Below are 72089 nucleotides of genomic sequence, written 5' to 3'. Positions count from 1 at the left end.
AATCTATGGCCACCATGTTGCCACCACCTGACGGGACGACAAACACAAAAACAATAATGTTAATTTGGAATCATCAAACAAACAGTGACTTATGTTTAACAGCAGTAAAATGCAAGAAACTTTGATTAAATACCAAATACAACATACTTGAATAGTTACTGTACTGTTGCACTGTTCCTTGTTACATTACTAGAATCATAGCCGTCGTTATGTAACATTGAATATATATTTATGTAAATATGTGTGAAAGGAGTATGCACGCACCACGTGGCACCACAATATCAGCTAGCCGCATAGTTGGTTCAATGTACTGCTCAAACGCTGGCTTGACAAACTTGTTGTACTGTTTGATGACACCCTCAATGTCTCTTCCCCTCTCTGTAATATCCCTCCTCAACCGACGCACCAGCCGGATGTCAGAGTCTGTGTCCACAAAAATCTTCATGTCCAGCAACTGAAAGGAGAAAACAAAACAGAGAGAAAATGTTTAGCTGGACACAAAGCTTTATAACGCACATTCACACAAAGACGACATGAAAAAAATGGCACGCTTAATTATATTTTTAGCTTCTTAGTGGTGTTTTAGGTCAAACTCTAGGAGCATAATTTTGCTCACAATATATAAATTATGTTAAGACATCTGTTTTAAAGTTGAAGTTTACCGTGCTTGAAATTGATGTTTCTTTTTCCTTGATTTCCCAATATGTCTTGGAATTAATATGATATGAATGAATGCAAAAATGAACCCACACAAGGACAATTTATCTCTTGAAACGCTGTTTTCTTTTAAAATAAATTATCACATTGGAGCTACAAGTGTGATTCTTAATTAATCTTTATAATTGATTCTGTTTATTTCTGTCAGCCAGCACCTCATTACAAAAGGTATATGTTTAACCTAGTCTGTTCTGAAAGCAAGATTAAAAGACCAATATGTTTTTAATGATATAAGTTGCAGCTATATTCACACTCATAAGCACAGTATGTTATCAAACAGTTGGACTATCAATAGATATCAATGAACCTTTAACAGCACCTGAAAACATGAACATATTAGTCTGTGTATTAAAATACATGTCAATCAATTTGGAAGTACTAGGTAAGGATACAATTTATTGAAAAATAAATGCCAGTTCTCTCTGGTGGACAACGTTTCTCACTTCAGATATACTGTATCTATCGCATTTCTGTGCTGCAATTTCTTGGCACTTGATAAGCGCCATAGTCAACACTGGTTGGTGTAAGTGAATAAAATTAGTTTAAAAAAAAAGCTCCCTCCCACATATGCATAGAAAAACATGTTTGACCACACGCACAGATAAAAATAAAAGCTGACACCAGCACCTTCCACTGACCAGCTGTACATGTAAGAGGACAATAACCAATACCTGCAGGAGCTTTTTATCTGCGAAGGCCATGATTCCCTCAAAGATGATAACACTGGCTCCATATACGGTTTTCTGTGGTGGACACACGTGCATGTAGTATTACAGTACAATACACATACACAGTTTATGGACAGAGAATGTCTAACTGTAGTTAATGGACATTAAAGTATAAAAACAAGTAGACAGAAATCATAATAACGGTTTATCAGTGACCATCTGGAGTAGCAGATTTGCAATGTGACTCTAAACCTCTAGCAAGGGAGATTAAAACCCTCTTAGGTAATCGAGAAACTGAGATTATATGCAGTAACTCTGACATGCTACTCATTAAGTGCATTACCATGTGTTTGGATGTGTGCATTCATCCTTACCCACTCCTTCTGTCTCCCATGAGTTGTAAAGTCATACACAGGGATCTTCACGCTCTTGCCCTGTTTGAGTTTGCGCAGCGTGTGTGTCAGCAAATCAAAGTCAAAGGCGTCAGGGTGGTCAAAATTATAGTCGTTACTGGCAGCAAGAGTCTGCTGTTCTGGGGACAGGACCTGAGGGTTACAACACATGTTGGAATTACTTTACAGCAAACTTTTCCACAACAACGATGCTTTCCAAGCAACAAAAAAATTATTTCCAGAGCAAAATACTTCCTCTGTCTCTCAGTTTCTGTTTTTTGATTAGACACACACATTAACATTTGCAAGAATAAAAAAATAAACTAATAAAACAATTTTACATGAATGCTTTCTAATAAAACAAGTAAACATGCTCAAATAATGGTTTGGCAAATAATTTACATAATAAGCTTGTGCAAAAACACTTGGACACAGATCACTGTTCCAGAGCAGTTGAAGTTAGGGGACCTAAATTTAGTAGAACATCATGTGCCACTGTGACGTCTGTACCAGGTGGTGTGTGTGTGTGTACGTGTGCATGTGTGCCCTTAGGGTAGTTGAGCATTAAAACCCCAGATCTGGTATTTGGCAGTTTCAGAACAGCAACACCCCCTTCTCAAGTGAACTGATTACACACTTAATATGATAAACCGGTATTACAGGCTCTTCGGGGGCTTGCGCAAATGTGAGGAGAAAAGAAGAACTGGAGGTATGAATTTACAAAGACATAAATTCTAGATGAAATGTTTTGGATGCCGACCTCTGGTATTGCAGTGTGGTGAGGGCTACAGTACCACTGGCCACTGGTAACTCCCTCCTACTCTGCACAGCCTGAACTGCTGCTGTCAGATTGTGACAGGATTACATAACCAGAGTGGGTGGAAGTATAGAGGGGCAAGAATGATGGCTCTTGCTTGATTGCTCTCCACCACTCTTTTTCTCTCCCCAATTCGCTCACCACTGTGCTTCTCTTTTGACTCATCCGCCTTCTACTATTTCATCCTCCCCGTCTCTCCAGTCACTCCTTATCCTCATTTTCCCTCTGGCATCCAAAGGCAATCCTATTTTCTCTCTTTCACTCTGTCTTCTGCACTCAGTCTCACTCTTTCCTACCCTTCCTTCAGGGCACTGGTGGGTTAGCAGCCATACAAGACAGAGATGAAGTAATAATTTCTGATGCCAAGATTTTAATCACTAGAATCTTAAAAGCATTTGGATTAATGTTTAGACATGCACAAAGCAATACGCATCCAGTATTTTAACCTCACATTACAACGTTCATAAACAGGTGCGTGGCAGCATGCAAATGGACACACACCATAAGTATACACCACACATACTGCACACACATGCGCACCTTGTAAAAAGAGTCCATTGAGAGTAGTACAACCCATGGAACATCCAGAGCTTCAATGATTTTCCTGGCTACGGTTGTCTTCCCTGAAGCGCTGCCGCCACACAGACCTGTGACATAATATTGACATAAAAACATAAAGTAATGTTTGCATACACGTTTAATTGCAAAAGTGTAATTTTAAAATACCTTTGCTTGGTGGGAACGTACTAGCTTGACAGGGCAAGTACATGCTGAGGTTGCTTTAGGCTATCATTTGCATGAAGAGAGACAGGCAGAAACAGAGACCAGGGCATTCAATGGAAAGATGCCCATTATCAGGTGAAGGTGTTTTCAGAACATCCTATTCTCTTACAGAAAACACACTCCTATGTACAATACGTCTGAGTAGCAAAGCAGAGCCACCCATAACTCAGTTAAAATGTCAATAATGACTCTTGAATGAGCTTGTCAATACCCATTAGCAGTAAATACGGTGATCGCTTTTTTCTGCAAAAGACATTTCTTATCTGCTTATACAGAGTATCAGTTAACTTTGTTTCCTACACTTCATAAATGTTCCTGTGTCCGGAAGTGTCCTACAAACTCAAAAGTGTAACAGTAAGGTAGTCAATTCTTTAGATTTAGACTTTAGACTAAATTCCTGATGTAGTCTATCAATCAATCAATTCATTTGTCACATGCAATCATACATGGTACAATTGCAACAAAATGCAATCCTGCCAGTTCCTCTTCCAATTTCATAGAATAACATTAATAATAATAATAATAATAATAATATACGTGTTTGATGGGGGGGGGCAGTCTTATGTAGTGACTTAATTTAGGAGAAAAGGCCGTTGTCTGGGTGATTGAATATGTATTATGTATATGTATGACACTGGAAATGTATGGGAGAACATACTCTAAATTAATGATACAGAAGAAAATAAAACATCAGTGTTGTTACATTGTGGCGTGGATCTCTTGAAGCGTCCTACCAATGACGAAGGCCTCTTTGGACTGGGTTCCATGTTCGTTGTACCAGGGTGGGCGGCCAGCGGTGTAGATGGTTCGCTTGGAGGTGCGTAGGAGAGGAGGCTCAGACTTACACTGGCTGGTGGTCCTTTTCCTGGGTGAAAGGCCTGTGCTTACCGAGGGGAGAAGCCGGTCCAGTGATCCCTCACCACCTCCACTGTAAAGCAACAAGAACACAACGGAGCACACCATCACTGTTTTGCCTTTTGTTAGTTTATATTTTATAGCACTGGACATATTACTGGTGTTGCATACAACTCTGTACACCATGTTTTTTTGCCTAGGCATAAGCTAAAGCACAATCATTATAAACAATTACATCTGTGGTGTATAGTGGTAGATAATAAGTGGTATACAAGTGGTATATAATAAAACAGCTTTCATTAAACTTAATACACTACACAGTGAAAGACAGCACAGCACCACAGTACAACCACTGCTCATTAGTGCCCATGTGTTAAGAGCTGCATTTGAACAGTTGTGAAAATTGGTGTTAAAAAGGCAATAAGGCACGGCAAGAACAAGATAGTCATGACAATAAGACACAAATCTACAGGATCATCTTTAGTTACAGAAAAGCTCCTTCCTGTGTGTAATTGTCTCTCCAGTGTGTGATGCATGTTTGCTAAACAGGGACACACCGACAGGCGTCAGTTTGGGTGTGTCACTGTGGGATAGAAATGCAGATGGATTTCAAAAATAGTAGCCCAGTTAACTGGAAGTAAACAAGACTGAGCTAGTGTTGTGTTATGCCTCCTGTCATGAGTTAATGTTTAGTTTTTACATCTGCAACAGGTGAACATTGTCCAATCGTGTACAGTATAACTGCAGCAGGAACCAAAGTTCAATATACAGTATGTTAACTGGGTGCGTTCAGTTGTGCAACTGAATGTGCTATCACAGGTAACAAGATGAAAACAACCTCATAAACAAATCACAAGAAGCTCATTCAAAACAGGTCCAAGTAAATACGTTGGTCAATCACATCGCCTGCGCAACACAATAACAACATGACCAAATTTGCGATGGAAATGTATGTAATACCTGACGCAAAGGTCTTGTATTTCAACACCAAAAAATTGCATCTACAGCCTTTTGTAAAGCTTTTCAACAGTTCAATGTTGTGACATTACAAGAGCAAAGTGAAGAAGAATGAGCATTAACATTCAGTTAATGGTTGTGGCTAATTAAGATTCAGAGCAGAGAGCAATGGTACAAAGAACTGGTCTACCCCTTTGCTGAGTAGCCCATCTAGAACTCAACTTTCCCTGGAAAACCTGCTTCACCTCTCTTACAAAAGTTGGTATCTGTGGTGAATTATCTATGCAAAATATGATAGCCTCAAGAAAAAAACTACTTGGAAGCAATCACTGTTGTCATGTACACACAAGCATCACCTAAACAAGTGCTGCAGTAGTATTTATAAGTGACAAGTCTAACCAGGTGATGGTTGCGAGCAACACTTACTACATTATCCGAGACATCCACACTTCACCAATTGAGGACTGTAAAAAACCAGATGCCATAACTATAGTACTATAAGTAGGCCGTGTGAAGGAGCGGTCCTAGATGTTCCTCTGTCTATTTCTTTTTATCAGTCAACGCTCGGCTTCCACATCTTTATATAGGCCATACACCTCCCCAGGTGGAGTGTCAAGAGGTCAGAGGGGAAGCAAACAAGAGAGAGAGCAAAGATTTATCTTATCGCACCAGGGTCACCTGAGTTTGGATGGAGCCAGGGAGCGGACTAAGACTTGAGAGAACACATAGACCATGCATGAGGCACAGCACGCTCCAGCTGGGTTATCAGTTAAAACCAAACCAGGGTGCCATAAAAGATTAGCCTCGTTGACTGTGCTGAATCATACCCTTGTTCCTGTTGTGGTTACAGTCACAGTACAGTTCATGGTTCCTAAACATTGTATAAACTCATCTATGAATGCAACTTTGTGAAAAGAAATGGTTGTCAAGTGGTCACAGTGCAGGGAACCTGAGAGGAGATTGAGAGAGGACTCTTATGGAGCAGACATGGGGACCATCTGAGCCCCAACGGTCAGCAGTAGTCAATGATAACAGTAGTAAATAAGACAAAATGTTATTTATTTTGCCCTCCTTAGAAAACCGAAGACTCTTGGCTTTGTGGAGGGTCTTTACAAAATGAATTAAAGACAACACACATGCACAAGGGCATTCATATGACAAAACCAACCTTAAATCTACGGAGCACGACTGCAACTTCTCAGTTCAGTATTAATGAGAATATTTTCCAACAGTGATACAGATACATGATAATGTGGCATATTTCTGACAAAATAAATAATAGATAATAAGATACTTGTTAATCTAAATGAACTGTATTCTGTTATTACACCTAACAAAACCCCTCACACGCAACAGACCTAAAACAAAACTTAATCAACTCCTTACTTTTTCATCATATCATTCACTTGGGTAATATATTTGTGTAAAATGATAACATGATATGATGACATCATCACAATATTACACCGAAACTTGGGGTATCAGCACAAAGGCACTATTACAGCTGCTCACGGCAGGTTTATGTTAGTGAGAGACAGATGCAAACTTTCCCAAAGCATGTCAACAAAAACCCAAAAGGCTATACTCCAACGAGCTAGAGACTAGAGTTGTCTCTCCTGTTATTCCACATTTGGAAGAGAGAAACGCTGAACACATAATCCTCTCAAAGGGTGAACAAGCAAAAACACTCAATTGTATATAGTATATAAATAAATAAATAAATATAATGCACTTACCTGCCATCAGATCTTAGAGTCCAACAGCCGGATATTCTAGCTCCTGAGTAAGTCGGAAGAGAGGACATAACTGGAGAAAAATATAAGGGAGGCTTCCAATGTGTGCACCCGCAAGTTGTGTTTTAAACCTATAGTACTGCTAACAGGTATACTCAGTATATATATACACTCAAGCACAATAAAGCACTTAAAGGCACTGGCCTCTGGTACAACACATCCAGAGAGAGAGAGAGAGAGAAGTTGGGCAATATAGAGGGGTATCAGCTTAGAGGAGAAACGAAACTTTAAACATCTGTTTAGCTTTCTGTTTCTTCCATTCAGTGGAGCAATAGAAGGAGAGAGAAGGCACTGCAGCTTGGTAGAGAGAGAGCACACTCGATGTGAAACTACAGCACAGCTTTTCCCTCCTCTTTCACTCGCTCTCCACTCCTCCCCTTGGTCGTCCGGCCAACAAATGTAAGAGGATAACCTACCCTCCAGATTATGTTCATTAGGTGATATTAATAGCATCAGGTTAGAGCCAGACCTTCCCACTCCTGGCACACACACACACACACATACACACACACGCCAAGCTTGGGTCATCTGTCTTTGACAGTCAGTTTTGCAATATGTAGCTGGAGGTGAAAGGGGGACCAGAAGAGAGCGACAGAGACACCAAGAAACAAACTGGGAAAAAAAAGAAAAACTGGACAAATAACAAGTATGAATAGACAAACAGCCAGCTATTATTCTCGTCTGACGTTGACGCAGTTGACCAAATTCACAAAAGAGACGCTTCAGGTTGCGTTTGGGGAAGTGGAGAGAGGCAGAGAGAGAGAATACGACAGAGGGAGTGGAGGCAATGTGTTTTTCCCCTGCAGGGACTCGCAATGTCTCTATGTGCCTTACACCAGAGTCTAGAGACGTCAGCAAAGACACACATGCTTGCACATGCACACAAACACAGAGCGATGTCCCCTCCCTAACTTCACTCACAGTGAAGAGTGGGGAATAAACAGCATGATGAAACCCAACCCTACCTCTACTGCTCTGTCAGCTGACAGTCGGAGGAACAGCCCTTGGCAATGCACACATACAACACGTAAACACACACATGCACACACTCACACTCCTCCCGGACCACAACATGTACAGACAAACAAATCATTATTCTCAGAGATCAGAGGAGACGGACTAATTGTTTCCAGTCCAGCAAAAACAAACCCAGGAATTGAGCAGGCCACAGCTTCAGAACCACACCGCTTAGAGAAACTACGAGATATGATTTAAACCCACATTTAAAGCGTTTTCAAATATTTGAAGTATGGACTTGGCAAGACCTCATTTCTGTTTACTTCCTTGTTGAAACCACAGGGAAGTGACACAAGGGAATTCAGTGTTTTTCTCTCATCTTCAATATAGTTTTGGGACGTCGCTGTCGCTTTAAACTGCAGTCAGAAGACAGCTGCAAAGCAAGAAAGCCACATCGAAACAAGAAGCCTGAACTGGTTGCTATTCCAAACATTCAGCTATCTCTCTATGGCTGCAGAGAAGCACAGAAGGGTTATAGGCCCGAGCTGAAGTAAAACTTACTAGCATTATAAGTACAGTGAGAGAATGTTAGAAAGCAGAACAAATATATTTGTCTCTTATGACTCATTAAAACTCCATAACTTACCAATTTAAGAATAAAAGGTATAATATATTTTAACAGGGTTCAAATTCCAAATCCTACTTCTAATCTATTTTAGAAACTAGGACAGAGTTATGTAAGTAGATATATATACATAGGGTGGACAAAATAACTGAAATACCAATATATTGGAATTCCTTAACATAACCGTGCAGCCAAATGTTGAAAATAAAATCTTTTCAACGCTTATACGGTTTAATCTCTGTTGTGACGTGTCAGGGAGGTGTTGATTCCTCTGGAAATTTTTGAGGCTATAGTTTGTGGTGCTTTGTGGTTGGATTACATTTTATCCATTCACTGAAAGTGCAGTCTGTAAGTTGTGTTCACAAATTTCTGTCAATATCACATAATTAAAATATACTTCCAAGCTTGTGTTTTTACTCAGAGCTCCTCGCTGAACTACACAGCTGTATGAATACTGTTGAAGGCGTTGCCATGTCAAATGTAACCATGTGAGTATAACTTTAATGCTTGTGATACGGGTTTAGTGAGCCTACCAAACAGGAAGAAACCCTCAGTGGATAGACCAATGCAGTAACACCCTCTTGTGGCTCAGTAGGGTACCAAGCTGAAGGCTGGTTTTACTGTAGGTGGATACAGAGAGCTGACTAACTGGGTCAATATGACAGTATGACATTTGTATGTATATTCATCTACAGTATTAGTCCTTAAGCACGGGTCATTATTTTCTGTAGCCTTGTATTTCCCCGAAGAGAAGGGCATTTTGTTTGTCAGAAATGAGCACTTTAATCATGCTGCAGTGCCAGCAGGAAACGCCATGCCATGCTTATCTCCTCTGCTACATGAAAGCTGTCTCTTGCTGCTTTATTCGGGCTATCAATTTCTCTCTAGCTAGCAACACCCGTGACACGACATGTATCTGAGGTACCGTTAGGTGTTTTTAAATGTTCTTGTTATGTTTCCCTGGTTTGAGAAGATGATAATGGAGTTATGTTGGGAGGGCACCTCGTGTAAAATATGACAACTGTTATAACCAAGTGATAGAGTGGGCAAAACGACGGGCTAACCGTAGGCAGAGTTTGTATGACATCTGTAATAAACTAACAATTACACTCTAACTTCCTGGCTGCCATTACAGCGACACGTTACTTTTATATAAGGTACAGTGACTGTACCCATTAAGGCACACAGTGTGACAAGTCGTGGCTCCATAAAGATGCTTAACCCAACTGCCAGTACATTTTTTTTTTTTTTTTTTAGAAAGGTCGCCCAAAAAATTGTTTTGAGATTCCAACGGTTTCCAAATAGCAGCCAAAATTTTACCTGTTCGATACAGAGGAAGTTTTCTCTTCGTTCTCCATCTTTGAGAGCCTTTCTTCCCTGCTAACGGCAGACATTGCTACTCTGTTGACAATCAGGTGTTGAGAGTACGTTTAGCGCTGGAGCATCATGGGGCTTGTAGGCGTTGTGCATTTCACTATCATAAAGCTACGCCAGTCAGCCCCCCCAGAAGGACTTCAAGCCCCAGAATGCATCTGTTCCGTTCTTTCGCTCTACAGGCAGCAGCATGTACGGCATCAGGGCCTTTCCCAAAACTGGCTATGGGTGAGGTCTGGTGAGGTCCAACCGGACACGTGTCTAGATCTGAATACTGACTTTTATCATTTTAGTGTTATTTTATTTATCCTTATAGGCGGGATTACATTGGCGGAATTACATTTCACTGTGGTTCTATTTTATATGATTACATGTGACAAATAAACTTGATTGATCGATTATTGTTACATTTTTGTGTGAGTCAGTTATATGTCATAATTATAAATAGACTTCATGATACAATACACTCAAAATTCACTTACAACTAAAGAAGGACAATATAAATCCTACATTAGAGTGATAAAAAACCAGCATGCCAATGTGAAACACCTCACACACTCCTAACACTTGGAAAATCCCATCAGTAATTAGGGAAGCTGAATTATTAATTTATATAATTACATTTTAGCAATAAGAATTTTTCACACTTGACATTTTGGCATGTCATAGCAGGAAAATCACAGTTCTTAATTAATGATGGCTCCCTTCCATTTAGGTGTGTGAGTCAGCTGGCATGTACAAAACAGGATCTCTGAAACTGGCACAAAGGAGTACTGCCACCTGTGTTTGACAAGTCAAACTGTGAGAAAACTCTATTACATTCTGGCAATTACATCCATTGTAACCTATACTACAGCAATCAAAACTTACTTAAACCTTGACACAGTTGACACAAATTTAGTCAACAAACTTTTATTAATTAGTTGAGGGATACTAATGCACAGGTAATACAACAAGTTTGGGAGAAAAACTGTAACAGTTCAGACTCAAAGGAGGTGTTGATGCCTCCTATGTTAGGTTCTATACAGCTTAATTTCAGATATGGAAATCTTTAATACATCATTAGTCTCATTTCACCTGTTACCTATATATCATAACCAGTTATGAGCTACAACATCATCTCTTAAAACTCTCAACAGTTTCATCACAATGGCCCCGGCAACAGAGGCAGATGCAATTTCCTGCTTTTGAAGTAGGTAGCATACAAAACGAACCACTGTAGTCCAAATAAAAGGGTAAAATTCTCAGGCTGTCTAAGGGGATTTCTAAGGATTAATCTTGGTTTTGGAAATAACATTGTTGACAAAGGGAAGACACTTGAGCCTGCTGTTTCCCCAGGTACAAAAGTCACACCACACACAGTCAGGGTAACTAGAAAGCTCCAACAACACTCCTATTTCAAGCCTATTTCATGGTATAGTAATGTGCACTAAATACAGAAACAAACACACATACATATGCCTTGTTGTCCCATATTGAATAGGTAATAATAAAGGACTCTCCCAATGTGTTTGTCATCATGTACTGAAAAAGCTCAATTTATGTGCATCATCAAAATGGATAAAATAACAGTGTATGCCGACACATAGGCCTACAATGTTCTTTGTGGTCTACAAATTTTTTCAACCTTTTTTTTTTTTTTTTTTAGATCTCATAATATGTAAAAAGCATTTTCAAAGCAAACAAATAAAAGAAGGGGAGTGAAAAAAGCCATACAATTTTGAGAAGACACATCGATATCAAAATATCAGCAAGCCAACAAAACCAGCTAAATATGGTGTATTGCTGTACTCTCTAAACATGTTGCAGTTAGCTCACACTGCGGGATAGATATGTGTTTTCCACATCATAGGAAGACAGATAGTAAAGGGTGTGATAAAATATAAAATACCCACTGTTAAAAGCAGTGCCTAACTATCATATTGCAACACCAAAGCTTGTCAGGTAAACACAGTCAATGTGACGTTATTAATGAAATGAGTAACAAGCAGCTGATGAACTGATTCTGTGCCACAGCATAACACCCAACGAAAGGTGTTACCATTCCTGACATCCAGTCATTACAAAGGTGCTAACTGTTATACACACACACACACACACACACACACACACACACACACACACACACACACACACACAGAAACAAGGTCTGGACAACATCGTATCGAAAAGGTCCGTGGACCAATCAGTGCTTGTCTAACTTATCCTCTCCGTCAGCTGAACCTGGATACAAGATAATGATCCATCCCGCTAAACAGAGACAGACACATGCATAATCATCCCCACCTGAATAAACCCCCATCAGTTGATTAATAATGGAGGAATTCAGCTCATCTTTGCTTTACGATATAAAAGGTCATGGCGTAGGGATGACACCACCTGGGACACATACATTTCAAATTCAAATGTTTCTTGAAAATGTTCTGCTGACATCAGTGCTTGATTTAAATGATGACATTGACATTTGTTGGTGCAAAATTAAGAGGACTTGCCAGTAAGGAGAAAATGGCAGGATGGACTAGTGGACTTGCTGAGTTGTATCAGGTCCTTAAGGTAGAGTGGCAAGAAAAGCACCCTTTTTATTTCACCAGAATATCCTCACATCACAACTTTATCCAAAGCTATCAGAGTGCTATCTAGGTAATACACACAAGAGAATATAAAATAGATTTATGATCTGTCTTTTTTTAAGCAAGCACGTCATTATTTTTATGGACATAGACTGCAAATATAAATCAAATATTTATGGAGTTTTCATTTTTCTCAGATCATTAATATAACTGTGGATTCAAGTATCTACTTTAAACATGTTAAAGTGAAAATATTCTCTGATTGCACACATTTTAGATTTGAAACGTAATTCCATAATAATAATGGATAATTGTTATTTTTTAAATCTGAAGCTAAACTAACATTAGAGCAGCCTTAGAATTCAACAAGACCAGTTATGGCTTTATGTGGTGAGTCATAATTATATGGTCGTGTTGGATTACAGATACTATCTATAAAGAGTTAACCATGCTGCTCATTACCCATGTAAAGACAAATTTAGTTTTTCTCTATTTTAATTTTTCATCAGAGTAAAATATTCCCCCTCCTGTTGCCTGACAGCCACTAGGTTAGGTTGAATACTCCTGGAGTGCAAAAATACAAGAGGGGAGCGAGAAGGGTTAAGGGTTAAAGTGCAAGGCAATAACTTTGAGCATCCAGGAATTAATTCATATACATCATTATATGTGAATCTTCATTTGCAAATTTTCTGTTTAATAAAAGATTACTTTCCTCAACCTCTCTATAAAAGATAGTATTTTTTAATTCTCTCCTCAGCTCTTTGATTCAAGCTAAAGCGTTGGCCAAAATACGGCCTCCTTTAAAATGGTGTCACATCATTTGATTGTGCTGCAATGGTGCAACAAGCTTCACACAAAATTCATCCTTCTGTCCAACATTTAGCTTTACCAGTCCTATTTTAGACAGAATGCTTCAAGTTTTTTTTGTTTAAAATCAATTAAACAATGCCATATTAAGTATTATTGTAACTAACTTATACCTTACAGATGGAAATCTCAAACAATCACTTGTTTAGGGTATTCTGCTTATTAACTTCAGTGTAAAAGAACTGGAAATAATCTTTTGACACTTAATTATGGTTGTCAAAGCAGATACCTTTCATCGTCGTGTGATAAAATAAGAATAAATGTCACTTAAGAGATAGCCACATAGCTGTAGGAAAAACAGAGTGGAATATGATTAACAACTGACCAACATTTTAGCTTATATGACATTTGCTTACTTAAAACATGAAAAGTAAAAGACAATAAAAGTAAAACCAGAAAGAAATAAAAAAAAAAAAAATCAAGTTCAAAACAACATTGCACTACAGCACACAGTGCAAAAATTCTGATTGCTCATGATCCAATTGGACGTGTCAGGCTTGGAAATGACAGATGGCATCATTGCTTTGAGTATATAGATATATAGATATAGATATTGTTTATGTACACAGTACAGTATATCTGTGAAAAAATGTGAAAACACTAGCTATCATTAAATGACTTCACCATGCTAATACAATATCCTTTTTAAAACCTCTCAAACACAACATGAATCTTGTAGAGGGAATTACTCTGCATTTGTTTGGAACACTACCTCTGTTTAGAAAATGCTATCTGTGTAGAAGTCAGGATTTTATCTTTGATTACTACTGACACCCCTGCTGTGAGTACAGAAACTGAAATGTGTGCCTTAAAAAGGAGACAAAAGTGGAATGGAGAAATAAAACACTACTGTTACATGAGTATTGTTTATAACAACAGACGCATTAACTCTGGGGTTTCCAAACCAAGATTTGAAGTCTGTACTAAATGTTGTACTTCTCAATGGTTGATTTAACTTTCTTCTCAGTGCCAAGTCCTTGTGGAGTTAGAAAGGTCTTTCAGCTTCCTGGCATAACATTTACAGTAAGCATCCTCTCTGGCTCCTGGGTATGACAAAAGCAGAGCTACTCTGACAACGACAGCCTCTTGGGTTTGCTTCGTCTGGCAGCGGAAGGGATGGGCTGTCTGTTTTGGCCTGAATTAGCACTGTCCGTTGGGTCGGGGATCAGGGTGGGGGACTGTGTTGGGCCCGAGGAAGGGTTCACGGCAGGGGTTGAGTTTTGAGGAGTGGTGGGTGCTTCAGTTTTTGTTTGGAGAGGCGCCACCACAGGGGGGCGCTCTTTGGGCTTGCGGCCCCTCTTCTTACCAGTGGTGGCACCGTTCCTCACCTCAGCTTTGATCCCATTGTCCTCCGGCACTTTACTCTTGCTACTTGAGACCACTTGACTGGCTGCTGCACGAAACCAGTTCTAAAACAATGAGACACACAGTTAACGATCAACTCAATCACTGAAGAAGGAAAAACAGTTTTTCTACGGTAATTAGTAGGGCAAACCACCATGTCTGAAAACAAGTCCCAAAAGATGGTAATTATTTGAGATGGTAAAGCTGTTATGTTGTGGGAAAAAATGTTATTTTGTGTGTATAACATGTATATGTTACACATAAACAAGATCAGTATGGTGTGCCAACTTGTGCACTTTGCATCCTGTTTCCCCACAAGTTAGCACCTTGTTAGCACAAGATCAAAACACCGTCTTCTGTGACTCAGCAGGTTTTTACCGCATATTAACAAAAATTGAAATGCTGCTCATGAGAGTGTAATTTAAGTAATAGTAAATAGTAAATAATAGAGGTTTTTGAAGTTTACACTGAGACTGACCCACCTGTGAGTGTGTCTTGCTGATGTGGTACTTGACACCGCTCTCTGAACTAAACTCCTTCTGACAGATCAGACAAGTATACTTCCCCAGTTCTCCGCCACCCTGCAAAACACATACACACACACACACACACACACACACACACACACACACACACACACACACAGTATATATATATATATATATATATATTTACACGTTATTCAGCTCAAAACAATCTCTATAGCAATACATGCTTGGTGAATCTGCAGCCATTACCATTAACACCACAGCATTACAGTTTGTAGGTATCAGTCAACACCAGAAGTTAGAAATGAATATATGCATTCGTGTTGATAACATTTTTCTCATACCTTGTAGGGTGCATTGTATTGTGTGTAGGTGCAATAAACACATTTTTCAAATTGTTTTCAAATCCAGTTTCCAAAGTCTGTAACGTCCTTTATGACTCTTTTAAAACACATTTTTAGAAGATGCATGTGCTGCAATTTTTATACTATTTTATACATCCAAATGTCAGTTTAGTTAATTTTCTTTTAAATCTCTTTTTTGCTGTTCATGTTTATACAGTAGTTGTGCTATATTGCATAGCATTGTTTTTTCTTTCAGTGATGTGAGCATAAACAATCCTGACCTGGCTATGAACTAAAGTACGAATCTGGGTTACATTTCTGTGGGAATTCCATGTGTGTGTGTGTGTGTGCATTCTTGTTTTTACTCCAGTGTCTACAGAGACAAATGTAATCATGTTGGTGGCTTTGCTGCAGGTGTCTGAGTGTTTGTACCTGGCTGCAGTTGGCCAGGTGCGCTTTTAGTCCTGACACACTAGAATAGACAGCTTCACAGTTCTGAGACAAAAGAGAAATGAACAGTCAGTGACCACACTCACTCAATCCATATTCCTGTGAAATCAATAGCCTTAATTCTTAGAAACCTAGTGCTCAATATTAAGACAAAATAAGACTGAATCAATGTTTTGTTTAACTCAAATATGGAAAGTAATTTTATGGTGACACATGAAACCAGTCGACGTTCTTACTTCATTGCTGCAGCAGATGAAGCCCTTCTCCTTGACTTGGTTCTTCCAGGTCTCTAGTAGCTCTGGGCTGAAGTTGGGGAGGCCAGGACGGGTGTAGTTTAACTATACAAAAGAGAGACATTTATATCAGTATTCCTGGTAGTGAATATTTGAGTATGTGTATGGGGACATATTTATCTGTTGATGTCATTTTTTGTTTTTGTGGAGCCTTTTCATGGAAAGGTGTGCCAGTGCGTAATTCTTGTTCGTGCTTCGGTGTGTGAGTGCATTGTTCTTTGGGTGGAGATGTTTTCTTGCAATACACAATGCTGCCCTATGTCCGTACCTGTGCCTGTGTGTGAGGTGAGTATGCATGTGTTTATGTCTACTGTGTTCTACATATCTACTAGGAATATGAATCATGTGTGCTTAATGCATCCACTGTCTGTCCTCACCCTCTTGCTATCAGGCACCAGGTCATCCTTGATGCGGCGCTTGGTGCCCCAGTCTTTGGCCAGCTCATCCTCTGCTATCTCCTGTAGATGGAACACTGCCACCTGAGCCGATCGGCGCCTCACTCTGCCGCTGGGGGTCCGTTCAAAGTCATCCCCCTGGCTCTCTTTCTGTGCTGCTTTTTCTTTGTCTCGCTCCCTCTCCTTTTCCTTTTCCCTGTCTTTGTCCCTGGCTTCTCTTTCCTTCTCCTTTGGATGGCCGGATGGTGCTTTCTCGTGCCAATCCTTCTTCTCAGGCTGGCTTTGCTCCTTCTTGCCTACTGATGGAGACTCCTCAGAGACCACCTGGAGGAGCAGTATGACACTTCTTTGAATGGAAAATGTAGGTAAACTTTGGCTACTTATTATAGTGGGAAAAAGGCCTGTCAACAATAACTACTGTCTTCCATGATGATCTTACCCTCTCTTTGCCGGTGTTGTTGTTGGTGTCAGTGATATTGTCCTTGTTGTTGTTGTTTGTGGCTGTCATGGTGGTGGTGATAGTCGGGGAGTGTTCGGTACGCACATGGTAGTCTCTGCCAGCCTTGGAGCGGTAGGTTTTTCCACAGTGCTGGCACAGAAACACAGGCTTCTCATCGTCAGAGAACTCTCTTCCACAACGTTTCTGGTGGTACTGGTAGCCCATCAGACTGGAAAAGTGGGCTGAACAGCCCTGTATATGTGTGTGTGTTTGCACACATAACGTTTGTGTGATCATGTGAGGCCAGTGACAGAAATGAGACAGAATGAAAACACACATTAAGCAGGAAACTGGGTAAGCGGAACGAACTGTAGGTTTAATGGAACAACATTACTGCAATTGGTCAATATTTTGCGGTTACAGTTAAAAAGACAGAGAAAACAGGGAAACTGCTCATTTTTCAGTGTGAGGACATGTCACAGTAGAGAGTCTATTTTTTGCAGCTCTTTCTCTTCCTCTCTCTGCCTTTTGCGCTCTAGTGTGAGTAATGGGAAGCAGAGTGTTGATGTGGTTTTGGGCAACATGTCAAGAACAAGGCATAAAGGAAAAAGGAGGGAGAGAGACAAGGAGGCAGACACAAAAAGAGGAGCCTGAGGAAAAGGGTGAAACTAAATCGAAACTGGCAGATGAGGAGAGAAGAAGAAATGACATGAAAGACAGGGAAGTTGGACAAATAGAAATGAAGGACACAAGACAGCATGAGTAGTAAAGAATGAGAGAGAGGAAAAGAGAAAGGGACACAAGAGGAAAGAGAGAGTGCATACCTCACTAGGACATTTGATTCGTCCCATCTGTTTGAGCACTCTGCGCAGCTTTTCTCTCTCCTTGTGCTTGTCGCCCGTCTGGCCTTCGCTCCCTGAGGGCTGAGGGGGAACAAACACAACGTCGCATAAGCGTGTCCCACCACAACACCTCCCCCTCCCTCCTGACTTAAAAAAAAAACTAGTGATGAAAATGTGTTTTCCATCACGGGTGTTCACACAGTGCCAGGATCATTAAATGGTTTCATGGTGAGGCTGTTACTCAAGGCATGTTTATGACAACTGTCAAACTTGTGTGTTTTCACTCGAGTGTTGGCTGGTGCCAAACCCCAGCCAAGACCAGAACAACACATGGCAGGGCTGCCAGGGAGAAGAAACAAGAAGCAGGGGACTGGAGAGAGTCTGGACTTACTGAGGAATCCCAGTGGAGTGAACTTTGTGTGTTTTCTCACGTGTTAACACACAGAGAAAGAAATGACATGACACAACCTTAGCTTTCGGAAAAGGTAAGGAGATGACATACTAGACAGAAAGAGTACTTCACTTCACTTTGAGTAAATCATGCTCAAGCCTGCAGGAGAATAGACACCAGCTCAGCCATTGATTTACACTGGGGGGGCATGAAACTACATCAGCATGTATTCTTAATGCCTCTATCAGAAATAGAGAGAGAGCAAAAGAGCAAGCACAGGAGAAAGAGAGTGCGAGAATGGGTGGCAGTACCACAGTAGCAACAGCAACATCAAGGTCAAACTCAGTGGGTGAACCCTGTCCTTCTGTCAGCCCTCTATGTTTTCCCACACTGCACTGGAGCTGCGCCACGTGACCACACTGACAACACACTGGTCTCAGGGTTAGTGCAAAAGCCAAATCAACTCATATATTTATGCTTACAAGACTGGAGTACAAACTGCTTCTCATAGAAATGATAGAAATCAATAAGGGATTCAACACAAATGGTAAAACAACCAGCAACAACAACAGACATAAAACTAATAACAAAAGGAGTAAAATGAATCAGTAAAATCATTTTTGCAGTTCCCAGTATATGAACACACTTCTAAAGATACTGTGCCAACTTATTTGAACACTGGAAAAATACAACATCTCCTAGGCATAAGCCTTTATACCAAGAAAAACTCTTTTGTCCTGTCAAAGACACAACAGAACTGTCTTTTTATGAGACTTTATATGAGAATATATAAAAAATGTCCTACCTGCTCAAAAACATGACCCCAAACACACTACAACAATATATAACATAAACAACAATAAATAACTTGATGCTGTTAACTAGATATACAGGTGTAATAGTAGAAAATGAATCACTATAAAACAGAGTAATAATTTCTACCTAAATGCTAAGGGGGCGAAGGGTATGTCTAAGGATTCTGAGTGATGTGCTATCTCCTTCTAGTCTTTGATTTTTTAATTTACTGAGGTTTAAAGTTTTCTTGCAAATAGAAAAGAAAAAAAGAGCATGACACTAGTCAAACCTGCAAATGATAAAAGCCTTCTTTGATCAGCAACTATTTGAGTCTAGAGCACAACCGCAGACGGCAACACACTAACAGAATTAATCAGAATCACAATGACGGCTTTCAGCCTGCCACAAAAGTTTTAATTGTCTAATCTGATAAATATTGCAGGGAAGTTCAGTAGTTTGCTGAGGAAGATTACCTGATGAAACCTTTGAGCATCATAGTTTTAACACACACACACACATAGCGCTGTCTTTTGCTCTGCTGGACTGGAATGCCGCCAATAAGGTCAGGGCACAACAGTTCCAGACTGAAGACAAACGACGGTGTCAAACAGTTTAACTTGGCTGACGCAGATGGCATGGTCATCTATCATCACTATTAAAATGACAAACATACACACCCAAAGCCCCTCACACACATATAAATGCATGTGCACATGTATTATATACTATCGGAAAAGGTGCCCACAGAAAAAACACAAACACGCATGCTGCATGCCACAAGGTGCACGTACATTCATTAATCTTTCATGATACTTTTTGAAACAGGCAGCGTTGAATTATTCAGCAAACTTCATAGCAGTGTCATGATAATATCTTAATGAAGCTCTCTGCTGTCAGAGTTAAGACAGCTACAGAAGGACAGGTGAGCACCTCAAGGACAAGGATACCTATCTCCAGTTCAAATGTATGGTTGTTTACAAAAAGATCACACTTTTAGAGAAGGACATAGCAGCTGACAGTGAATATGCAACATAGACAAGATAATAATATGCATATAGGTAGAACACAGTGGATTTGCATACACAGAGTCTCAAGTGCAAGTCCGACCGCCTCCTGAATGGGTGTAGCGCTTTGGTGTGGTGTCTAGTAACTAACTTCCCTGTTCAGTGGGTCAGTGTGACAGTGGTGAAACATTAGCTCTCAAAGTCTGCAAAGCATCCTCATCTGGACTACTGAGTGATGGATTAGGGGGCAAAGATCAGTCAAAAAGAAAGTCAGAGTGTACCAATCATTGGTTAAAACAAGCTTTAGGAATTACAAGCTCATATGTGTGCATGTGTGTGTGCTTCTGTGGATGTACCTTGGTGGTGTGCTCAGCCATGGTGTGGTAGTTGAGGCCGGCCTTAGACCTGAACTGTTTGTGGCACTGCTGGCACTTCAGGGCATCCTGGAGCTGCGGAGGTTGAAGGCCAAACAGAGGATCAAATAACATTTCTGTGAAAGGAAGCTCACAAGAAACCCACTCTAGCTGGCTATACTCTTTATTGGATCTATCATATAGCAACATTTCATCTGTAACCTAATAGAGTTTTGTTATTAGCGCACAATTTTGGTCCACATAAAGGACAAAGGGCATATCAAGCAACTTTGGGAACCAGAAAAGCCAATTTAACACAAAGTGTTCCTTTTCGTAGATTTCTCTCCTCGCCTCAGTATTGATTTGAAGAAAGAGGTGTTTGGATGGTGAGTGACCCAGTGGTAATGTGGTGATTCTGTCATTGCTTAACGGCAGGCTGTCACTTTAATAGAGTCACACAAGCCACTGGGCCAAGGAGCCATTAAAATGGCTGTAGGAACACATCTCTCTGAGGGCCTAGAGGCTACTGCACCACTCCAGCTGGTTCGTCCTCAGGAAAAGCTCAATATAATGTAGTTGGACTAACTTCTCCAGTGCCTCACATCTACCTCGTTTATTACTATTGGCCACAATTGAGTGCAATGCAAACAAACCGCTGAAGTGTACAGTGTCCTTCCCCATGGTTAATTTCAACTGATATTAGCTTTCATACCAGAGCAAATGAGTAACGGATATTACAGGAGAAAACTGGTTGAGATTACTGTACTGAGATACTGCCTGACGCTATTTCTATAGCTTTCCAATCAATATCATTACTGTAAAGGCTCCCTAGACTCGGCACAATGGGGTCATACCTCAGGGAGAGGTATCTAATAACGTTGCAGTTATAATCCAATGTGGAAATTACAGCTCTGGGTTGAGAGAGCTTTATTTCATACTCAGAGAGAAAAAAAAATTTGTGGCTCACAAAAGTTGAGTCAGTAAATATGTAAACTGTTTTTTGTTGATATAATATATGGATTCCACTGTGGCGTTGGCTGCCATAGATCTCCATTCAGATAAACACATCATGTGTATTTCATGGTGTCACTGGATCCTGATTTAATCACAAACAGTACAGATTTAAGACTTCTTTCCAACTAAACCAATTCATGATGGTCATTATGAAGGGCCTTCATGTCTTACTCAAATTTTCAGCAGGCAGGCTCTTCCAGAGGCAAACACAATGAAAGCAGGCATGTACTGAGGCATTTGTCTTAACTATTCGGACAATTTTCTTTCCGGTTTCACAGCCGGCTCTACCAGAAGTTGTGACAGCACCCCCACCCCGCTCCCTGTCTGATGGACAGCTGTGTCGCCCACTGACCTTCTGGCAAATCTCCATGTGTTTCTTGAGGCCATGGATTGTTTTCCTGGTGACGATGGAGCAGGTGGGACACACCACTTCACCTCGCTCTGAGATCGCTCGCTGCCATTGAGTGTCAGGAACAGCACCTTAGAAACATGTGGAAACAGTATCACTGTCAGTTAGCCAATCAAATATTACTGGTATGGTGTCCTTACAGGTATAACATTTCCATTTGTTTTTATTTCCATTTCTCCTGTTTCTTTGTCTTACAATTTCATTTTATGCTTGAGTTAGCAAGTGATAATGTGTAGTGAGTGAGTCACTGTGTCACTATGTAGAATAATCCAAAGGTTCTTGATTATCACCAAGTATTGAAACGTTCAGGTACCGAAAGTTGGTGCTAAATGCTTCATCAGATTCACAGTCAAGTTATTCTTTACAGATATCACAACAGTGCTGTAACAATTAGTCAATTCACTGATTAGCTGAACAGCAGAAAATAGATTCACAACAATTTTAATTTGATCAATGAATAATTTTAGTGATCTCAATTACCCAACATTCATCAGTTCCAATTCTCAAGTTCCCTTTTTAATATTGTTGTAATTGTTGATTAGACAAAACAAGAACAACAATTTGAAGATATCACATTGGGCCTCGGGTTTGTGAGGGGCATTTTTCTGGCATTTTGTATGCTAAATGATTAATTCATTGGACAAATAATTGAAATACTAATGAATAATGAAAATTAAAAAATCAATATTTGTATCTTGTTTAGGCCTAAGAAAAGTTCTTGGAAGGCAGCATGACTTCATAACTTTTGTTTTGAAAAATTGCATTTTGTAGAGAAACAACTGAAACTCAAGTATCATATTTGCACTGGTATCACTGGTAACATTTTTGAATGAAGGCCTACAGCCCTACATTTTTTTGGGCAAATCGACTAATTTAAAAAAACGATGTAGGTGTTCACCAGAGCTGCTTGTGGCTGGGTCTTTCTTTGAGGACTGACTTGGAGTGTGTCTTCTCTGGGGCTCCTCACTGAACCCACTCCCCTCTGATCTCTTCGCACGGCCCGCCTTCAGCTTCTCCTCTACCTTAGTCATACCTACAACACGCACACACACATTCATACAGTCGTGGTAGTAATTAATACTCCCACTGAAAGTATTCAAGGTAAAGTGAGAGATACAAGCAGAGAGGGGCAGATGGAGGACAATGCTGAACAAGAGAAATACTCAAAAAAGGAAAGTTGATACTGTATATAAAAAAGAAAAAGAGGTAGAAAATGAGAAAAGGAGGTTGTTTTGAGTTATACTGACTCAGGCGGACTGAAAGAGAGCAAGTGAGAGCAGTGAGTCCTGCAAACTGTGGATGAATTGTTAGATAAGAGATGATAAGTAGTTTACAGCCCTGTGTATGCTAAATGAGTCACTGAACATTTTGGGCATATGAATGAGACAGAAAGAGAGAGAGAGACTGGAAAAGCTGTGTGTAAGTGATGTGTGCTTGGTGAGTGAGTCACTGATTCATTTAGCCGGATATGAAACACCTCTACAGTTGCCACATTAGCACTGTTAAAAGACCAGTAGCATTGATCAGCAGCAGTAGGGAGCATTCACAATCACTCAAATAGCCAATCACACGATGGAGTCAATTTCTTTTGAACGAGCCCACAAACAACAATCCTCATGCCTATCTTCAAGCACTGGTAAATACATTATGTTTCCATTATTCAGTGACTTATCATTGATTACTGTATTGTCAATAATCAATGATGAATCAGCCAGCACATAGTAACAATCTCTTCTTCTGATCTTCATTTAATTTTGTTAATATCACACCCACAGGAGATTACTACACAAGGTTGTTTGATTATTATGGGCAAGCGTTCATAAGAAAACACGGCTTACTGTCCACAACAGCGTGAAGTGAGAGCAATTTACCTTTCAATCCAAATGTTCCAGATATGGAAGGCTGCTCTCCTGTGAATTTCTTAGGCGTTTTCTGCTTCCGTCCTGGCCCAAGAGAAAAACACAGAGCGAGGAACGGTCAAACACATACAGTGCAAGAATATAGTGAGAAGATGCATTACAAAAGATATGCTGTTATCTTACTGTGCCTCATTCGCTCTGGGTCTTCGTCAGGGAAAGGAGGGGGAAGGCTGCCCCCCTCACTTTCGCTGCCCCCTGCATCAGACGACGTGCTTTGGGACTGCGACTGCTGGGACTGAGGCTGGACTGGCTGGGACTGGTGAATCTGCTGTGAAGGCTGGCTGTGGCTGTGCTGTTTCCTCTCGTTCCTCTGGTGGGCCAGCTCCCCGTTCTGAGATGGCGTGGACACCTCGTGGGTCTTTTTCACTTTGAAGAACACCGGAGAGGGGGGACTGTTCTCCATGGGCCTGAATTCACAGACCAGGGGAGGGCAGTCAGCATTATGATGTTACTAACACCATTATGTGGGTCAGTGTGGGTGGGAATTTAAGCTCCAGTCACCTTTTCTTGGTGTTGGACTTGATGGGGGTCTTTTGAAGCTTTGGCTGCTCATCCTTGGGCTCCATACTAACCCTGTCTGGGTGGTTCCACAGCTTGTGCTTCTGCAGGCGCACCTTTGTGGCAAACACTGCCTCACAGTAGGGACAGCCGTGACTCAGCTTCTCGGCTACAGTGGCCTGATACAAACAGAGACATGAGGAGAGGGGATTTAGAGTGAGCTCCCTCCATACGCAAAATAAAATGACAGTGGGTAGCTGTTACTGGAAGGCTTCAGTTGACAAATTACAGGTTCTTGAAACAGCCCAACAGCTCACATATGGTCAATAATGGCTAAATATTTGGGGTGTGAGCATTATAAATTCTCTGGACATTTAAACTAACTTTACAGGTCCTTCCTTTGATGCTTTGATATCTTTACTGTGATCTGTTAAAGTCTACTCTGAAACATAAGGTAGAAATAGCCGCATAGCAGGAAAGAACAGAGGTTGACTCACCCCCTGGCAGCGTTGATAGTGGTACTTGACGCCATAGATGCTGGGAAACTCTAACCAGCAGCCTGAACACGGACACTTAACCCTGGAGCGGCGCTTAAACTCTTCCTTCCATTGTACTATCATATGGGCCTGCTCAGGGGTGAGGAAAAGAGAGTTCAATACAAGGATTATCACTATACTGTACTGCATAATGTGCATATTCATGGGGAGCTGCCTACTCTGTGCAGGAAAAATGAAGCCCACTTCAATCACCCACTCAGTTCAAAGAGAGATACTCACAGGGATGGTTCTCAGTTCCTGCACTTCTGCTTTAGGACGACCTTTCCTTTTCCCCTCTGCTGGCTCATCACACACCGGACCTTGCGAATGAGAGAGAAAAAACATTTCTGAGTTAGCACAGAGCACTGCCAGTGCTTCACGTTCATGAAATAGAACATTTTAATTACAAGGGGTAACATTACGATCACGAAAACTAGACGCATTCAGATCTGGCATGTTCTTGATCTAAAGCACGACAAGTTGCCTTTGATTTAGCACGTCTACGGTAGATATGTTCTTGATATTTCACAAAGCTCCACAAATATCCAACTTTAGTTAAATACCTCTTTCAAACCTCCAAAATCACGGGAATCCACTCACACGTTCAAACTAAATATGGACATGAGCACATATGATGAAAACAAATGCAGCGGTAGGTTTGAATAGTGTGGGATTGTTAGAGAAACAGAGGGAGAGATAGTGCATACGTGAATGAGTGTGTGTGTGAGAGAGAGGGCAGTGTGGGTAAAAGCCTTGTGGTGAGCCAAATAGATCAGCTATAAATCGCAAGCACCAACGTGAACCTCTGACACAGCACACAGCAGACCGACTGCCTCAGCTTTCTCCCTCTGCTCTCTATTGCTCCCTCCCTCCATCTTTCATACTGCTGCTTTCCTCTTTCATTGCCCTGTGTCTAGTTTTCTCACTTTTCCTTCCCTTTCCTCCCCACACCCTTCCTGATCTTTCTCTTTCTCCATGTGAACTTCAGAGGACAGGCAGTGCACTGGCTCATTACTGCTCTCTTCTCTGCTACAATTAGACCCCTGCACTATCAGCCCTGCACTTTATTTCCTCTATACTGTGTTGGTTGAGAGAGGGAGGGAAGATGATGAGTGTATGCATGTGGAAGAAGAGGAAGGGGGGGTGGGGACAAGGGGGGGAGAGGAGAGCAGAGGATGCTGAGGGAGAGAAGAGAGAATTGCAAAGGCGTATGACTTCTTCCTCTGACCAAGCAGAATACTGAATGACAGTGCTGCAGGTAGGAGCTGAGGCTGCTCTGCTCTTCAGAATGTATATCTTTACATGTGCTCTCAACTCCTCTGCATTGATCTGGCAAGACCGGAGCGCGGCAGCAGAAACAAGGCGAGCAGAGCAGACAGAGGTGCTGCTAGAGCCTATTCAGTCATATCAGATCTAGAAAATGTCAAAGGGAAACTACTTGAAGTGGAGATGATAGTCCTTTGCTGAGAAGAGGAATGCAGCAGTGGTCTTGCATAGACTCTCTTTTGAATCCCTTTCACTTCCCCACGCTGAGGAACATGACACTGTGTCTGCCAACTGCTTTCTTCTCCTGCAAATGTATTGACAAGCGGCGACAGGATTGCGCACATGCCTGGTGCATCCCATTTGTGGCAGGGCCCAAACTGGATCAGAGCACTCTGTGTGCCTACCAGGATTATAAAAAATGGTTGGAGGATTTTTCATCAAATAAATGAACTGACTTCCTGCCATCGCTGCTCATATAAAAACAGGTCATGCTGGCAAAAGGATAGCCTTCGATCCAAAAGAAATCCCATCTCCCTATGCCAGTGATGTTAATGTGTATAAAAACACACCCCAGGCCTAACCTACCATGACCTCCCCTTTTCATTCACCCTCTGTGCTTTATTACACAGTATCAACTTTCCCCTTTTTCCCTCATTTGTCTTCTTTTTGTTTCTCACTCGAGCACAGACACAAACACGGGCTGACGGATTATATGTAATCTTTTACTTCAGATTCGCAATAATAAGGTAGAAGGAAAATAAGGCGAGGCCGAATGAGATTGAATGAGAAGTAGCACGGCATTGCTGGCTGTGTTTGGGAATAGTTCATGACACAAGGTGTAAACATGCGCATAAAAGTGCACGCTGATACACGCAAACAAGTACACAAAACCATTACCAGTGTGTGTGTGTGAAGTGTGTGCATAGATATGAGTGTATTAATATTCTCCAGGCGACAGAGCATTTCTCTATTAGTTGTCTGGGTAGCAGCTGGAGAGGTGATGCAGTCGGCGGTGCAGCTCTTGTGCTGAGGAGGAAATTGAGCATGCATTCTAATTCCTGTCTTAGAAAATAAAGGTCTTGTAAAAGAAAGGCATAATTAATGTATTCTACTCCTGGGAAAGATATGTTCTTGTTGCTATGGGAATAAGATCTGCTTGTCTTAGTTACCACTATCAGAGGCCTCTTTGCAGTAAGCAGAACAATTAGGCCCACATATAGAAGACTACAATGCCAATAGACGTGTACACTCACAAGCCGAGGGAGTGCAGGTGCAAACTTACTGTAAAAATGAAATATACAACAGCAGACTTGTCTTTCCTAAGGGTGAAATATGCAAACACAATAAAATGTGTTCAATATCTTTTACTTTGCTTTGCTTGCTTGAGCATGGGTTGCACTCTCTGTTGCTCAGACGTTTCCAGCAATCACAAGCATTGTCTTGGTATGAAACAAAGCAGGCTCATTGTGTCAAATCTAAACCGCCGGTTCTCAGGCACAGGCCACGGGGATAAAACAGCTGTTCAACTAATGTCAGAGTATGACTCGCTCCCAGCTGTCTGCAACTGTTGCTCCACACTGGTTAATCCTGACAGAGGAGAAGAGAAGAGAGGAGAAGAGGAGAGAGGAGAAGAGTCAGGACCCAGGAGTGCTGGCAGCTGCCTAATGATCTCAAATAACCTCTGAGTTCTCCTAGATACGCCTGCAACTGCTCCCCCTGAGTGCAAGGGCGCACACATTACCCACAAACACACACACAGAACAGTCATTTGTTTTCCTCGACAAACACTCACACAGGAGCCTTTGTCTGTGCCTGCACAGTAGGGTTTAGACATACTGTAGTTTAGAAAGACAACACACACAAATTCAAACACCGCTGACACAACTCCATGAAAAAGAAGACATAGTATCACTACTCCCTCAATCTCAACTGACAATAGATGGAGAAACTGATACACCTGGACATGCTGCAGGGTAAACACACTGACAGAGTGCAACCATCTCCTGAATGTGTAAGCTATCCTGGTTTACAGTGAATGCAACCACTGGACCTTACTGGCATCTCTGTTTTTTACTTTTTTGCTTTTAGGTTTATCCATTGTGTTTTACTTCCTCACAACTTTCCCCTCTCTCACAGATTCTCTGTTTAGCGGCACGTCAGCACTTTGCCACATGCACACAAACACCTCCTACTACTTCCTTTTTTCCTATGATATTTTTCATCCTGTACTCTATTTTCCTCCCTTCTTTTACACACACAGTACAAAACTTCCCATCATATACGCACCTCTCTTTGGAGACGTCCCCATAAATCCCTCCCAGTCAGGCCTGATTCCAGACAGTGAGTAAGAATAAGAGGAAGAAGAAGAAGAGAGGTGGAGCAGCACCAGAACAGTCTTGCCTTGCTACCCAGACACTGACTAACTGAAAGAAAACCAGACTCTCAGTGAGTCTGGCTCTCACTCTGTCTTTGTTTTTTCCTCTCTCTCTCTCTCTCTCTCTCTCTCTCTCTCTTCCTGCCCTCCCCCTCTCTCTTTCTGTATAACTGTGTATCTATGCTAATCTCTTACATAGACACACTTGTTGACACATGTAATTGTTATCATTTCTATTTAAATTTCTTTTGAACCAATAAGCATCATAATCTGCTGGGATCTTGTGTGAGCTACTTGCATCAAGTCACTTTCTATGATATTTAATGGTTCTTTGAGTTAGATAATGACGCAATGGGTTAAACTTTGGGGCTAGACATAATGGGCAACATATCTCCTATGAAGAAGGTATGAAGATGCTATCTATTTCATAAATCTGTTTCCCCATTTTAAGTCCAACTGGACATTTGCAGGTACATTTACATGCTGTTTAATGTGCTGAAGCTGAGCAGGTAATTAGCTATTTAGCCTGCAAACTGATGTTTGCAGTGCACTTTTCACAAGTGAATGTTTGGTTGCTTGTTCAACAAGCAATTGTGAAGGACAAGATGTGTGTTCATGTCTGAAAGTTAGATGAAAAGGAAAGCTAGTGTCGTTCAAAGTCTGTGGCTTTTGTGTTGTGTAGCAGGCGATTGTTGGCTCTGTGTGATTGTCTGTTCTGCCTACGATAGAACGCAGAAATGACTGCCTTCTGCACGTTTTGATTGGATGTATCAAAATAAGGTCTCCATCTACGTAGATGCAGTGTGTGCTGTAGCAGAAACTTCAGGAGAAGCAACAGAGGAAGGATCCCTCTTTTAGGATGGACAGTCACGCAATAGATGTTGCATGTACAGAATAGACCAACATAGCAAAATTACAGTGTAGATAATCAGGATGACAAAATTATAGATAGAGTGTAACATATATAAATACCAGCATGTATTGTGACAGTATATCCTTTGACACTACTATTGGGGGTACCAAAGCTGTGAATTTTAACATTACTGGCTTCAATAGATCTATTTGTTATAATAATAGATAATTATTTAACTGATTTGTACTACTCTTACAATAAGATCTTACTAAATAACTGGTAATTAGTGCCCAGACTAAGAAGAGTTAGTGTCCAAAGCAAAAAATATTTTCACTCCCCTCAGTGGTCTGAAGCACTGCAAAGGGAATCACTTTGTGAAGAGGCACACAGACCTGTGTTAGGCTGTCAGTTTACTAGCACCACTAAACCACACTTAAAGGAGCCAAATCAAAGAAAAGAGCTCAGACCTGAGATTCCTGCTACATAATCTGGTGACTCACAGTACCTCGACAGCCTCTTCAGACCTGCATTGATTTTACAGCCATCCACATCAGCTGCATGCTTCATATTATTGGAAACCTAATCTATTACCTGATGCCCATTTGGCCCATGGCCAATAGTGTGTTTAGTGACATCCAATCACAACAGCTTCGGATGACTGGCCACATATGTGGCCAGTGAATTCCTGGGGGATGATGCTGATAGGTGAACTGAAAGCGAAGCAAATAAAACATTTTTAAATGTAAGACTGACTGGAAAGGAAATAAAAAAAATATACATAGATCATGGTGGAATTTGTCATTCATGCACTGAGGCATGTTGTGGTATACACATATACCAGCAGCAATGAAAAAAGGCATGTGTTTATGCAACAGCACATACAGTATATGCGAGCCAGACAGACAATGCCTGCTCCAGACTGTTTGCGGTGCCCTCCTTATGGACAGTGACTCACCAACTCAATCTCTCTCCTCTCCCATTTCCCTGAACTCCTTCTCATCTGCCATCCTCAAGCCTGCCAAATAAAGGTGTGACAAAGATGACAAAGGACTCTCCTCAAAACGAGATGCAGCATCAGGCTGAGAAAAACACCAGAATTCAATTTCATCCCAAAGCAAACATTCTCCGATCTATAGCTCTTTATCGATTTTATCTTTCGGTATTTCACCAATCTGGAAGACTCAAAGCATCAGCAGGAGAGAACTACAAAATATAAGAAATATGAGATGTGAAGAGAGTGAGGATGGGTGGTGGGGATAGTGGGTGGGAGTAGGGTGAAGAGGGTTGCGGGGATGGAATGGAAGGTGGCAGGAATAGTGAAGCTGGAGGCCCGGTGATTCACTGCTGCTGATAATACTGCCTAATAAGTTAGACAAGGGAGAGATGAGGAGTTTGAGGGAGGATGAAATGGAAAGGAGTGACTGTATGTGTGGAGAATGGGACAACAAACGAGAGAGAGAAAGTGGGAGAAAGCAATAGGAAGAGCGAGAGATTGCTGCTGAGGCAAATATGCAGGGTCAGCAGTGTGGGCCTGAAATGAAGGTCCTGCAGTCAGTATAGTGGACTGTCATTTGAAAGCACACATGCACACACACAGACATGTAAACACAAACAATAATAGCACATTTAACATTCACACAAAGCCACACTCGTGTAATCCTATGCAGACCTTCCATATACTGCAGCACCAACTCCGGAGTACCCACCTCCCCATACACACAGCGTGCCCAATGGAAAGATTGTGCCCTGGGATCAGGTAGGGTACTGTACCACTCTCCATCAAAGAAGGAGGATGGTCACACACACACACACACATACACATACACACACAAGCCCAGACTCCACTCATTTATGCTTGCATTAATGTTTGCCTAATTTCAGGTCTTGCCTGAAGCATTTGCCAGGTCAGCATTAGCTCTGTCCAAATACTTTCACTGTAGGTTCGTTTAGCAGCTCAGACCGCTGGTGTAGAAACAAATGACTAATCTAGGGCTCTAATAAGATGTTAATATGAAAGAAATGTGAGAGCAAGAAAAAAAGAGAGAGAGACAAAGAGAGGGAGAGCAAGTCACCCTCAAAGGCCACATCCTTTCCTGCTAGTTGTCTGGTGTGGCAAGGTGACAGCTCAACCACACCGCTCTAGGAAAGCACACAAACCCAATTTGCAGTCTTTGTTTCCATGTATAAAAGCATAGAGGGATTTTAGGAAACCACTAGTACAAAAACAGTCCAGCCAGACAGGATTTCTTCATTGTTACATCATGCAAAGTTTCCGACTAGAACATTTATCGACGACCAGCATGAGAAGTGATAATACAACGAGGTTTAACAGTCCAAAGTTGCAGTGGACATGGAATGAAAAATGAAAAACGACCAGTGGGAAGAGGTCAGATAATGTGGTACCTGGTTATCTGAAGAGTACACAGTGTACAATGGGCATAAACTGAGCACAAAAACTCCACAGGGAGCGTTAGATATTGATGCCTTTGTTTTCCCAAACCGAGGCTCACATCCCCCCTGGGAAAGACGAGCTAGTGCCAGGCTCATTATGATTAGCACTGTAGCATTTCTCCTCATCATTAGCTTTAGAAAGCTCCAGCCAGTCACTGATGAGTAATAAGCTAAGGGGGCCAGATTTGGGAGGACGGCTTGCTGTTTGAAAATGTAAAGCATTTTGATGTAGACAGTGTTGGTGTTTTGCTGGAGGTGCTACAGAATGTCAAATCACAGTCAATGAACACCTTCTTGCTTTAGCCTCACCTACATCTGAGTGAATCATAACACACGCCAGTTATGTTGCAGTGGTTGGGGAATACAAATGCCATTTTAATCGAGTGCCTATTTTAAATTAAAATGTAAATATTTCTCATGCATTTCTTATGTTCTGCTTTGTGCCTAAATCAAATCCTACTGTTCCAGTAGGTTCTGCGTCTGTTCCAGTAGCCTTGTGTTTCCCCTTAAGGTTGCTGGATGTTCTTAGAGAATCTTCAAACCTCATAATCACATAAAACTCCACTGGCAATGTTACCAACTAAGCCTCTCTAAAGGCTAGGGAAACCCCTGGTAATGTTCCAGATAAGAGCAACTTTCCAGCCAAACAAGACAATTCTTCAACTACAACATAGTGGAATGTAGATTCTTATCTTGTGCAATCAAATTGTGCTGGAAGCTGTCCTTTGAACAGACTTAACAAAAACAGTCTCCTTAGCAAAGACGTGCAGTATCGAAAACACTGATATAATTACTGTACCGGTATTTATGAGAAGCTCCACTTTAATGAGAGTCATAGCGGATCAACTGTGGAAAACGAAAATGAGAAAGGCAAGCAGAAACAGTAGAGTCTAAAGTTACCAGAAAAAGTCCCGTGAAGACCAGGACCAAGCCACCATCATCTGTGATAGCATTATCTGAACACGCACACACATGCACACACAATCATTGGAGGTACTCATTAGTGAACTTAAGCCAAGTGTGTTTCTCTATTCTAGCCTTCAGTCTCAAGCGCAGAGCCCACTACCAACTTTGATTGATTTATAGAGACATCCTGTTTATTGAGTAATAAAAGTATTAAAAAAATCGATAAAACATAAGACTCTGAGAGGCTGCAGAGAAAAACCTGTCATTCAAATACACTGTGGTATACTACAATACATTATTTAAGAGCAAAAACAGCACATCAGCCGACAGCCTGAATACAGCGAGGAGTTGGAGACCATACTGTGAGCCTGTGTTATACTGTTAACTATCAGAAGATTAGGCAAATAAAGACATCAAATTAAGACAATTCAATAAATGGCTTCACCACCACAAAAAACTGCCCCATGCTTTCCTGCACTCTCAGTTCTGTCTCGCAAAATGAGCTTTGTATTATTGTCCACGGCATGCACACACATACATACTTGCACGCACCCACACAGGCATGCAAATCCAGCCTACAGGGCTGAATATTAACAGGGAAAGAAAACAAATTGAAGCACCTAGTCTAGTGTGGGTGCTGTGTGTGTCTGGGAATGAGAAGCTATTTTGTAGCAACCAAAACAACTGGGTCATATTAGAACAGCCCCAGTTTTCCAAGTCTGCCCGACTCTATTAACAAAGTCATGATGATCTGCTGGTTATTGGATTGAAACATAATTCCCCAGTCCGGCTCTCTCTTTCCAAAATCTTCCATCTCCATCCAGATGGCTTGGGGTTTCACTCATGTCAGTGCTTGGCACTGCTTGTTTGTTTGGTTTTCTCACTGTAAGGCAGTCTGAGGAAAAATGTTGTAGTTTCCAGGCCTTCTGTGGCGAGAGGAGTAGAATTACATTGAAGCTGGGGAACCATTGATTCTTCGTAAAATATAACCCATTCAAAAAAGCAGCAGGGACAGTTAGATGTATGGTATGCTGATCAAATCCCTGAGAAACAACATTGAAATTCGGAACAGCTAGCCTGTCCATGTCCAGCCAATGGAATGTCAATTGGACACGGAGACAAATGTTCAAAAGCACAATTCCAATCATCACATATGTGTTAGTATGTCATGTTGTATGCAAACGTCATCCTAGTATCAGTCCAAGAGCAAACCTGGATCACACAAACAAAAGCCGAGAAAGTTCCCACATTTGAAACGATCTGTGAGGAAACACTGCATACATCTAAAGTCACGCACTGTTTTCATTCAACGAGGTGCGACGGCTCATCACTCACTATGTTTGTTGTTGTTTTCAGGGCCTGGAGTGGTTCTGACAGGCTCCTGGGGATGTCCATGCTTGGGGGTCCGGCCCCTTGGCAGCCCCGATGAGGACAGCTTCCCAAGCCTGGGGCCGCTTGGGCTCTCCATGCCTGCAATGGTAGTTGAGGGGGTACAAACACACAGGAGAGATTGAGAGCTAGAGGCAATACTGGGATGCTTTTTGCCGCTCGTTAATCCTGTTCCTTTGCTTGTCATAACATGATTAGCAATGTCCACGGCATCAATAGCTTGTGATGATGCCGTCTCCTTGTTCTACAATGCACTTTTTCGTGTCGGCCATCGGTGCTATTGGACTGAAGGTTGTCTGAGTGGAGGCACACACATCATCTGCGGTGGTAATGAGGGTGTGACCTTCTATGTTTCATTTCAAAATCAATATTCTCACTTACACACTAACTCCATGCTCTGCCCATTAGACGAAAGGTGAGTCAAAGAGAGAGGGGGGGGGGGTACGAAGCTCCTTTCCCGAGCAGTCCTGCCTTCTTTCTTCATTATGAACACAAGAGATGAATCTCTTCATCAGGTCACGTGGTCAGCAGGTTTTCTTTTGCTTTCAGTGAGGGCTAATCCTCATTTGTTGACTGCTAGATAGATTTCACAGGGTATATGTCATGCCACCATCATCCATAGTAAGCCTATATGTCAGTTTGGGGCTCTGTACTAAATCCTGAGTCCCTATCAGCATGGGACAGTCTAATGGATGAAGGCTGACGATTGCTAATTATGCTAAGTGGGACTGATGACTGTCCAACATGCTTTCTCTTAGCACACATTCATGTCACTCTCCTAATGAAATACAACAGCACACTAAGGGTCACTCAGTGTGGGTCACTCTAGTGTCTGTTTATGTGCCATGGTATTCACTGTGCATTGAGCGATGATGGCCCATCCATCACAGCTATAATATGCTCACAGTTTGCCTTATAAGTTTCTGGTAAGTGTTACTTTAAAAAGGCACGGTGAGCTCGCAGCACGATGCAAGTTGCAGAAATATTGCACACACACCGACACCAGACGCCTTCCTGTTCCTGCATGTGTCAGAGTGTGAAGAGATCTACAGAGTAGCATTTAACTACTTAAATAAACAGATGTGGTGGTGAGAGAGATAAAGACACAGTGAGATAGACTGTTGAATTATCACTTTAAAGAAATTGTATGCTTGTAATATTTAACTGTGAGTTTCACTAGTGACCTCTATACTTTTTGTCCACAATGAGTTTTTATTTCATGTGTTATAAATTGCGCATTCTTACAACACTCTTTAGGATGTCACACTTTTTAGTTTTGCTCTGGCATTTGTACAACATCCCTCAGTTTAAAAAAACAACATTGCAGCTGGTGTTTTCATAAAAGATTCATTCTACACGTAAACGACAACCCTACATTACCATACATTTAGCTAGACACAACAAAACCTGGTGACACCCACTCACATCTCCTCACACAATCTGCTGACAAACCAACCTGGAAATAAGTATTTTAGCTCCGCACGTGGCACCCTGCCATGCTGTGTGTGTGTGTGTGTGTGTGTGTCAACTACAACAAGGTTACAGAGTTTCCTACTTATGTGGTTAAGAAGAAAATCAAGAGTGCTACACTTTCTTCCTCCTGCTCGGCCACACCTACCTGAACTGTCGGGCAGACACCCAGCACTAGGGGCCGGGTGGCCCCGGGTCACCCACGTGAGGGAGGAGGGGGTCAGGAGACAGGCACCAAAAGTGGGCGTTTTTCCACCAATGTTATGTTACATGGCAATCACACCTGCTGTGCGTCAAGGACCGGTCAGACCGGGGTTGGGGGGCCTGATAGGAAGCGGACAGTCGTCACCGTCGTCCTGTCCCCCCACTCTGCAGACGACGACGAGGTGGAAGAAGAAAAAAAGAGCAGGGCAGGAGAAGAGAAATTACAATTTCGTCTGTACATGAAAAGAAATCCTGGATACTTTCACCTTATTCCCAGTTTCCAATAGCCTTGCCCCCCTCCTCCTTTCCTGCATTAATATGTATACCACGAGGCACTTCTTCAACCTCTGTCTTCTCGTTAAACACTCCAGAAATATTAGAAATAGCCAGGAAAAGATAGGTAGGTCCCCGACTCCTTGAGGAAAAATATTAGAATACGGGATGGTTTATATAGGCAGTGAAGCAAAATGGCGACTTTATTACGAAGGAGGAGTAAAAAAAAATCCTTGCGCTGGCTGGAGCTAAAGGGAGGCACAAAAATATGTTTAGTGCAGTAATTTCGACGGCTGCGAGACAGTTGGTTAGAGTAAAAGAAAACGAAGCGAAGGAAAATCAGCAGAAACGCAAAATCTCGGTCGGTTTTGGTACACTCCTCGGTTCCTTACCTCGGGATTATTTCGGTTTTTTATACGGATATTATCTCGGCGGCCGTGTACAGTATTACAGTAATGTGTGTTGGGTCATGCGCGTATCCACTCCACCTTTGACAGTTGCAACTACAGTCTTGAAGCAACTTGCAAACTCTCGCGTTATTATTATCTATATCGAGCAGATTAATATTGGGGTTTCTGTCAAATAAACCCGCTGCTATACCGGCTCGTGCTGCTCCTCCGACGTAACGGCGCTCGTCCCTGACGAAAAAGGGTCAGGGCTTAAATTCCTTATATCAACCTTCGCCAAGTATTTTAATCTAGTTGCTGCTAAATGATCTCCCCACGCGTCCTCCAGCCTATTGCAGCTTTACCAAATCAGACAGGGAAAATTATATGAATTATAGTCCAGTCTGTGGCAGGCGATTCTTTGTCATTGCCTTACTGTAGGCCAGTGCTTTAGTCAGTCACTGCAAGTAGCCCTCTCCAAAAACCACTGGAATAACAAATATGCCACTAATTTGTGAGTTTAAAGCGAAAAGCTCCAAACAACAGCTAAATATGGGCTAATAAATGTGTTCAGCATGGCACTCTTAAAACCAGGCTTTTATGATCATCTAAAACACAATCCCGAAATTCAAGGTCAATATTAAGGCATAAGCTATTAATCCTATTGGTGTTAATAGCAACAATGCATAGGCACACAGTCAATACCGTATTGGATTTTTAATTGCTGTAGCTGCAAGTTGACTACAGGCTATGTGCACACTCCTGGCATTTCCCCATTTAAGCCAGCTAATAATAAATATTCAACATATGGTGTGAAGCCACATCTCCCTTGTATCACAGCTCACTAAATGAATCATTCATGGCATCACTGCCACCTCACTCGGTTTCAGTAAAACAACAGAGGGTCTCTCTTAGTCTTTGATTGGTGCCAGTCATCATGACCTAATATTTCCTATTAGTGGAAATCATCTGAAAGCATGATGTAATGTAAGTGTAAAAAACACTGTTTCCAGCTTTGCCAGTGGAGGGCAGGAGAGCCTCAATTTTTTGTTCCAAGTTTACTGGTCTGTATCGGCCCACAGTATCACGTGTGCTTAAATAACCCAAGATTTGTTATATCTAATGAATATCACTTTTTAATCAGAGGTTTTCACACATTGTAACACAATGACACTAAGAGCTACACGATAAGAGTATAACACATTTCTTCATGTCAGTATGCACAAAAATAAACAGTCAGAAAGATGAGAGAAGAAAGTATTAATTAACTTACCTGAAAATATCATTAACTTCTTAAATACAATGCCATGTTATTGCAGACTGTGATGCTATGTCTTAGTTTAATATGTAAGGAAAATATATCATGCCACTGATTATTATCTAATTACAACATTAGACTATGTATTAACAAGTTAACGTTTAATTTTATTGTTGCAACTGATGAAAGACAACCAGATTTTTAATGTCTAATCAAGGTTAGTCCGCATTAGTCTTCCACTAGGGGGCAGTGCTGTACTGTGGTTTGTCAGGAGCGGCTCTTATGGAAACTTGGGCCCCTGTATCATCTTAGTCACTTTGAAATGTGTAGATGATTTTCATGGTAATGTCATGTGTGTTGGGAGTACTTTCAGCTGGTTCGTGACAACTGCCATTCTCCTGCGCAGTATGTCTGACTGATAAAGTGAAATCTTCCTCCTATTCTCTTTAATGGTTGCTGATGAGTAGTTCACACGGGGCCTCGTTTGACCCGTGATTAATCCTTTTACCGTGGCAGTGATTTATGTTCCCACTCCTCCTCTGCTGAGTGAGCAAAAGGCCACTTAATGTTTTTTAAAAGTGGCCAGGTGGAGTGGTCTGCGCCCTAAAAGGCTCTTGAAGAGTCCATCCAGCAGGTGATTGTATTATTTATCTTTTTGACCTTCTCAGTGAAAGTTGAGTGAGCACACATGCACCTTTTCCATACTGACTTGCTTTGTAGTGGTATACTGAACATTAACACTTGGGCGCTGGCCAGAAAAACGACTTGTCTTCAGCTGGTTATGCCACTGAGCAGCTGCTTAAGGGCTCCTCAACAGTAGCAGATGAGAGAGGACAGAGTGTTTCTCATTCGACTCCAGTGCTGTCACAGGACTGAGATCCAGCTGATCAAAGCCACAAGCGGATAACAATAAACAAGCTGAATGGAGAGCCTCAGCGTTTGGGTGTTTTAGAGCATAATGACGAAAGACAAGCTTTCAAAAAGAAAAAGGCACTTAATAGTAAACAGTCACCAATTAACTGCACCATCCAACCATCTGCTCCACGGATTTATTCAGGGTTGAGATGGCCACTGTTCATTGAATGTGTTTATCATACATGTGCCTTGTTATCAACTGGTGAGATGCTTCATGTCTCTCAGTAATTGGATCCCAGTGTGTGTGTGTGTGTGTGTGTGTGTGTGTGAGAGCAACAGACAGGCACAAAGTATGTGTGTCTCTTTAGACAGGCAGCACTGTTTTGTATTCACAGAGTTAAGAGTCGTGACTCTGAGTGACAGGTGCAACTATGAGACAAACACACTTTGTGCCAAATATAATGTGCAATCCTTGTAATTCAGACTTTTATATCCACCTTCGCACTAGCTATACTTTCTCTCAAATTAATTGATGAATAAATTAATTAATTAATGGATTAATTAATGATTTCAGCAAAGCAAGAATGTGGAAAAGAAGGGGGAAAGAAAGAGAAACAAGTATCCACATGAGCTGTGCAGGATTTCATGGTTATGCCACAATAGGATGGACGTTTGGGACTTGGGAATCACTTTTGCGCCACTTAAATTAAACCAGTTGGGTGTGTGTAAAAAAGAGAAAAAAACACAGCGATCTTGTAGTGTTTCAGTATGCTCAGTAAATTATATTAAAACATTTTATTTCTAACTTTTTGAATCCTTTTTCAATCATATTCTACTTCCGCTAAGTGTGTCAGAGAAGCATGGGGGAAAAAATGAATGATGTTGTTCCCAGGAGGGTACGGAAGTCTGCGTTAGCCTAAATTCACACATGGCACACGTTAATACAGTTTAAAGTTATACATAGGTTCCATTAGTGTATACACAGCTTATCCCTCTGTGACTCAATGTTGTGACAGATGAAAAACTAAAGAAGGAACCCTGTTACATTTATTTTGGGATTGTCCAATGCTAGATTTATTTTGGTCTAATGTTTCTGAATTTCCTATGTGTGTACTTTCCCTCAGAGACTAGGCTATTTTCATCAGCTTCGATGACGGGAACACTGCCAGCCAAAAAAAAAAACAGAATCTCAAAGACTGGGAGACAACAATCTCACTTTGTTTCCAAAGATGGTTACAAGAACGGATTTCTGTCATACATTGGGAAAAACAATGAAATGTTGAAATGTCTGTCCATGTGGGAAAAGTCTTGGGCTCTGCTTCTACATGATCTTGAGACAAAATAAATGAGGGTTGACCTTTTTCGACACATGAAATCTTCCTTATTAATTTATACTTATTTCTGGTAAGGGATTTTTGTTCCTTCGATGTACCATTTGTATGAAATGTGTCCCTGTGTTTCAGTGTGTGCTGACCTGACTGTATATTGAAAACTCAAGAATAAAAACAATAAAAAAAAACATTATAGTAATACAATGTGAAAATCAGGACCAACAATCTCAATTAGTTTATTCTAAAAAGACAGCTTTCATCACGTTCCATACCACACATCTTCATATCTGTAAAGCAGATAAATATGTTTCATTTTTCCTTTTTGCATTTCAAACCGTTCATCAATCATCTGACAAAGTAAACCAAACGTGTTAATATTTACAGTACATCAGGTAATCCAAAAATAATACAATGTGTTTTCTGCCTTTTAACAGTCAATTCCTGTACTTACATTACCAAAAGACTCCTTGTCACAGCACAGACGGAGGGATGTTGTAAGGGGATGTTTTGTTTGTTGGAAGTTTATTTATTATTTAATTAATCTATTTATGTGACTTAAACATCGTCATCATACATAGCTTGTCTGCTGCTGTCCGGAGTGACAGCAAAGGTGCCTGCTTCAGTCACGCTGGGAGTCTTGCATGTGGGTAGCTGTCATATTGTCTTGATTTCTGAGCACTTGAAATCACAGTTTCACACCAGGGACAGAAAACACAACAGAGGCGTGTCCCTTTTGTTAGTATTTGTGTGCGAGAGATGACATACAGTATACAGTAGCGCACACAGAAGGACAAAAGCTACGAGGCGGGAAAATGCTGCCACTGTAACAGCCAAAAAGTATATTCCCCTCAGCAGACACTCACACTTGCATCCCAATTTATTAAAAAAGATTTCTCAATATTTACCCCTTGCAGTGCTCCTCCTCTCTGCCTTTTATCATTTAAATTATTGCTTTATCAAGCATAGACAGTCAGTGTCCTCGGGATCCACTCCACTAATAAAAGACTAAGGTACTGTTACAGTATACACAGATTTACGGTGTATGTTATTCTACAACGCTCATACTGTATATATATATATATATATATATATATATATTTCTAATTTCTCACTGACATACTGCAGATCAGTCACAATACAAAAAGACTGATTGTTGGAATGACATTCAGCTTATTGTTGATCCTCCAAACCTACAATTCCAAAATTAAAGTCCTGAGAGGAAAACGCAGTGTGACCTGTGGATGAGGAATTGATTAGGATTGTATTGGCATTAGTCAAATGCATTTAAGACCAGCTCTAATTCCTTGTGAACAGACTCAGTGCTGTAGCTTCATTTTAAATCTAGTGGCCAAACGGTGGCGCTGCATGTAAATCTATGTTTACACCACAATACTATCCCTCATCTACATGTTTTCAGTCACTGGGTTCAAAGGTTGAGGTGATATAAAACCATGGAAAAGGATTATTCATGTAATGACCTTAACCAGAAGAGAGAGGGAAACCTGTGGACTGTTTGTGCACATGTATGTCAAAAATAAACCAGAGTGTGGTTTTTTCACTGAGGTTCTGTCCAAATTGCCCAATCAGTCCGATCAGAATGAGACAGGAAACCAAAAAGGAGATTTGTTGTAATCAAGCATACGCCAGCGACAGGCCTACATCATCACTAGTGTTGTGAATCTTACATCTTATCACTATGTTACAGTGGGTACCCCTGCCTTGAGCAGGGCTTTGTCTCTGTCTCAGTGTCTGTAAACCAGATTGGCCGTGTTGAATGAGAGTCCTCCAGACTGGTTGGCATGTGGTCTATAGGCCCATCTTCTTCCCCCTTTCACTCGTTGATTCTCCGCTCGCATATCTGAAGACAGCAGCTCTTCCATGGCTCCTAGAGATGTATTGTGACACAGGGGATGAGGGAAAGGGCTGCCAAATGGATCCAGGGATGAGCTAAGAGAAGTTTCCAAAGGAGGCTACAGAGAGAGGGGGAGAAGGGGAAGGGGGATACAGAATTAGGATTCACGTGGATAGAAAAAGCAGAGGTTAAAGAACAGAAATAGTGTGCTCCTACATCATATCCTATTGTAAGTCTGTCTCTGTTAATGCACCATGATGTTTGTCCTGTGTGCCTCTTGTCTTGAACACACATAAGTCTCATCTAAGAGCCTTTTCAAAGCATAAGTATGAGGCTCATAACCCTCCTGAATCTGTATGTGGCACCGTACTCCCCCAGACTCCACTGAATTATCAAGCAACCAGTGTGGCTGGCCTCTCTCTTCATGTAACACGCTGCACTCAATCATAGAGCAACAACCTCTATAACAACCAATAATTTAGCATGAAACACTGGCTGACTGAATAAGTAAGAGAATAATGGTAATGCATGGAGATTGCTGTAAGGTTACAGGATAGGCCTACAGCTAGATTTGTAATATGTAATCTGATGTGTACAAATCCTAGTGTGCATATTTCTACAATATTATTCGACTGTGCCGTTGAGATATACACTGTGGTTAATGCAGGCATAGCTTCACAACAAAGGGCAGAAATTATGACATTAAACTAATCAGCATTTACTAATAAGCCTTTTTTCTCAATGTCATTATCTCTTTTTCTCTCTCTCTCGAAACAACAGATGCAACCAGGTGGTTTCCCTGACAACTAGCCAGTTCGTTCCATCCTGAAACGACACCAAGTGTCAGTGGGAAGGCAGTCTTTCCTCTCCCAGACTGCTGGCATTTCAGCTCTAAGCCCTCCTCTCCTGATAGCCGAAGAAGACGCGCCACCTGTCTCTAGACACAGACAGATGTATCGCGGCACTGGAGTGAACCTGAACCAGGAAACGACAGAGAGAGACAGAAGGACAGAGAGACATTGATATGACTAGAGGCTTGTACAGACACAGAGAAAACTGCTTCTCTGATAGAAATCCTTTTAAATGAGCTCCCAATGGAGTCGTCAGAGGCTAGGTGCAGCAGAGGAGGAGAGGCGGATGGGAAGAAGGGGGTGAACAGCCACCGGGCAAAATCTGCGCTGAGGAGAAATGACATGTTCCTCCTTTTCTTCCTGTCTGTCACGCTCAGAGTTTCATTCATATTCTAATTCAGAGCTACAGTTCAGCTGGCAGACGCCACATGGAGCTCTGAGTAAAGCTCTGCGAGGACGGATGACATCCCAGGAGCGTTTCAGAGGAACAAGGTTGCCAAGACAGTCTCCCACAGCAACCAAAGTGCTGCCGACAACATATCTTTTGAGGTGGGGTAGGGGTCAAGGGTTGCATCAGGGTTATTCACATCTTCATCATGTTTCAGCCAATTATATCTGAAACGTGGCAGATGGCTACACACAAAGGCATAGGCCGGCTTTGATGAAAATGTGATGTGTTGAGAAGGAAAGAGAGAGTTTATTATTAAGCTATACCAACAATCAGAGGCGGGGAAGGAGAAGGAGGGCAGATCCCCCACTGGGCTCTGATCTGAATCCTCCCTCCCAAAGCTTTCCAGATGTTACAACAACCGCAGCATGGTCCACACTGCCCTGAGACAGCTATGGCTCTGAGTGATATAACACAGCCTAGCCTGCTGAAAATACATGAAATACTGTAAGTGAAGTGCCTAAAAACCCCCCAGAAAAACAAGACTCGGTAACTTTCCCAACCATGAAAGGGTTATGTACAAGAGGAAACATAAACAAGAGACTGTGAAATAATGCAATGCAAACTATAGCAGTCAAGGTTGAAGTGGTGGATATATGTGCGCATTTGCATTCAACTTTGAAGTTCGAATTTGAATTTCCACACTGCATGAATTTTTCAGCTGTTAGCGACGTTAACATTTGAGTAAGTTTTGTTATTTAACCATGACCTGAAACTTTGCCCAAACTTTAAAGTGACACTAACACAAACATCTATGTCTTTGTGTTTCAAACACTCTCAAAAAGTTTATAGTTTGTTGGAGTTACAATGGATAACAAAAGTTTGTCAGTTAAAACGCATCCCAGCACTGATGATGTGTATATCAAAACTTCTCCAAACATCACAGGTATTTAGCCACGTTTTGGCAAAATCATAAATATTTTCAGTGCAGCTTAATCAAATTATTGATTTATTTTTAAAAAATGTATTAGCCTAAACTTCACTCTTTGCTCACCATTTCATGTGACAAACAGGTCCAGTTTGCCACATTATTCTTTGGTTGTGGAGAAACTTAATTTCCCCCAATAGAGTCTACAACAAATAACCTGAGTTTGTGCTCATTTCATAAAATGTTTGCTGTATTCTATTCATTCCTTTGCTGTCTGCTGTCTCCCATTCATCAAATGCACAAAGCGTCTGAAAGTGTCTGAAAGTGTCTGAAAGTGTCTGAAAGTGAGAGTTGCTGTGCTGTGTGTTGTGTAAAACATCAAATTCATAAAATCATTCATGTGTTCTATGGTGGTGGTAAAGACGATGCCAGTGAGAAATATCCAGCAGACAGCTTTCTCAGAGGTGATCTGATTAAAATATATGTACGAAATGTTTCTGTTCACTGAGGAAGGAAAGAATAGCTTAACTACTGTTAACACCTAACCTTAGAAGTGAAGTGAGAAGGGACACTCCAGCAATGTAGTATTGCACTTCCATAATGTTGGGGACTTGCGAGAGACAGATTAAAAAAAGAACAGTGAAAGTTGGTGTCATGTAAGACATTATTGACAGGCTGAGTAGTCCTCAACGCGACAAGTAAGCTGACCTTTATGTGTAAAATCAGTGGAGTGCCCCTTTAATACAAATTTAATTCTGCTGTTAAATCCTTCACCTGAAATCCTTCCATTTACTAATCAAAATGTCAGTGAAACATGGAGATCATCTACAAATACACCTTTCCACATTTTCCATGGATTCCACAAAACAAACACTCTCTCTTTAAGTGATGCTTTTTATGAACTCATACTCTCATTTTTTTCCATGGTTATTGTGTGGAGAACAACATTTTCAACGATAATTTGCAACAGAAGTAATGTGATTCCATGTAGAGTGTGAAATGCTATTACAGTGCTTTGAGCAAGTGAGCCTGCTCCAGACAGATTAGCATTCAGCGGAAAGTAGGGCCCCACAGCCAGGGAACGAAAGTGCTATCAGTCCAAGCTTTCTTTCACTATCCATGTTCCTTCATTAACCTCTTTGGCAGTCTCATTTCTTTATCTCTGTGATCGGTCGATTTCATCCCCTGTATTTTTCTCTATCTTTTAAACATCTCACCTCCAATCACAGCTCTGTGTCCTCTTTTGTTTTTATCGCTCGCTATTCTTCCTTTTCTTCCCTCCTCGTCTTCAAATCTTGTCCTTGAGGACACAGAGAGAGCACTTATTGCTTGTAAAGGTTTAAGAAATGACTGAAGAGAGCATCTTACAAAGCTGCAGATGTGAATAATACAAGAGTCTTGAAAGGGTTGTGTTAAATCGCGCTATCATGGCTCAGATCGGAGACAAACTCACATCAAATTCCAGCTTATTCGTATTTTCATCCTCTTTTCAACAGTTATTGTGAGATCAATATTTAATTTTTGGTAAATCCATCGGAGATGAATCACACCTGACAGGCGGTATGACACACGGCGCCACTAAATCACACTAGAATTGTAAATGTATTGGGAGAATCGTTCAGGGAGAGTAGCTGGAAGTGTGTGTTACGCTGAGTGGAGTACAGTGTGAACCAAAACAGCCTGTGCTCTGCTTCTCAAAGATGAGCATGAGAGCAAATCCTGCAGGTGCATTAGCTCCTGTGTGACCAGCTCTTTCTTTCTCACCTCCAGCCCCCATGCTTCCAGTCCACCATCACCATACTTCTCCACACATATCATCTACCATTTGCCAGTCGAAATATCAGCATCTTTTCCCTCCCACCCATATCAATGTGTGAGTGGAAGAGTCTACAGCCATGCTCGTAGTTCTGTGAGGCTGCACTCGGGCACAGCAGCATTGAGCTAAATGCGAACCTCTGCATGCTAACATGCTCAAAAAGACAATGTTAAAATGCTGATATTTTGCAGGTATAATGTTTACCATGTTCACCGTCTCAGTTTAGTGTGTTAGCATACTGACATTTTCTAGTTAGCACTAAACACATATAACAGCTGGGGCTGCTGGGACTTTCTTTAGTTTTGCAGGTATTTATGCAAAAATCAAACTATTAAATTAAATAATTAAAACTTGGACCTCTTGATGGTGCTGTCACTACATTTCAAAAAGTTCTTACAATTCATGCTGAGGTGGGGCATGATTTTCTGTACCAAATGTCATGGCAATCCATCCAATAATTGTTGAGACATTTCACTCAAACCCACAAATATCAACCTCATGGTGTCACTAGAAGAAAAGGCAGGGGATCACAAATGTCAGTAGTCTTCATCCTCAGGGGACCATCAATGTCATAATTTACAATATTTCACTGGTTAAGTGAAAAGGTGGCGCAAGAGGAAAATTCAGGGATTATAGTTGTTAAGATTCATCCTCTCGAGAACATGAATGTCATGGCAATCCATCCAGTAGTTCAGTCTGGACCAAGAGTGGTGGACCGACCTAGAGCCAGCTAGTTTGGCTAAAGGCACTTGCATGACTTTAATGACTTTAATGCCTTAAATGAATGAAGTCTATCCATAAATAATGTTAAGTTGTTTGAAAGTATAGGCTGAGACGCAGAGACACGGGTTAGCCTGGCAGTTGCATGACCTTTGCTGAAGTGTCGGTTGTCATGCTGTCGATAATGTCATTTTATGGTAAACTGTTTTTTTTAATCTTCCAGTCCACACTCAGACCTTCATCACCTCTGCCCTCATCTACCACCTTCTCACCACCTCATCAACCCCCCCCCATTATCACCCCTTCAGACACTTCCCGTCCAGTCCTACCTTTATCACCTCTGAATACCCTCCAACCCTGTGAACCTCAGGTGTTTTATGAGGCCAACAAATTAGCTTGCCCTTATAGCATAAAGTCAGAGCCTGCTGAACTGGCAAATTACATTTGCATTGCTCTATTAATAGAAGTGTCCAACAGCAATTTAATTCTTTCTCCTTACCAGTCAATTGCATTCCATCTCTCAAGTTAATTCAGAGTGATTCAATTGCTTGATTGGCATTAAATTAAATAAAAACACAACTCCCACGAAGTGTCTAAGCGGAATGAGCTAATATGATAAGAGAGGAAACAATAAATTAGCACAGAAAACAGTGAGTTTGGGTGTCCTGGTGATCCACTGGTTAATGGCACATGTAACTGTGACATCCCTGGTTTGAGTCTGGCCAGGGGGCTTTGACACATTACATCCCCATTTCTCCCTCGTTATGTTTCCTGTCACTCTCTTGTGAAACTTCACTAAAGCCAAAATGCCAAAAGATAATCTCGAAAGGTAGAGATATTCAGGTTGCTTAGCAGTGCTGATCTTTTGTATCACCACCAGCTCAAAGAAAGGGCAGTTTGGCTTGTGACGCCTGTAGTTTGTTATTTTCATGAATAGTGTTTGAAAATGCTTTGGATGAATTGATTACATTTTTAAATGTCGTCAGGAGCCCATTCATATGACTGGCTTGGTCTGTATAGATCACAGGGTTGCAGTACTACGTTCCTTATCTTTTATATCACATCTACCTCTTTCTGTCTCCCTCTCTCTCACACCACACTTTTCATATTGCTGTGGGGCTGCGGAGCTCTCACAAAATCTGTGGCTCCATATGCAGTTGATGTTGTGTCTACAAAAAACACCTTCAGGTCCCAAAGGTGGGACATGGAAAGATTAAAATGGGCATCAAACCCAGAATTATTTATATAATTTCTGTGAAGCACTTATCTCATAGCAGACTATAGTGAAAACACAGAGACAGAGAGAGAGAGAAAAAAACAGTAACCACACAGCAGCATGAATGATCAGAAAATGAGAGTGTGAGCTTGTCAGATTGCAAAGACCACTTCATTTACTGAATGTAACTGGTGATTGTAAGAGCCCTTGCACTATCAGTTCGTAATGATCGGTTGATTGCATAAACAACTTCATTGCGCTGCCTAAACTGGCACAATATTCTATTTTGGTCACATGCACTTATGTCAAGGGAGAGTGGATCATTTAGAGCAAATGGTTGTGCAGTTATGTTTTATTGTCGCAGAAAAGGGTCCATGAATAAGAAGAGAGCAGTTTGAATACCGAATAACTAGGGAGCGTATTGGAAACAAGTAAAGCAACAAGCACGTTGCAGTTCCTCTTAAAAGCTGCGGATCCCCTCTCATTCGAGACATGAGCTCATCCAGGATGCTGCTTCTGCTGAATGTAGGTCATGATCTTGAAGATTATGGTGCCCAAAGGAAAACCTGAGTGTAATAGCTGGAGGGCTCTCCGTGCATTTAGCTCTGAACACAACATCATGAAAAACTTGTCTGTCAAATCATTAAATATGCCTTTATTAGGGTGCAATGTCATTGAAGAGTTAAAAAGAAATAAATACATTTGCAACACTTGAATTTGGATGACTTTTCTTCCGATCGATATCCCATGGAGTATATATTCAGGTCCCTACAGGGAACATTTTGTTGCAAAACTGGAAGATATAAACAATCTCCTGGGAACATTTGAAATCTAGTTCTAGAGAAAGTAAATTGTGTGGACATTTCACTTTGATGACTCGAAGTCATCAGTGAACACAGAAAACAACCACCTGCAACAATCACCACGACAGCCAAAACAGTCTCGCAAGAAGCAAACCACGTCGAACTGCTGAATCCACGTCGGCAGTGATTGACTGAGCCAGTTCATTGATGGCTGGATAATAAAAGTGTTTACCGGAGCCATCATTCAGAGGCAGGGCAGCAAATCAAGAGCCTGCATCAATAAAACCACACACAGCCACAAACAATTGCACTACGATGTCCAACTCTGCGTATGTCACAGCAGGCACGCATGGTCTCAGACTGCCTCCTTCCAATTTGGCCAAACCCAACTGCTCTCCACCTGTTTGTCAATTTCTTCATCTTTAACTCTCTCACAAAAACACAATTACTCACAGAAACATGGTTACTCACACACACACACACACACACACACACACACACACACACACACACACACACACACACACACTGTCTTGTTACTTACTTCTACTAAGGAGCTGCAGATTGCGGACCTCTTCTCTGACCTGCAGCTGGAGGACTTGTTGGAGGACCTCCTGCCTCAGCGTCTCCTGGACGATTCCCATCCTCTCCAGCTTCTCCCCGTTCAAACGCAGCAACGCCCGCCCTGCCAGGAGGAGGGGTATAATGATTACACCTTTCCACAAGATTATTATCATCAAGAGCTGAGTGATTTCATTTAGCCTGTGTGTATTTGTCATTTCAGTCAACCAGATGGCAAAATAATTTCCAAAAGAGCTCACTGTGAATGTGTAAAAACTGCAAAACACGATCAAGCAAACTTAAATTCGCTCCATATGGATACATGATTAAATTTACCTTGGGGTGTTAACCTAAACTACAGATACAGTTGCTTTCCAGATAGATTAAACTTCCTGGTGTTATTAGAACATCATTTTTAATCACCAGACATCCCCTCCTAATAATGACTCTGTATATAAAGGCCATGTGCACCCCTCCGAAATGCAGCCCTTTCTTTAAGGGGTTTTCACATTCTTTTCCTCCCATACTTCAAGCACATGCATTTCACAGGGGCATATGACTTTAAATGGCCATGTTGTATGAATGTGAGGGCCTACAGCGTGTGTTTGCAACTGTATGTTTGACGTTTTCTGTGCAAATATGCACATAGGTGATTTTCTATCTAATTTCCATGGCTAAGGTGTTTATTTCCTGGTTCCTGCAGCCTTCCAGTTAGCAGCAGTAAAGAGGCTGGCATGGGGAGGATTGCTCAGGCTGGATGTTTCCTGTGGCTGAGCTTTACTACAGAGTTTGGCGGTTAACCCTGGGGACACACACATTTAACATACCATTACCCACAGTAAACAGCTTTTACAACCAAGCTGCGCTCACACAAACACAAAAGCAATATGAAAAACTTAGACATGTGTGTGTGGTAATACAGGCCCGCGCGCACACACACACACACACACACACACACACACACACACACACACACACACACACACACACACTGTGTTACAGGTTATTATGGGAAGGGGAGCTATGTCCTTCACCAGTGCAGACGGAAGAGGAATCCATCATACCTGCAGCAGCTCTGTACGATGCCCAAATCATAATTAGACTCATTACTCATGCAGCTCACTCTCCATATCATTCCATTCATTCCCATTTCCTTCCCGTGGAGTACATCCTCTGTCTTTCTCTGTTTCTGTACAATATCAGTGCATAATGTATGTACGGCAGAGGAGAAGACCCCCAAGTTGTGTCCGCATGTATGTACAGTATGTATGTACTTCATACACATAGCACACACACACACACACACACAGACTCGAAATGTAGATAATGGGCCACAATCATTAAAATGAGTTTGTTTTAACTTTATTTATCCACAGCAGCTAATAAGCATGTCTGTCAGAAGACTCCGGGAGAAGAAATAAAAGAAGAGAACAAAACAAAAAAGAAGAAATGGTAAATGAAAGTAGAATGTCCTTTGTCCCTTTTCTGAGCCCATGAAATATAAATAGCCTTAATAGGGAGTCAGTAGTCATATTTCATGAAACAGGCTGTAGGGGGGAGAACAGATTTGTGTGTAATAGTGTGGTAGACTGAGGTAGGTCTGTTGTGACCCTCAGTGGACCCAAGCCTGGGCTAAGTGCCTCCAAAACCACCTGTAAAAAACGAATGTTACGTGCCCCAAGCCAAAATACCACAATACTCTTTTGGTGATGTCAGTTGTACATGTGAGCCTAGGGGTCGGGTTATGCTCTTAAAGAGTGCGTCGTCTGACCACACACGAAGGCAAAAGTGTTTATAGCTGTTTTGAACAGCCGCACTCAAAGGTGGGGTGAAAAGCCGAGCTGTCGTAGAGAGAAGCAAGAAGCCATAATTGTTTAAATATGGAGATAACGCCGCACATTTTCAGACAACGTCTCCTGTCAGGCATTCATCGACAAAAATAGTTGTGTAAAGACTGAAAAAAACTGTCAAACACCAACACACCTGGCCATTCTCTGCGTGAATTTGGTGTAAATGTTGGTTTTCGGAAAGTTATATAAATTGTCAGACGCAGCCCTGCCTTGTGAAGTTGTGGAAGGAGAGGATCTCCGAAGATGATCATTCCAGAAGCATTTCTATGGATGTATACTGGCCCCTTAACATTTTCATATTCAACTACTGCGATACTCTTTTTTTTCCCGGTAGTTTATGTGGCCGGACTTCTAGACAGCCTAGACAGCCCCTGTTTTCACATGTATGGCTCAGTTGACTCATCTGCCGACTGATGCACCCTCACAAATGAAACTGCAGCTCCATCCATTCCTATTTCCATTTCCTTCTTTTATATTACTACCCCACTGTGCATACAGTGTAGCTGTATCTCTGGAGGTAAACCGCAATAAGATTTCAGCTTGAAAAATACATTTGATGAAAGTATCGAACGTTTAGAAAATTCAGTATTGAATCCAATCTCTCAGGGTGGTACTGAAGTAGAAGTCAGATTTTGATTATCATGACGGCAATGGTTTGTGCTTTGACCAGTTTCCTCAATCTACAGGGATATAATTGAGGAAACACAAAGCTTTGTTAAAGTTAAGCGACTGATACTTTGCAGGCAGCAGACTACTGAACATTATATCAGGAGGCAGCAATAATTATTTCTCTTTGAGATATGATATAAAGCTCTCACTGGAGCTAGGCGAGCCAAATGATGAGAGAACTGTCAGCCAGTCCTTACAACCAGATGAGCTGGAACAATACAAACAACAGCTACCTCTACTGTGGGCAATGCTCCACTCCCTGGTAGACAAAACCATGGCAAACCAGTTAGCTTTCATAGTGGTTCAATGGATATGTGTATGCACGCGCGCGTGTGTGTGTGTACGTGTGGTTTGAAGGCAGATTATTTACTTTTCCTCCTCTCTCTTTCTAGCACATAGAGTGGAACAACCCATTTTGTGTGAGCACAACTATCTTGGGGATACAACAACAATAATTTTCCATTTATTTTGTGCAGTTTCAGTAATTTCTTTCTTTACCCACACACACTTCTGTCTACGTGTACACACTCAACCTCTTCACTCCATCTCCCCTACAGCCCTCTTGTGTGTGCTTGCCAACAGCAGTACCAGTACGTCCTAGAAAAACCACTGCCCTTGGTCTATATATATGTGTGTGTGTGTGTGCGTGTGTGTGTATAAATGAGACAAAGCAGATGAATGGAGCTCAAATCAATTCCCCTCAGACAGACTTAATACAGCTCCTAATAATTGCCTGCAGATAGGGAAAGTAGTGCTGTCAAAGGGAGAAAAGAGACACAAAAACAAAAGCCGTTTCAATAGAGATCGCTTCTCTCAATTTGGCTTCAAAATAAATTGCTTATTAACGATGTCTGTGAGCAAATGGGAAGCAGCTCTGCCTTGGCTAGGACAATAATGACACTTAAAACAGTCTGAAAAGCAATCCAAGAGGGAGGAAGGTAAAGACTTCCTTATGAAAGAACAACCTTTAGATTAAACCTTTGATAGTAGACCAATTCACTCCATGCTGTCCCTGAAGGCCTCGACTGTGTTCCATTTCTTTCAGCTTGTACATGCAGTAACAATATGTAACAGTATATAGCCCTGTAGCCACATTCACTACTAACTTTATTTCACTTTCAGTATATATTGTACATGCTGTATGTTCTCCATTCTATCTGCCTCATCTGTAATTCACACCTGGTATAAAATAGTGAAATACATAAGGATGTTTTACCTTGATAAGGAAAAAAGAATATTACTGCAAGGTGTAAATTCATGCAGCAGGAGCTGAAATGCAATCCAGTCTGCGAGACCACATCTGAAGGTGGTCTAGTTTGCTTTATGATCAGATCTCAGTCTGCAAATGCAATCTACACAGCTTGCAGTCATGATAACGTATCTGTACATGAGCTAAGGACAGCAGGTACCAGTTTATGGACAGTCAGACAGCTGAAGTCTTCCAACATGCTGACCTATAGTAAGTTTGCTATTTCTTATCACAGTGCGGACAGAATGTAGAAATAAAAACACCTGGTTTGAGTGCAAGGCACTGGATTATTCTCATCTAGTTACAGATAACGTTATTGGTACCAGGTGAAAACAGGGCCACTAAATCACAAAAACACCATGCCACCATTTTCACCGCCAAGCATTAAACTTTTACAATCTGACAGAGTCGGGTGTAATCTGACCCATTGATTATACTGTGCTGCAATTGCTAGTACTGCTGCAACAAAGTCTACAGGAAAGGTGGAGGTAGTTTTCAGATTGTTTACTTAAAGCGACACACTTACACTCAGCAATTTTGCTGCTACAGCCTTAATCAGTCTGGTGGGACATATAGCTTTTCGTGGCTAATGTTAGCACTTTTGATATTCATTAGTTGTTGTGTAACGATATTGTGCAGCGTGACATTATTGAGTCAAAGGTCACTGACTTTAAGAATCTTTTTTACCCACCATTATCCAGTAATTGCCACTTCTGGCCACAGTGGCCGCTGTTTAGCAAAAGTTGCATAGGATCGCTTTCAGTAAAAGTAATAATGCCACAGTGTGAAAATACACATTTACAAATAAAAGTCCTGCATTCAAAACATTCTGTAAATGCACTTATTACGCTGAAAAGCTCCTTTCAGGTACAAATCACTACAACTATGATGCACTTATAAAAATAAGAATAACAATCAATCTTAGTTTATCATATATTTAGCATGCAAAACCCTAATCTGACTAACTACAGCTTTCAAGTAAATGTAGTGAAGTACAACATTTCTCTCTGACATGTAGTATAAAGTTGCACGAACTGCAATATTCAAATAAAGTACAAATACCTCAAAATTATCAAGCATATTTGCCATATATTCATTCTGTTTTCTGGAAGTGGATGAGCAAGCAACGCGTTTTGAGTTTGCTTCATCAGGCTCGCGTGTCAATTAGGAGAAGAAATCACATGTGCGATATGAGACACTCAATTCATCACAAGCTCCACATACATTACTGTGCGTTGGAACAGAATCATAACCAGCACCCATCTGAATGATCTACATCTTGTCTGCTGCTAACAATATTAGAAATAAAAACAGACGAAACAACAAAATGAATATAAGTATGACAAAAGCTAGCATAAATTTACACACAACTTAAATGTAAAAGCAAGAGACACTGAAGAAGCTACACTGATCTCCTCAGGCAGCTTGTTCCACTGTAATGGTGCCCTTACTGAGAGACTGAGAGAAATACAATTACTTTTGGGTCACTGAACTAAGATGATACAGACACAGAATCCATTTCTCGACTGTTGGCGAGATCCAACATCCTTCTGTGCATGAAAAACGCAATGAATTTGTATGTGGATCATTTATTGACGTCAATCTTTGATGCAGACCATATGCATCAACAACAAAAAGACATATTCACTCAACATTTGCACAAGAAAACACAGGAGCTAATAACCCAGGCAAAATTAAATCCAGCTGGACATCAGCAAGTGAATACATAAGGGTAATTGGATGTGAGCCTCTCTCTCTCTGTTTGAGAATACATAAATAAAAATGATCAGATCAGAGCTGCTGTAACTATGACTGTGGCACCATTGTTAACCCTGAAGCCAGTGTGTATGTATGTGTCTGTATGCTTGTGTGTGTGTGTGTGTGTGTGTGTGTGTGTGTGTGTGTGTGCATGCAAATGTAAGTGAGTGGTGGCTGACCTACGGCTCAGAACGGCAATCTGTTCTCTGAGAGACACTAAAAAAGAAACTGCTCTACCGTCTGCTCTGTCAAGGCTGTGGAAGTGTGCGAATGAATGTGTATCTGCGTGTGTTTGTGCAAGTGTCTGTGTGTACGTTTGTATGCACCTGCTCACTTGTGTCTATTGGTGTTGTGGTTTGTGTGTGTATGGATGCATTTGTGTGGGCTTGCTAACAAATGTGTGTGTGTGTGGGTGGAGGTATTGTTTGAACTTGAAATACGATAACCCACCATTTTTTCTGCAGCTTTCTCTTTCTTCTCCAAAAATAGGCTGCACTCCTTTCGTTACCTCACATGAATGCCTTTTAAATCTCCTTTGGAGAGATTTGGGTGTAAACCTGTTTCCAGTTGAAAAAGCTAAGCTGTGGAACCACGGACCTAAAAATAAAACTTGTGTGACATTTGGTAAGCCTTTTATGGCACTGGTTTGCAATGTCTTAGTCTACAGATGCATCACTGCTGTGCTTATTAAAAAGAGCAGAGGTCAATGAAGATATAAGCGTCATGCAACAACATCTACAAGACCACTCCGAGGTCATTTTTTATCAAGTTTGCACTGTTAATAGTTGCAAAGTAGAACATTTTCTCATTAGAGCCTAATAAATATAACAAGACACACATGGTTTCAGTAGGAAATGATGCATTGTCATGTGTTGTGTACAATACCTGTGATGGCGTGATGGGAGAAGGCCTCTACATAGGTTAGGTAGTTGTGAGGACAGTGTTTCTTAAGCCACTTGCAGACGTCCTGCTGAGTCCACAGCACCACAGGTTTGGACAGACTGGACAGAGTAGGACTGGTGTGATAAACAGTGAAGGCTTCACCAGGACGCAACTGAAACACACAAGAAGCAGAAAGCGTTATATAAACCGATGCATTCTTGCATGTCTGTGTGTTGGCGCTGTATCAGCAGAGACCGAGCCATTAAGTGTGTGTGTGTATTTGTGTTTTAATGTCCTGAGGTACTATATGACGCAAGTTGGAAAATTGCTTTTTTATTGCTTTTTTTTTCTTCTTCAGATAATCACCTTGTAATTTGCTCTAGCTTACTTAAATATGCAACGTGGTGGATTTTCTCATTAATGTGAAATTAGGTGGGATGGTGCGTTCTAATGCCACAGTTTGCAACAAAATCCCTTCTGGTAGTCTGGTGAATCACACATAGAAGATGTGCAAATAAAGTCACGTAACAGAAAGCAGCTTATTAAGGGAATGTAGCCTGCAGGGTTATCTCTCATGCATCACGGATTCAAGCCAAAAAATGTACAAGCTACCTTCAACCACTTAAAAAAAAATCTGAAAAGGTTATAGTCTTCCCTTGTGTGAAACAAATAAAATTCACATAATGAGCTCAAATGTAACCAAATTAACATAAGGTTTAAAAGCTTGTAGGCATAGAAGGGCAAACAGATGCTGTTCGTCTGATTAAAAGGAGCACCCAGTTTTTCACCTTTCAACCCTAATTTAGAGCGACAAATGTGAAGCTGCTATTCCCACTGCATCACCACATTTTCTCACGCATTATTTAAATTTTGTGCAATTTTGTGCACTTCACCCGTCAACAGCATACCTTGATACAGTAGTTACATTTAATACATTATTTCTCCCAGCATGGGTTGGGCAGTATTGTCGGAGGTCATTTTTTGTGACAGCAGTACCTGCATTATGCAGTCAAGTCCGCATTAGTGTGATTCTGTCATCTTTATCTTTCTACTAACTACGTGGAAAACTCATCTTTATTCCTCTCATACTCAATTTCTCTCTCTGTCTCCTTCTTCGCACACCTTCCTCTGACCCCGAACGTTGTCAAAAGTGTTTCTTTGTGTGTCACGGCCATGTGCAGGGAGTTAATGTGGACATTAATAAAGTCACAGCCAGTTCATATAGGCAGAAAACACAGCCGCTCCTTGTCCCCTCAGCTCTCTCGCTCTCTTGTGGGACTTACTCTCATATCTAATCCATTCATTCATGCTCTGACTGAGCCAACTCCACAACAAAGGCTTTGGCTGATATTCAACAGAAAAACACAGAACTGCTGCCAAACGTTCCACTCCATAACTGACTGCATTTAATGGGATTATGTATGCTGAAATGTCATACACACAAATGCAACTTGCACACGCTCTTGTAGCTCAATATCCAATGTTCTCCACGCAGCTTTTTTGTTAATGATACATAGACCAGCTCCCGGAACACCTTCACATCTCAATATGTGATGGACACATGTTTTTAACTATTTGCATCTTTGCCTGCTGCTGTAATGAGATCTCCTCCTGTCAATTTAAGCAGCAATCAGCCCTATCAAGTTCTGGCTGGTCCACCGGCTAAGTGTGTTCTGCTTTGTAGGCCTTAATTGAAAACATTCCTCCGCTCCAGTGTGTTTGCTCGTTTCCTAATTACACACATACTTCTAACCCAACTCAATGGAGCGCTGAAGCCATTTTAATAACCCGAATTTACTGCTCGCCCCCCATCATTAATTGTGATTGAGTTGGGAGAGGTGTGGAAGCGCTCTCTCTTGTGGATGATAGAGTGTGGACAAGAGAGGATAAAAATGCTCCCTCATCTTTGGATGCCCATTACGTCGTCCTGCAGTTAAACTGCAATCCTGCTGATTTAGTCCCAATCATCTTTACAATCCTCATATTGACATAGTTGAGTTAATATTGGAGTGAGTGGGGGCTGCAAATGCCTGGAAAATCATAAAGTATGGTAACTTTAACAAGACAAATACATCGTTGGTAACAGGGCCTGCTGTTTATACTTTCAGGACCAAACAGGAAGGTCATAATCCTACGACCTGGAGGGCTGAGAGGCATTTGATTTTTTATGCTTATGAATACGCTAACTTGCTTTCTTGCAGAGAGCTAGAAGAGGTGATCCCACTCTCATGTCTGTACAGTAAATATGATGGCAGCAGCCGCTTAGCATAGCATAAAGACTGGAAACGGGGGGAAACGGCTGGTCAGGCTAGTCTTGGACAGAGACAGGCTAGCTGTTTCCTGTTGTTTCCAGTCTTTATGCTAATCTAAGCTAACTGGCTGCTAGCTGTAGCGTCACACTGTTTTAAACTACACACAAAATGTTAAACTATTCCTTTAAAATGTGGCTCCATAGTACATAAAGGATCTTTGGATGGGAATAGAGATGTTAAATAGGATATTAGTGATAAGGGTGCTTCGGCTTTTGCTTCTCAATGCTTATTGTTTGTGTAATTTATGCACATTCTAAATAAAAAATATCATGGGTCATGTCTAAAGCAGGGACTGTGAAAGTGTTTGACATGGAATTGAAGAGGATTGCGTTACATAACAAAAAGATTAGATAGGAAAGGGAGATAAAATTATGTTAAAATTATGTAATTTTGGAGAGTCACATGTTTACAGGAGATATACACAGGCAACACACACTATATACTTCAGGATACGCCACGGCCCATTTTCCTAATATTGACGTACCTCAACTTGACTATGATAAATCAGCTGTTTTATCATAGTTGTAGTAGCAACTATGATAAAACATGACAACGTGACTACTTCTATTGTCTGTATGGTGCGTTTAGTGTGTTACGGGTATCAATCGACCCATGTGCTGCCGATGTAAGTTGCTTGTCTGACTGGAGAGGAGAGCAACAGCAGATTTCCCTGCTGGCTCCACAACCCACAACGTTAAAACATAAATCAACACTATCACAAATAATGCAGTTAAAGATTCAGTTGGCATATTCATAGTAACCCAGGGACCTGTACATTTTCATAAATAGTGTATATATGCTCCCAAAAAGATGACCCAATAGTCTGTAATAACTTGTCTTTAATAGTGACTAGCTTAGTCACTATTAAAGATGATATTGCATCATCACAGAAGAAATAAAATAAAGCACTTTAGATCAACTGAGGCATCATTTAGTACCCATAACAAATCAGGGAAACAGATACGGACCTTTGTGTATAACTTATGATTCATTATTGAATATTTCATGACTTACATTTGCTGACATTTATATAACTGTGCAATATGTGTCATGAAAAACTGAATGAACTACATGGAAGACAGAGAAAGATGACAGACGGAGAGAGGGGGTGAATAGAGACAAAGAACGACAAAAAGAAAGAGAAGTGCACGGGGGAGTCGGATACTCTTTGCGTGAGTAATGGCCTTCATCATCAAGAAGCCAGACAGAGGGGAAATGGAATGATAGCTCCCCATCATCCCTCCTTCTCTCTTCTTCCTCCCTCGCTCCTCTTGCGCTGTTCTTCGGCCATCCATCAGACTGTATCTCCTCTGGCCGGTTCTCTGTCATCCCTGTTCACCCTTTACTGCCTCCCCCACTCCTCCCGAGACCTACTTCTGTCCAGCGGGAGGAGCTCCCTCTTTCATTACGTACAGGAGAGGAGGGGGTGGGGGGTAGTGAAGGCATAGGCAAAGTGGAAGCTGTATATGGAGCGGAAGTCTAATGAGAGGTGGAGGACAGAGTGGAGGGAGAGAAAGAGGGGGAAGGTAATGGATATGCAGTGATATGTTGTAGTCAGCACCAAAATGGCTGGGACAGTAAGCCAAAGTCAAGCATATTTAACTGTTCAGTCCTGTGTGTTGCATAAAGAAATGACCTTTAAGAAACTGTCCAACATTTTGGGAAATATGCCTTTTTGACAGTTAGATAAGAAGATTGATACTACTATCATGTCTGTATGGTAAATATGAGGCTACAGCCGGGAGCCGGTTAGCTTAGCTTAGCTGGAAACAGGGGGAAACAGCCGTCAGAAGGTAATAAAATACGCCTACCAGCACCTCTAAAGCTCACTAATTGACATTTCACAGGATCTTGTTTGTTCAATCTGTACAAAAAAAAAACAATGTCACCATGAAGCAACCAGCAGAAACTCCAGGAAGTCACTGCACCCGCCCAAGAAATAGTCCTAACCCCCATAAAACCACAACAAGATATAAAGTGTTAATTAGTGAGCTTTAAAGTCAGGGTGGTTAGAGGAATGTAACCCTTGTACTTTGCGGCCATTACCAGGCTAGCTGTTTCTTTATGCTCAGCTATAAGCTAATTGGCTGCTGGCTGTAGCTTCATATATGAGATGTACAGATATGAGAGTGGTATCAATCATTATGGAAATGGTCACACAGACACCTAATAAATTATAATAAATTGTAATGAACTAATATCTTATTTTTAGGTGTCTATTTAACAAGACAAGTTCTGTCTGTGTTATTCCTCGCCTTCCTGCTTCCTCACATCCTTTTTCCCTTCTCACTCCACACACTGACTTTTGTCTCTGCAGCTCTCTATTGATCATTGTGTTTGTACCCTCGAACAGCTTATTTGTCCTTCCCTGCTTACTTTGTTCTATCATGTCTCTTATCCCCCCTCTACTTGCTCCTCATAAATTTTATCCTCTGCCTGCCTGACACCCCCACCCCTCTCTTGTTTCTCTCTTCGATCTTTCTTCTGCCTTTACTTCTGTGCACTGAGCTACTTTTTGTCCATTTAAGAGCCTGTGTTTCTGTGTGTGTGTGTGTTTGTGAGTGTGTGTGTGTGTGTGTGTGTGTGTGTGTGTGTGTGTGTGTGTGTGTGTGTGCATGCCCTGCCTCTCAGTGTAGCTGAATCAGGGATTAGCTGAAAATCAGGGGAGCGTGGGGAATCCTTAAAATTCACTCTTTGTGACCGATAACACCTCTCTTCCGATGCCTGCCTCTGCCTGTGCACATCCACTCCCTGCCTGAGATTGATCAATGATGTAACACCAATTAGCAGTACAAATGTGAATGTGTGCGTATGTGTGTGCGTAATTGAGTGAGTGAATCTATGTTTTATAATCTGCACAATATGTACTGCGGCTCACACCTACCTTTCCCTCTCTGCTCTGCATCTTTTCTTGCTGTCACTTCACTTCTCCACAGGATACTAAACACTCCTCTTTTATCTTCGCTGTATGCTCTGCTGTCTAACCTAACAACTCTCTCTTTCCACCCCCCCCACCCCCCATTGACTGTACCAATCTATCTCCTGTTCTGCTGTCATTGTAGTATCAAATCTTCAATCTGTCTCTCCAAAAAAGACCCTGACAGATCCTGACACATGATCCTTCATATCTCCTTTCGCACCTCTCTCCTCCCCACTTCTTATTTCATCTAATCCTTCATTCCTCTCCTTTCAGTAACACTGAATCCTCCCCCTTGTCCCTGGCAGTTTCTGTTGCATCATTTAGCACTCTTGTGTCTCCCAATGCTCAGTCTAGCCTTGTGCATACGTGTGTTTGAGTGTGTCATTGTGATTCTGAAAATGTTTATATGTGAGCTTTTCTGAGTGTCTACTTGACTGTTCCCGTGGAAGAAAGTGTGTGCGGGTGTGTGAACTGTCAGCCTCTGTTAGCTTCGTACAACTCCGCCTTCGGTTGTCCTCAGGACTCGGAGTTTGTAAATGTCTTGCACTCATGCGAATGTGAGCAAGCTCTCAGTGGGAGGACAAAGGGCCAGATGGGATTTTCACAAAGCTCTCTATTTAGCATGAGTCAAACATGTGTCTGGGACAGGAGCAACACATCACTGAGAGGCAGGACAAGGACAATACAGGCTAAAGCATTTCTGCCTCACTGCCCTGCAGCTCTCTTATTTTGCTCTCTGTGTTTCTGTTCACCACTGCATCATCACTACACCAGCGCAACCATCAGTGACAGTTACAGAAAACGATTCATATGAGGTTTGTCTGACCTGCCATCTTTGTCGTTAAAGTTTGGTTGAGTTTAGGCACATGAAAATACTTGAAGACTAAGTTTACAGATAGTCAGGGTTACAGGAAACCAACAAAATGCCAGTGCTGCCTGTTGCAATGACACGTGATGCAAACCACGGCCTCTGATGTCCAAGTCAGACACTTTGTACGCTCAACCACCCACCTGACCTCCTCCCTAAGAGGTTTTGTGGCAGTATAAAAACATCACGCTACTTCCGCCCTTCCTCCTGAGAGAGGACAATCATTATTTGCATGACAAGAGGTCACTTGTCAGAAAAACACAAGTTGTTTTCAGGTTTTGAACAAACCACCCACGCTGTCGTTTTTCTGATGAGGGCAGAAATCGGTGACAGCTGCTCCACCGCCCACATTGGCCAAATTTTAAATGAATAAAACAAAACAAAAATTCTTCTTCTTCTTGAAAGAGAATATGAGAGGTAATCTATTTGGGTGATGGTGTTCTATTAAAAGGCCAAACATACTGTAACTAAGAGTGTACAGCTGTGCTCCTGGCTCTGTGAGGCTGCACTTAGGCACAGCAGTGCTTTGAGCAAATGCTAATGGAAGCATACTAACATAATGACAATGCTAGCATGGTGATGTGATGATGCAAGCGGGTGTCATGTTTACCATGCTCACTACAGCGGAGGGTGAATGCCATTCATTTTGCAGGTTTTTGGTCAGAAAGTATTTTTACCTGATGATGGCGCTAGATGAAAAGTCAAGGGATCATCAAAGTGATTAGAATTTATTCATTCATTTTCCTCTGGGCACCGTGGATGTCTGTACAAAATTGTGTGCCAGTTCATTGAATAGATGTTAAGGTATTTCATTGGTTAAGAGAAAACTTTGACTCACTGGTGGCCCTGGAGGAAAATGAATTGTTGTAAAGATATTTCAGTCTGGACCAATGTGCCGGACTGCCAACCACAGAAAAGATAAAGAACGCAGATAAATGTAGCCTACAATATACTACGTAATATATGCGTCTGGAAGCAGCGAGTAGCTTAACTTGTTATGTGACAATATAAGCTGTACTCACAGGATGATGCATGCATGTTGGTGAACATGATAACATGGATATATATGTCATACATAGCACCATACTGACAGTATGTTGATGTCACTGCAGTAGTGCATATTTAGTGGAGTTTGGCATTAGTTTAATGGCATTGTGCCATTAGCATTACCAAAGCAGACAACAACAAAAGCAGTAACTAATGGTGGATTCCTTATACTAATCCAATTGGTGGCAAAGATAAAATCCAGGGTTTATCTTAATTTCTTTACAAGAAGTGGTAAAAGTTAGACGGCTTTGTGTCCTATATTTGTGTGCTTTCTCTCTGTTAGTTCACTGCTTTGTGTTGTCAGCTGAGAAGGTCAGCCGCTGTGTTCTGTAATGAGGAGGGAAAAATAATCACAGGCTGGTCTTTCTCGTTCGCCCACCCGGCATGGCAAATTAGTGAATAAGGGCCTTACTTCCTGTAACAGGCTTGGTTCTGATATGGGGAGAGGAGGCGCAGTGGCTGCTGTTACTTCCTAAATTGTGTCTCTGTTATTCCACCTATTCCCCAGTCTCATCTAAAGGTTCACCCACAAGCTGTGTGTCAGACAGCAAAATGAGCCACCCACAAACCCCTCCCCTCGCCCCATCTGGCTACCCAAACAACAGCCAATTCAAGGATGGCACAGAGGTTGCGCCAACTACACAATGAGTCATTATTTGGAAAAATCCTATTAGCAAGATAGGTCTGCATACAGGTCCACCTGCAGCAATGTAACAACACAAATGAGAATATAACCTCTATTTTAACAAATCATTTAAGCTCTCATTGAGTCGGTGGCTGCCGGTGTGGGGTGACATTATTTCGCCTGTTTACAGTACAAATTAACTTGTTTTAAGTGTAGTTTTTTTTTTTTACACCTTCTACTGCAGCAATCAGCCTTATTCTGTCTTGTTTTAAGACACTAACCATCATTTCCAGAAAATTACTGGAAATTTCACCCATATGTAGGGAATAAATGAAATCATACCACCTTGTTGGTATCTTTTCTTTCTTGTTTTAAGTAATAAAAAAGTGACAAATGCTGAATATCACATTGCATGTGAAAAAAGATTTTTGCATGTGCTTTGGGAATAGGTACATCTGCATCCTTTTATGTGTCCCTGCAAAAATTAGATGGGGACATCTTTAGTATTGACAGCCATGTTTGTGCATGTATGAACATGAATATATATCTATATATCTAAGTTGTCTGTCCTCCCTGCTGTTACTATTTCTTGTCTCCCCTGACTGTCTGGTCTGCATCAACACATGAGTTTGCATAGGAGTGCACAATGTGTTATATTAGCTTTGTTAAACAGATAAGGAAGATTCCCCAGGTCCTACCTTATATACAGAAGCTGAGCTGTGTTTCACTTAACTGGCTCCCTCATTAAAGCTGATGTGTGCACAACCAGTGTAATGGAGAATAATCTAATCATCACTCCTGAGAGAACTGGACACACAAACATAAATCCACACAACCCACACACACACACACACACACACACACACACATGCACGCCCATACACAGATTCTTGAAATTACAGATGCACAAATGGACAATGAAAAATATTTTGAATGCACCGACACACACACATCAGAAAGAGCTGGACTGCTCTCCCAGTTGTTGAATAATGTATAAAGAGGCTGGTTGCCACAATGAAATGATAAGCCTTACTTCTCATGGTATAGAGGAGGTTTAATTATCCAGTCTCTGTGTAATCACATGGAAACAGCTTCCCACTCGTCTTTTATTAAGCCTTTTATAGCTTTTATAGCTGAGGGGGCACTCTTTTATGAATTATTGAACAATCTTGCAGTGCATATGTACATCTAACAGCCTCACAGCAACAAACTTTCTTAGAGGCAGTGGGGAGACTAAACAAATGACCTCCACAGGGCTATCTGCTCTCTTTAATGTGAGGAGTAGGAGCCAGGAAGGAGGCTGTTGTGTCATATGCTGTTTTAGGTCAAACACAGGCGGAATGCCTTAAAATAGATTTTTTTTCCCTCTTTGTTTTGCCTCTCTCTGGTGCTGCACAGATGGGATTCCATTTTGCACAAGAGCGATGTGTGGAAGTAAATGATGCTCTGGCTGCTATGCTTACATTAAACTGTACCAAGCATGCATTCCTCACCAACCAATCAGCACTGAAATTACTTTCATATCTGGTGTTTACACCAGTCACTTCTGTTAAAGCTGTTACACCCATCTGTGGACTCAATTTGATTTTTAGGCATACAGTATAGGACAGATAGACTGTATATTCCTGAGAGAGAGAGTCTATGCAGTATATGCTCCCTTGTTACATCACCACAAGTGAGGTACTTGTTCTCATACCACTCCTCCGTTACATAACCAGTTTTCTCTCTGGTGGTATCTACCACAGGCTCAGGTGAGACCAGCCAACATCATGTACAAGATAAAACAATTAGACTTCCTGTTACCACTGAGACTTGACAGCTTGAGATGCAGCACTGATGCACTAATGGTCTCTCTTGTCTCTGTGATGATAACAGATTATCTGCTACAGTGTACATATGGTTTTTTCCTCCCCACCCAAGTCAGGACAGCTTCAGAACACCACTCGTTCTCTCATATAGTTAAAGAGACTGCTCTGAAAATACACAGCTTTTATAAGCTACCAGTTAATTCACACTGGACGATATTAAATTACGGCAAAGCTCCCCTCAAGGGAAATAATGTTTTCTTAACTAAGCCACTTAAAAAAAAAGATCAAACTACTTCATCAGAATATTTTACATACCACTGGGAAGTAGTTTAATACAAAATCATACAAGTGAACCACACTATTAATTATAACTTTTGTTACAACTTAAAATAAGTTATGTTGTACTTCAAATAATGAGCCAGATATGGTCACAATATTTATAATGCCTAGCAAACATGTATATCTTATGTGATGAAAATGAAAAAGAAAATTCATCATATCTTTTTAATAGACATGTGACTACAATCTTAAATGGTTCATCTCGTATGATGAGATAGCTTTTAGTGAATTTCACCTTGCTTCAGTTTGTCAGCTTTTTTGTGTTATAGAAGGTGTTCTATATCTTCATATATATCGTCCTATATCTTCATCATGCGCTGTTTTATCCTGGGGGACAGAAAAACCTTTTGATTTCCTTGAATTGCTCTAAAAAGTTGATCACAAATGAAAATAAAAACATATTACTAAAAGCTAAGGCATAAATATGAAAGAAAATGCTATTTCATTTCTTTCATTCATATCCAAAAATATCAATTCCAAATGATGCCTTAAAAAAAAATAAACCACTGAAAACACTAGCCAAATGTGGAATCGGCTGAACTGATCCCAAGCTACTGTAAAATGTGATTAGAGTGGAAACTACCTTTTAAGATTGTGGAAAAAATGCGTGATTTCTTTTCCTAAACTGCTGTGCCCAGTGGCTGGAATTTATTCCTTTTGAAAAATCTGAAATCAGTGACAGATTATGCGCAAGCATTTCACAGCAGATTGCTTCACTAGTGAAACCGAATATGGCTTAGGCCTCAGAAGCTTTCTTTCTCTTTCCATGTCTGTTATGGTCCAACCAGCCCAATCCTGAGCTCTCTCTTGTTGCCTGAACAACTTATTTCAGCGATCTGGAATCTGTTTTCGTTAGCGAAACAACACATTTGAAAGTCATTCACATGCAGTGAAAACACTCCTCCACACTGCCTCTGGTCCGTCTTTATACCTGGATGCCCTCTGTGCCGGGCTGCTGCAGGAGTTTGACGGTGCGTGTGTGCGCTGTCTTCTGGCCGCGGCCGTCGTGCCAGGTCAGGTTGCTGCCTCCGGCGCGACGCGGCAGCTGGTAGCTCAGCTCCTCAGCAGACACCGTGTGCTCCAGGGAGGCACGGCAAAAACTGAAGCTGGACGCCGCTGAGAGGAGAGAAAGGAAGAAGAGGAGGTGAGAGAAACGAGAAGAAGTAACACTGATAAGCACTCACTTTGTATTGTCTTTGTTTAAGAGGTTTGCATACACATTGTCTATGAACTGAGCAACAGGAACACCAAAAAAAAACAAAAAACAAATAATTGATAATCCTCTAAGAGCTTAACAGGCTGCATTCACTCCAGATTACACGCTTTGTGTACTGACTCTCATGCATCTACAAACAGATGGCTGTTTTGGTGATGGTGGTGGGCAGCAGTGCTACTCCACTGTGATCTCCAATTATGCTGAGTGCATATTCACCGAAGCAGCGCATGATTTTTGGAATTGTGTCTCTCTTGGTAGATTAGTCCTTGATTATTTAAATCCTTCATCATGAATATTTGATTTCCTTTCTTCCCTCTCTCTGTCTATCCTTCCCTCCTTTTTCCCTCCCATGACTGGCTGTTATCTGTGAGACGGCGAAGCAGACAAGTTGTCAAGTCAGGGTCAGAGGACAGTTCTGTAAGAGCCACAGGGCATCTTCTGCAGTTCACATCGAGTTAAACAGGCTACTGTGCTGTGGTTGGTCAGCCATTACTCCCTTTACCTAGGCACTAATTTATTAGTAATGTGAATGATGAAAGAGGATTTGACGGCACATCAGCCAGACACAATGGAAAGGAGACGGAGCAGAAAAGGTCAAGGGAATACATGAAAGGAAGTGAAACAGAGAAACAGGCACTTAGGTAAACTGGTTGTTGTCAGTAACACAGTTTTTTTAAACGCTATGTAAATAAGAAACCCATTCCTAAGAGGTTAAGAGAAATCTGGTTAACACACAGCTAGATTTGGGCCAGAGAAACCTGATATTTGGTGAATCATGTTTACACCATTTTTCTAACAGGGCTTTTACACGTGTGCGTGTGACCACAGACTGTGGTTGAGGAGGGATGAAAGAAAATATTGTTACTACACACAGTACTACTATTACACAGTGCTCATAGTACATAATTGTAGCCAAAACATTTCAATCTAAAGTCCAACCAAAACTGAACCTATAATAAAGAAGTTACAGTTGCACTCAAAGGCTCTGCCTCACAAATATGCTTGCAGAGAAATCATTACTATTCCTAACAAGGTGCAAGTAAACGCAGGGTTGCAGTGCATGTAAAGCTCCTATTTCCTTCGTTTGACTGGATTTCTCCCTGTGTGCATGTAAACGCAGTCATTGAGACAGAGACAGAATTACTGATGACAGAGCTAGAAGTAGAACAAGGCATAATACATGTTGCATTCATTACTTTTGAATATGAAAAAAGTCTTTACAACAGAACAATGTCTTTGAGAAAAACCTAATTTCATCTCCTACGAAAGGGCTTAATTTCTTTTCCTCCCTCCTCCTTGGGGACCCGATTTTAAAAAAGGAGAGATTGGATTTATTTGAACGTGGTATGTAAAGTTATATAAGGTCTTTCCAATGCATTCATCCATTTGTCTCTTTATTATGTTGCTTTCTCTTACTATAAAAAAGGAAATAAAAAGAGGTGAATAGGCGTGAAGATATGCCGTCAAAAAACAAAACAAAGTAAAACTGCCAATTCTTCCACCAACAAGGGAACACAAGCCTTCCTGGACTATTCATATTTCAGAATTGCACAACAGACCACTGAGACTGACTTGCACCTGGTTGCAGTAGCTAAAAAAACCCCCACTTTTTCCTCAACCCATGAGTTTGTTCAAGTGAGCAGCGGTGAATACAGAGTTCACGCAGCCATGATGGAGGAATAAAAAAGAGGGTGGAGATGAAAAATAGGAAAGGCCTGTCAGGAATCACTGATGTATAACCTTTTTCTTCCTCTCTCTCTTTCTATATGTTGCTACTTTTGTATCTTCTTATGCAGCAGTATCTTTCTTATTTCCCTTCTTTCCTCGCTCTCTCTCTCTCTCAGCGTTTGGTTGTCAGGTCTTCGGGGTCGTCAGGACAAACCAAGCCCAGCCCTGATGTAATTACTGCCAGTCAGACTGAGGGGGAGGAGACAGGAGGAAGGAACGTGGGAAGCTAAGCGCCTTGCAACCCTAAAGACCTGCCAATCTCACAGAGAGAGACAAGAGAACGCGCAAAAGCAAGAGCAAGACAGACAAGAAAAAGAGAGAGAGAGAAATTAGCACTAGATCCATGCACCCTGGTAGTAAACTGATCAAACTGTAGCAAGGTAAAAGCGTTCAGGGAGGAGGCAGGGAGCCACGTTAATAGACCACAAAACAACTTCATTTCACAAGCTGTTAAAGACAGCGCTTCCCCTTTATTAGACAGAGACCACCCTACACTTTATGGACACCAAAATGAAGATGAAGAAAACGCAGCATCATGACTTCCCAGTTCCCACCGAAATCTCAATCTCTGCCACATTGCCAGACCTTGCCACCTCACAGCAGTCATAAAACGAAAGACAAAGCGCACTCATTTTGCGTGCTTCACTGGACTCGGTCAGCTTAACCTCCTGGCACAGGAGACGGCTGAGAATTTAGAATCAGCCAAAAGCGATTAAATATCCATAGCTTCCAATTGAGGTCTCTTTTGAAATGACTTTGCCACACATGCTTCTGCCGGTGGCTTTTAGTGTCACAGAGCTTTAAGAAAGCGCAATATAGTTTAAACGAGACAGAGTGAGAGGATTTAGCTGTATTAAAGCTCAGTGTCTTTAAACGTATCTTTTGCGTTGTGGAGAGATTACTATCCTTACCGCTCAGCAGGGTTATCTGTCACCTCTCCTCGTCTTGTCTCAACATGCATTTGATCAGCCTGGACAACCGCCAATTCTCCTCTGTCCTATTTATCACTAACTGGTGTTGTATTATCTCTCGCCGCCCTTGCCGGTGACTTTTATCACCTCCAGTCGAGGGAGGGGAGAGAAGACGAGGGATGATGAAGGGCGGATTGGAGGGAGGCAGGATGAAAAGCGAATAAGCATGATATGTGTCTTACAGCGAGTTACAGCCAGCAAATAAAAAAGAAAACATGATGTAGTGCCATTTTAAAAGCTCGGGAATCTGTAACTTCACACACAGAGAAAAAAAAGGTAGAGGGAAAGAACTGAGCTCAGAGAACTGTTGATGGTAGAGGTGCCAAAATCAAGGGCAAAGTGTCAGACAGGTGTTTGTGTGTACATCAGTGTGTGTGTGTGTGTTTGTGTGTGTGTGTGTGTGTGTGTGTGTGTGTGTGTGTGTGTGTGCAGAAGGTAGGTAGGTCAATACGACTCAGCCCAGTGAAGTGTAACCTCATATCACCTCCTCTTGACTGAGCAGCATATCTGCCGTACAGAGTGGCTGCTAAATCTCGGAGGTATTCCCTTTTGAAAAGGTAATTAAGCTGCTAGATATGGCATCCTGGAAGGTCGTTCCAAGCCAAATCCCACAGTAGATTAACATGGCATCACTGGACATTACTCATTTGACTCCAAAAGCAAGCATCTAAATTAGTCCGTGTGGACTATTTTGCCGTGTAGGCTTTTCGTAGAAGTTTGATTTTTGCATAACCTTGGCATCAACTTCAGGGCGCATGTGTGTGTGTGTGTGTGTGTTTGCCTCGTCCTCTCGCATGAAGGATGAGGCAAGTGGTCTGGCTAATCCACTTTATTTCAAGCGTCACAGAGAGGGTGCCATGGTGTATTTCAGCAGCGTGATATTGGCATCAACTCCCTCCCTGCCGAGCACCTCTTATTCATCTCAAAAGATAAAATTTCTATTTACAGTCCAAGTTTTACATGAAAGTGGAGAGAAAAAAAAATTACAGTCATCTTCATTCCTCTGTAATCTGCAACAGGGTGAAACTTCATCATGCACTGATTTCATGCCTGTGTAGCACATTAAACCTGAAGTCCTGAATATAGCATCAATGCTGCCAACTCACACTGTGTCTAGTACATCAACCAATGATCCAGATTTGTTAGTCCTATAGTATGTTTAGGGGGTGAAACGAGGGGCTATTTACAACTCTTCCATTCCACCAGACCCGGTCTTAACCCCAGGAATGAGCCATGAAATTAGTCCATTTTGAAAGAGCAAGGGGGGTTGCAGCTTTAAAATATATATAAAACCCAGGACCCCAGGGGCTCTTCCCACGATGCATTGCAGTCTATTACCCACTCTCACATGAGACACTGCCACAGAGGATGCGGCTGAGGTTTACCTTTCACAAACTATCAGTGTCATGGGAACACGCAGATAGGGAGTAAACAATGGACATCCACAACACAGACTGATTGAAGATAACAACACACCAACTCTCATCAGGACACAAACGAGGGAAATGCCAGCTAAATCTGTGTGTATGAATGCGTGTGTGTGTGTGTGTGTTAGCGAATGCCAGCATGCTCATGCATACGTGAATGTGACTCACGATGCCAGCATGAGGACTCGCATATCCACACATCTGTATAATCCCTGTCTGCTTTCGTTTAGGCCAGTGGATCAGAATAAAGCTTGTATATGCAGCCATGTGGATGGAGGCTGAATTCTGGATTTAAAATGCAGGGCAATTATGGCTCACAATGCACAGTGTAGCCCAGAACACAGGTGGAGTTGGCATTCCTGTTATGATTCTGCTAGTCAGTGTAGAAGTCCATCTGCACCCCTGAGAACACCGAGCAGTGAACAACAAAGGCTTTTATGAGAAATGCCAGGCCGACCTTGGCTCCCTGTCTTTAGGCAGTGGTGTGAAGAAAGAAAAAAAAACTGGAAGGTCCAGCAGCGTTGAGGACAGGATGACTTTTATTCTCTAGCTCTCCACTCTGGCCCCGCTCCGCACTTCTACAGAGACAGACAGAACTATTGATTATCCATCACTGTGTCAGAGAACATACAATTACAGATCACTTAAGATAAAAACACACAGACAGGCACGCACGCAAACACAGTCCACCTAACTCCTCCGCCCGAGGCCTCTGGCTGTCATATCCATTCCTGCTCAGAGGAACTCACTACATGTTTCACACAAGAGGAGGAAAAGGAGGAATGACACAGAAGTCAAGATGGGATACAAGGGTCTGACATGGTCATGCCCTCTTAAGAGGATGAAGGAATGAAGCCCAGGGAAAAATGCGGGAACAGAAAGACAGAAAAATGGGCAATGACAAGTCACAGAGGAGAGAATAGTCGGGAAATTAAGCTTCAGAGCAGAACATTAATATTAATTGCATCAGGAAATGAAGGAAAAGAAAGAGGCAATGAAATGATGAGCAGCTGAGATCATGTGATTGTCTGTTGTTTTCTCCCCTTCACAGCCCTCATATGATGACAGGGGACGACAGATTAGATCTCACTGACAATCGATAAATTCAGAGCGAATGTCGGGGGAGAAGGGAGGAGGAGGAGGATGGAGACAGAGGAGAAGGATGAGGTCGAGTAAGAGGGTGTGCAAGTATCCCGTTTATCTAGCGTTCTCATTTGTTGGTTATGTGTTGTGCACATCCTGGTTTTTGAGAAACCTGTGTATGCCAGCTGAAGTAGGAACTGGAATACTATAAACACCTTGTCCAGGTTGTTCATGATTCTCTATAAAAATAGGATTATAAATGATGTAATGATGGCAACATGCTGAAATGAATTTGAA

At 41.5% G+C, this 72089-nt stretch overlaps 3 protein-coding genes across 5 annotated transcripts in view; all 3 read right to left on the bottom strand.

Annotated features, from left to right (window-relative positions):
• The window catches only part of uckl1b (uridine-cytidine kinase 1-like 1b), a 16794-nt gene extending 6836 nt beyond the window's left edge, over positions 1 to 9958 (bottom strand). For 2 of the 3 annotated variants that reach the window (XM_070910270.1, XM_070910269.1), the window contains exons 1-7: positions 6926 to 7125; positions 4112 to 4305; positions 3135 to 3241; positions 1760 to 1930; positions 1389 to 1460; positions 265 to 454; positions 1 to 27 (exon numbers count right to left, since the gene is read on the bottom strand). The exon at positions 1 to 27 is cut by the window's left edge and continues 35 nt beyond it. In XM_070910270.1, the coding sequence (XP_070766371.1) occupies positions 1 to 27; positions 265 to 454; positions 1389 to 1460; positions 1760 to 1930; positions 3135 to 3241; positions 4112 to 4305; positions 6926 to 6993 (829 nt within the window). In that variant the 5' untranslated portion in view covers positions 6994 to 7125. Of the gene's footprint in view, positions 28 to 264; positions 455 to 1388; positions 1461 to 1759; positions 1931 to 3134; positions 3242 to 4111; positions 4306 to 6925; positions 7126 to 9884 lie in introns of those variants that run through there. The other variant, XM_070910268.1, reaches the window with a different exon arrangement.
• Positions 9959 to 14214: 4256 nt separating this feature from the next.
• Positions 14215 to 35843, bottom strand: znf512b (zinc finger protein 512B). The gene is made up of 17 exons (XM_070910808.1): positions 35747 to 35843; positions 34075 to 34209; positions 25130 to 25209; positions 24851 to 24979; positions 24357 to 24532; positions 23979 to 24262; positions 23808 to 23879; positions 22835 to 22969; positions 21880 to 22007; positions 20517 to 20609; positions 17953 to 18051; positions 17129 to 17380; positions 16672 to 17013; positions 16238 to 16339; positions 15984 to 16046; positions 15202 to 15300; positions 14215 to 14784 (listed from the first exon to the last, which is right to left on the bottom strand). Exons 2-17 carry the CDS (start codon positions 34205 to 34207, stop codon positions 14440 to 14442), a joined length of 2532 nt encoding a protein of 843 aa, XP_070766909.1. The 5' UTR covers positions 34208 to 34209; positions 35747 to 35843; the 3' UTR covers positions 14215 to 14439.
• A 6009-nt stretch (positions 35844 to 41852) lies between these two features.
• On the bottom strand, positions 41853 to 66812 carry samd10b (sterile alpha motif domain containing 10b). Its single transcript, XM_070909842.1, has 5 exons — positions 66722 to 66812; positions 66299 to 66483; positions 55452 to 55620; positions 49024 to 49164; positions 41853 to 41875 (listed from the first exon to the last, which is right to left on the bottom strand). Exons 1-5 carry the CDS (start codon positions 66810 to 66812, stop codon positions 41853 to 41855), a joined length of 609 nt encoding a protein of 202 aa, XP_070765943.1.
• Positions 66813 to 72089: the final 5277 nt, after the last annotated feature.

The sequence above is a fragment of the Enoplosus armatus genome, chromosome 8 (genome assembly GCF_043641665.1).
Source record: "Enoplosus armatus isolate fEnoArm2 chromosome 8, fEnoArm2.hap1, whole genome shotgun sequence".
Taxonomy (NCBI): domain Eukaryota; kingdom Metazoa; phylum Chordata; class Actinopteri; order Centrarchiformes; family Enoplosidae; genus Enoplosus; species Enoplosus armatus.
The sequence above is the reverse complement of the archived record's forward strand: the minus strand, read 5'-3'. Positions and strand labels throughout refer to the sequence as shown.

Bases quoted from the DNA above. Each gene is read 5' to 3' on its own strand.
- znf512b (XM_070910808.1), bottom strand. From the start codon at position 34,207: ATGGAGAGCCCAAGCGGCCCCAGGCTTGGGAAGCTGTCCTCATCGGGG. The intron at 16,340-16,671 runs GTGAGGACAGAC...TCTTTTGTATAG, and splicing joins TGGTGCCTGATAGCAAGAGG to TTAAACTACACCCGTCCTGG. The intron at 14,785-15,201 runs GTGGGTCAGTCT...TCATTGTTTTAG, and splicing joins TCAGCAAGACACACTCACAG to AACTGGTTTCGTGCAGCAGC.
- samd10b (XM_070909842.1), bottom strand. From the start codon at position 66,812: ATGCGCTGCTTCGGTGAATATGCACTCAGCATAATTGGAGATCACAGT. The intron at 49,165-55,451 runs GTATTGTACACA...TCCTCCTGGCAG, and splicing joins CTCCCATCACGCCATCACAG to GGCGGGCGTTGCTGCGTTTG. The intron at 41,876-49,023 runs GTAAGTAACAAG...CTCTCTCTGTAG, and splicing joins TCTGCAGCTCCTTAGTAGAA to CCTCCTTTGGAAACTTCTCT.